This window comes from Salmo trutta, chromosome 14 (assembly GCF_901001165.1).
Source record: "Salmo trutta chromosome 14, fSalTru1.1, whole genome shotgun sequence".
Classification (NCBI taxonomy): Eukaryota; Metazoa; Chordata; class Actinopteri; order Salmoniformes; family Salmonidae; genus Salmo; species Salmo trutta.
Window position 1 is genome coordinate 47,206,349 of NC_042970.1, and position 72,089 is coordinate 47,278,437.

The 72,089-nt window shown below is 41.3% G+C and overlaps 4 protein-coding genes and 1 pseudogene across 5 annotated transcripts; all 5 read right to left on the bottom strand.

Annotated features, from left to right (window-relative positions):
* Positions 1–15,053: 15,053 nt before the first annotated feature.
* On the bottom strand, positions 15,054–16,678 carry drd5a (dopamine receptor D5a). Its single transcript, XM_029774104.1, has one exon. The coding sequence runs from the start codon at positions 16,674–16,676 to the stop codon at positions 15,267–15,269; it is 1,410 nt and encodes a 469-aa protein (XP_029629964.1). The 5' UTR covers positions 16,677–16,678; the 3' UTR covers positions 15,054–15,266.
* A 2,076-nt stretch (positions 16,679–18,754) lies between these two features.
* On the bottom strand, positions 18,755–27,711 carry otop1 (otopetrin 1). The gene is made up of 6 exons (XM_029776211.1): positions 25,103–27,711; positions 24,662–24,798; positions 23,884–23,942; positions 23,526–23,656; positions 21,493–22,409; positions 18,755–21,106 (listed from the first exon to the last, which is right to left on the bottom strand). Exons 1-6 carry the CDS (start codon positions 25,479–25,481, stop codon positions 20,936–20,938), a joined length of 1,794 nt encoding a protein of 597 aa, XP_029632071.1. The 5' UTR covers positions 25,482–27,711; the 3' UTR covers positions 18,755–20,935.
* Positions 27,712–31,073: 3,362 nt separating this feature from the next.
* Positions 31,074–40,304, bottom strand: LOC115208275 (transmembrane protein 128). 2 transcript variants are annotated; one of them, XM_029776212.1, is made up of 5 exons: positions 40,103–40,304; positions 35,935–36,067; positions 35,454–35,615; positions 31,540–31,648; positions 31,074–31,331 (listed from the first exon to the last, which is right to left on the bottom strand). In XM_029776212.1, exons 1-4 carry the CDS (start codon positions 40,200–40,202, stop codon positions 31,549–31,551), a joined length of 495 nt encoding a protein of 164 aa, XP_029632072.1. In that variant the 5' UTR covers positions 40,203–40,304; the 3' UTR covers positions 31,074–31,331; positions 31,540–31,548. The 2 variants fall into 2 exon arrangements, with proteins under 2 accessions (XP_029632072.1, XP_029632073.1); XM_029776213.1 differs by having other exon boundaries at positions 31,074–31,386.
* A 9,993-nt stretch (positions 40,305–50,297) lies between these two features.
* Positions 50,298–66,433, bottom strand: lyar (Ly1 antibody reactive homolog (mouse)). Its single transcript, XM_029776214.1, has 8 exons — positions 65,864–66,433; positions 62,632–62,746; positions 62,437–62,544; positions 62,186–62,269; positions 59,614–59,968; positions 59,415–59,480; positions 50,757–50,842; positions 50,298–50,565 (listed from the first exon to the last, which is right to left on the bottom strand). The coding sequence occupies exons 1-8, from the start codon at positions 65,983–65,985 to the stop codon at positions 50,428–50,430; spliced, it is 1,074 nt and encodes a 357-aa protein (XP_029632074.1). The 5' UTR covers positions 65,986–66,433; the 3' UTR covers positions 50,298–50,427.
* Positions 66,434–69,512: 3,079 nt separating this feature from the next.
* LOC115147825 (piggyBac transposable element-derived protein 3-like) overlaps positions 69,513–72,089 on the bottom strand; it is a 3,310-nt pseudogene continuing 733 nt past the window's right edge.

Sequence of the window (72,089 nt, forward strand, 5' to 3'; positions counted from 1 at the left end):
ACAACCAACTACTACTGTTTTGTCTTCTTATGAGGCCGTGAAAACATTTTTAGGCACTGAGCAAATTTCAGGTCTGCTGAGCGCAAACTTGAACGTTGTGAAAATTCTGTGCAACTTCTAGCACGTTTACTGTGAACACTGAGGCTGTACCCGCTTTAAGTTACAGTTTCAACAATGGCCAAGTAGGCTACTGTGGCTATTTGATCATAATCTAGGCCTATCAGAGTGGCCTACCATCAAAAACAATGGACATGCATCCCATAACATTTTAACATGGAAATATCTGTTCTATCATTCAGCCTACAGCAGAAGCCAATGTGTTGTGTTCAATGTAGGCCTACATTCCATGAGAGTTTTGAAAAAAAACATGCAGTGCTTGACAAGGAGGTGACTGAAAATGTTGTGTTGTTTGGTGGAAGAAACCACTTTACTAAATAAAATGCATGATTATTCCTATACCATTATTACAGAGAATCAGACAAATTATGCTAACCTCTGCCCATTGAATTCGTATTATTACTTGCTTATTCAAGCAAGTCTCAAAATACAACACTGTCCCTTTAAGCCCAAAAAAATGCTTTTAACCTGACGACTTGCTTTTCAAAGATGTTTATAAATGTACATGTTTTTCTGCTGTTGTAGGAAGCAAACACTCCCCTATTGCTGACTACAAAGTATCTATAACTGGGCTAATAACTCACTAGCTAGCAAAGGATATGAAGAAAACGTGCTTTGATCTCAAAACAAGGTATCAACTCATGACCACAGCTGTGAACACAGTCTAGTTCAATTAAATGGCACAGATCCATACATGGCAATGATCTATTTGCATTTAGGCCTACTGCAGCTCTAATTGGTTATGCCGCACTTGTCTGTGTAGAGTATGGGCTGAGTATCACGTATCACAATAGAATCCTACTCTGATGCGTTCTGCCTAAAACAAAATCTCTTGCATAGTTTGTTTTGATTCGGTATGTTGCATTGAAAGTTGCTAATATTGCGTTGATTCGAGAACAATTGTCACAGTAAAGGGAAACATCGATCGTGTTAACTAACAGGAAAAACTCTAGAAAGTTGAGTGAAGTTCAATCTCGTGCTTCTCTCCGTGGGCTGATATTTCTTCTGCACTCTACTGCCAGGGAGCTGCTTGTCAGTCTCGGGGCTACTGCGCACACGCGCACGCACGCAGCTTAGAGGAAACATTACATTTGAGTCGTAAAAGACAGTTTGTTCTTTATCACTTGTCCTCCTCAGTCAGTTGATTTGTCTTGTGATAGGCTTCAAAAGGGGGCCGTCAAATACAGAGCGGTAAACACTTGGCCTGGAATGTGGTACTTAGGAAACTCTGTTCTGCATTACCTACTCCACCCCGATCGTGAGCGCTCTGCCGCAACATAGGCTGTAAGGTATTTTCCAGGCATTCTCAGTTCAATTACAATACAATATATGAACTTTTTCTTTTTTATTTGAAGGATTCTTTCTCACTGATGAAAGATAAGGGCCATATATTTCGAAAGCCGTATCACAAGCGATGATTATTGATATTTCTAATTGTTAAAACACAGCGTCAGGATTTTTGTTCACATGAGCCAATTGTAGGCGAAGCTAACCACTGAAAAATGTAGGGAGAAGGCAGAATGCCGCCTAGAGTTTGAGAGCTAGCGTCCATCCATTTATCCCGTTCGTGAATCGCGACACAACACACACAACTTATGACATGACTCTCCTATGAGGATCCAAAGATCAGGTTACAATGGATCAACTTCTACCAGATTGCTCTCACCCGTAGAGGTGGAGGAGGGATTGATGTGGGGGTTTTGTGACACCTCATGCCCGGTTGTAAATTGTATGCAGCAGAGGACTCTTTTTAGCTTTTAGTATTGGTGATTGGAATGTCCTTTGTTAACAGAGACTTTTTGCCACCCAAAAACTCCAACATCCAAAAGTGGACACTGGAACAATATTCCTAACATCCAAATGTGGGGAATGATGAGAGATGCTCTATGGAAAACTAATGTCAATTTTGTGATGTCATTAAAAATGGTATTAAAATGTTAATGAAAATATTGTAACTTGAACAGTATACACACGGTATATGTCAGGTTTTCATCCTTTACGTTGTGTAGGAAATATCAAAGATGAGAATATTTTTGTTAAGAAATTAATGTGATTTTAGTTTTCTAAAGAGATCATAGTTTTGATGATGCTTTGCCCCAGTAAGTAACCACACCCAAGGGATCTCAGAGAGCGTGTAAGCATGACGGAAACACCCCCCTTTTTACCAGAGTGCATAAAGGATGAGTTGAGAATTAACATATAAGACCAGAAGAACTCAATCTGCTGCTTCGGTCTCCATTGGTTTACGACCCGGAAAATCAACACATGGTGAAGACGACAAAGTAGCCTCTCTAACAATCAATGTTACTGCTGAGTAGCTGTTCAAAGTACTGTATCTAAGAAAGTTAATTTAAGTAGGCCATCCTGTTACTCTCTTCAAATCATCATCAACTATACTGCTCACATCACCCCACTGGGGACCATCGACATGGCTGATTAGCTATCTTCAGAGAACCTCTCTTCCTGGGAGTGAAAGTTACCACCCTGTTAATCTGCTTTAGACTACAGGACAAGGCATTGATGCCGTGGACATCTAAGAAGAAGGACATTGTGACCTCTTGTTGATGATCAGAGCCTTACAGTTAAGAGCTCGGGAGAAGGCCAACGGAACCCTTTCCACGAAGGCCTGGATCCAACAGAGATAACGACGAAGGAAGACATTCAAACACGTAAATACATTAATTATTTCTTACCCCAAATGGGCGGTGGTTCGGGGCAAAGTATTATGATTACAGTGAGCGTAGTTCCAAGTGCATAAGTTTGTCTCTTTTTCTTTCTCCCTTTGTTCCTCTTTACTCCTCCCTCTTTTGATAAACAAGCAGTCATGTTGTTGTTTGTCCGCTAGGGACCTGTTTCCATCGTTTTAAGTTTCTAATCAATAACCTATACCGTGTGTGTGTATCCTGTGTTATCATTTACAGTGAGGGAAAAAAGCTTGCTTGCCATACTAGTCTAATGAGACCATGCATGCAACAATGGGAACTAGCCTGCAACAACCAAACGTGAAGGACAATGTTGATTGGCAGGTGGAATGAGGTTACAAGGTTAAAGTGGGAGGCAGGATCAGGCTGGCACAGTATTGTCCAATGAGGTTGTGTGGTGAGCCCAACATGCACACCACAGTTTTTTTACTCTCTTTTGCACATGCTACAGGGGCTCAAGACAAATGACGTGATCACGTTGTACACAACTGTGTACAATTGTTGGGGACCCTTTTAGGCTCTTGAGCGATACTTTCAGAACTACTGGCTTAAAAGTATAGAAAACCTCAGTTCAATCTTTTTAAATACTTCACCAGGAGTTGTGAGATCTGATAAACTGCAAAGACGACCTAAAACAAAGACAAGGCATTGTTGGAGGAAGGGCAGGGTTAAGGGCAGAGAAGCTGGGCAACACCATAGGCAGGGTAGCTTCCGAGCCAGGTTAGTCCTCATTAAATTGAGGGAAAATTTAAATAATGAAACATTCAAAAATCCTCATTGTAACTTCAACTATACCTTTTTTACACGTCACCAACATATCTAAGTCAGGATATGTTCCAAGACAGGAAAGTATTGACCTCAGGCAGCCAGATGCTGGATGCCAGTTAGAGGTCAAAGAGTCCTGGGTAAGAGCGTCACCCTAGCATGTTGGCGTTCAAACTAGCACCCACGGAAACCTTCGGTTGATTGATTGATTGTGTAATCACAAGGGTCCCTGAAGGGGAGACACTCAGTAATAATTTGATGTAGGTTGCACATGTCACATGGGATTGACAGACCCTGCTCGTCATCGACGGCCAAGGGTCGTCTAGTATAGTCTATTCTAGTCTTGTCAATCACAATGAACATCATCAGGTGACGATACAGGGTTTTTTAAAGCATAATTTTATTGGATTTGGTCAACAAATTTAATGGGTCTCATTACTTATCACTAACATTTCGATCAATAGACCTTCATCAGGGTTTTACAGAGATGTAATATTAATTTGATTTTATAGAGATAGGAGGTATTCTACAAATAATAGTCAAGACAGGCCTGCCAGAGGCGTCAATTGGGTTAATATAATTGACGGGTCAAGTATCCCAAACAAAAGGTGTAACTAGCATCTTTAACTTTTCTTTCAGTTTCATGAGCGGTTTTATTTTATTAGATGTGAGCAAGCACATAGTGTGTTTCAATCTTTTTTTGTGACAATAAAAACTCTTCTGAGGATCCTTCCCAGAAAATACTTAAAAAGACAACAAGTGCTGAGAAAGTTACTAAACTCCACCAAGCTCCCCAACCCTGATGTCCTTGCCGTGTCTGAATCCTGGCTTAGGAAGGCCACCAAAAATTCGGAGATTTCCACCCAAAACTACAACATTTTCCATCAAGATAGAACTGCCGAAGGGGGATGAGTTGCAATCTACTGCAGAGATAGCCAGCAAAGTTCTGTCATACTTTTCAGGTCTATGCACAAACAGTTCGAGCTTCTAATTTTAAAAATGTATCTCTCAAGAAATAAGTCTCCCACTGTTGCCGCCTGTTATAGACCCCCCTCAGCTCCCAACTGTGCCCTGGACACCATTTGTGAATTGATTGCCCCCCATCTATCTTCAGAGTTTGTTCTGTTAGGTGACCTAAACTGTTCAGGTGATCTAAACTGGGATATGCTTAACACCCCGACAGTCCTCAATCTAAGCTAGATGTCCTCAATCTCAATTGGAAAGCTGCCGCGGTCATCACCCTCTTCAAAGGGGGTGACACTCTAGACCCAAACTGTTACAGACCTATATCCATCCTGCCCTGCCTTTCTAAAGTCTTCGAAAGCCAAGTTAACAAACAGATCACTGAACATTTCGAATCCCACCATACCTTCTCCGCTGTGCAATCCGGTTTCTGAGCTGCTACGGGTACACCTCAGCCACGCTCAAGGTACTAAACGATATCATAACCGCCATCGATAAAAGATAATACTGTGCAGCCGTCTTCATCGACCTGGCCAAGGCTTTCGACTCTGTCAATCACCACATTCTTATCGGCAGACTCAACAGCCTTGGTTTCTCAAATGACTGCCTCGCCTGGTTCACCAACTACTTCTCAGATAGAGTTCAGTGTGTCAAATCTGAGGGCGTGTTGTCCGGACCTCTGGCAGTCTCTATGGGGGTGTCACAGGGTTCAATTCTCGGGCCGGCTCTTTTCTCTGTATACATCAATGATGTCGCTCTCGCTGCTGGTGATTCTCTAATCCACCTCTATGCAGACGACACCATTCTGTATACATCTCGCCCTTCTTTGGACACTGTGTTAACCTGTTTAGGATAGGGGGCAGTATTTTCACGGCCGGATAAAAAACGTCCCCGATTTAATCTGGTTATTACTCCTGCCCAGAAACTAGAATATGCATATAATTATTTGATTTGGATAGAAAACACCCTAAAGTTTCTAAAACTGTTTGAATGGTGTCTGTGAGTATAACAGAACTCATATGGCAGGCCAAAACCTGAGAATATTCTATATGGGAAGTGCCCTGTCTGACCATTTCTTGGCCTTCTGTAGCCTCTTTATCGAAAATATAGGATCTCTGCTGTAACGTGACATTTTCTAAGGCTCCCATAGGCTCTCAGAAGGCGCCAGAACGTGGAATGATAACACTGCAGTCCCTGGGCGAAAAACAGTAGGGGTTTTGGAAAGTGGTCGTTCTGAGAACAATGACACTGGTGCGCGCGTTCATGTGACGACTCCATTTTTCTTCTTTCAGTGTTTGAACGGATACAACGTCTCCCGGTTGGAATATTATTGCTATTTTACGAGAAAAATCGCATACAAATTGATTTTAAACAGCGTTTGACATGATTCTAAGTACGGTAATGGAATATTTTGACATTTTTTGTAACGATACCCGCCGGCGCGTCACCCTTCGGATAGTGTCTTGAACGCAAGATCAAAACGCAGCTATTTGGATATAACTATGGATTATTTGGAACCAAAACAACATTGGGTGTTGAAGTAGAAGTCCTGGGAGTGCATTCTGATGAAGAACAGCAAAGGTAATCCAATTTTTCTTATAGTAAATCTGAGTTTGGTGAGTGCCAAACTTGGTGGGTGTCAAAATAGCTAGCCATGATGGCCAGGCTATCTACTCAGAATATTGCAAAATGTGCTTTCACCGAAAAGCTATTTTAAAATTGGACTCCGCGATTGCATAAAGGAATTCTGTATCTATAATTCTTAAAGTAATTGTTATGTTTTTTGTGAACATTTATCGTGAGTAATTTAGTAAATTCACCGGAAGTGTTCGGTGGGTATGCTAGTTTTGAACAAAACATGCTAATGTAAAAAGCTGGTTTTTGATATAAATATGAACTTGATTGAACAAAACATGCATGTATTGTATAACATAATGTCCTAGGAGTGTCATCTGATGAAGATCATCAAAGGTTAGTGCTGCATTTAGCTGTGGTTTTGGTTTTTGTGACATTATATGCTAGCTTGAAAAATGGGTGTGTGATTGTTTCTGGTTGGGTACTCTCCTGACATAATCTAATGTTTTGCTTTCGTTGTAAAGCCTTCTTGAAATCGGACAATGTGGTTAGATAAAGGAGAGTCTTGTCTTTAAAATGGTGTAAAATAGTCATATGTTTGAAAAATTGAAGTTTTTGCATTTTTGAGGTATTTGTAATTCGCGCCACGCTCTACCATTGGATATTGGTGAGGCGTTCCACTAGCGGAACATCTAGATGTAAGAGGCTAACAAACCTCCAGACGAGCTTCAATACCATACAACACTCCTTCCGTGGCCTCCAACTGCTCTTAAACGCTAGTAAAACTAAATGCATGCTCTTCAACCGATCGCTGCCCGCACCCGCCCGCCCGTCTAGCATCACTACTCTGGACGGTTCTGACTTAGAATATGTGGACAACTACAAATACCTAGGTGTCTGGTTAGACTGTAAACTCTCCTTCCAGACTCACATTAAGCATCTCCAATCCAAAATTAAATCTAGAATTGGCTTCCTATTTTGCAACAAAGCATCCTTCACTCACGCTGCCAAACATACCCTCGTAAAACTGACCATCCTACCGATCCTCGACTTCGGCGATGTCATTTACAAAATAGCCTCTAACACTCTACTCAGCAAATTGGATGTAGTCTATCACAGTGCCAGCCGTTTTGTCACTCAAAGCCCCATATACTACCCACCACTGCGACCTGTATCCTCTCGTTGCCTGGCCCTCGCTTCATATTCGTCGCCAAACCCACTGGCCCCAGGTCATCTACAAGTTTTTGCTAGGTAAAGCCCCGTCTTATCTCAGCTCACTGGTCACCATAGCAGCACTCACCCGTAGCACGCGCTCCAACAGGTATATTTCACTGGTCATCCCCAAAGCCAACTCCTTTGGCCGCCTTTCCTTCCAGTTCTCTGCTGCCAATGATTGGAACGAATTGCAAAAATCGCTGATGCTGGAGTCTTATATCTCCCTCACTAACTTTAAGCATCAGCTGTCAGAGCAGCTTACCGATCATTGCACCTGAACACAGCCCATCTGTAAATAGCCCACCCAACTACCTCATCCCCATATTGTTATTTATTTTTTTGTTCCTTTGCCCACCAGTATCTCTACTTGAACATTCATCTTCTGCACATCTATCACTCCAGTGTTTAACTGCTAAATTGTAATTATTTTGCCACTATGGCCTATTTATTGCCTCACCTCCGTAATCTTACTACATCTCAGAAGATGAATAGGCTAGTAATAGGAGTTGCAACAATTTCGGCAGATAAATTCCTTAGCTTTCCTAATTGCCTACACACATTGCAGCGCACCCTGTCCATTGTAATGACACAGTGCAGCGGAGACAGCGATTCTTTTGGGCGCCAACCTGTCACACAATAATTTGAACTTTTTAGCTTTTTTGATATTGGGATATAAAACTAAAACTCCCCGGCATTATGTATCCTAATGGAGTCCCGAACTTATGCATATAATTCCACTTTAAATTCACTCTCGTTGAATAAGAATGACATTTGACAGCGGCCTTCAGTTCATTTGCATCAATTAGAGCTGTACGGCAATAATAGTGACATCTGAAGACAACCTTAAATGGATGGACACTTATTATAGGGTGGTGTGACGTACAAGGCCAAAAATACACCAATCCTCACATTTATCTCAAGGTGACAGTGACATGAGAATCGTTTATTTTCAATTACTGTACAGAAGTATGACATGAAACCATATTTAATAACTATCCTTATGCCAATGTCCTTCCTTTTATAATTTCCTGCTTAATTAATTCCATATCTCTGAGCCATCTTGCTGTAAAAGCAACTGAATTCATCATATACATATTGGACATATTATTTTAACTTTACTTGAGTCATTCATTAGGGCACACTGTAGCAAAAGGTTTGGCAAAAGAAAACTAAAATGAGCATTTCTTATTGGAGAAGTTCAGGAAGTCCCTCACTGCTTCCGTATATTTTCTTCCAGTTGGTGCCTATTTAATACGACTCTGTTGTAAATGGAGTGTATCATGGTTAATGGTCAGCGTACACCAGAAGCACAATGACGCGCTCCCTTAAAGATCAATTACCACCTTACAGGAGGAAAGGACATGGGGATGATTATGACTATGACACTGTACATAGAATTCAGGTCTGTGAAGTCAGAGAAAACAAGAGGCCAACTGAGAGTCAGTGTATAACAAGGATCGCTACAAGAAATAAGGGTCATCCGTGCTGACCTTTGACCTTTTGGGGGAGCACCGTGCTGTTGGTGTAGTGACCATATCCAGGAGGTAATGAACAACAGTAGTGAATGTGTGGTGTGTTGAATGTGTATGGTTGAAATGTTTTCATAGCTGAATAGGCATTGCTCATTCCATTCAAGCACTTCAAAACAACTCAAATGTATTCAATGTTTGTTAACTGACGGTGTTGTTGAAGCAAAGAGAGGCCAGACCATTTATTTAGCCATGTTACCGGGTTGAGGTTCGAAACGGAAACGCTCAGATGTATTGAGGATATGACAAGTCATTGACAATATGTTCACTCAGTCCAAAAACGTTATGTGTACCCTGGGATGTACAAGGATCTGCAAATTATTTGAATTTTGAAGTACACAGCATCTTTGAGGATTGTAAGTGTGCACAACCCACAACAATATAATAGTACATTTTACAAAACGTTGAATTTTGAAATGTAATACAGTGTCTTTGAGGGAGGTAGTGTGAATGCACGGCCTACGAGTTAACTGTTCATTAGAATGAAATCCATAATTGATGCTTTCTAATGGCCCACAGGGAGGAAGTAGTGGAACTCACCCACAGCATGTATCAGGGAGGTGTGATGCCTTCTACACACCCTCTTCCCAGTTCCCACCCAGACTTAGGACTCCAGTCAATCCGAATCGCAGAAGTTCAGCTTTGCAGCATGATTGAAAAGACAATGTTTCCATTTTAGCGGAGACTACATTCACGGTAAACACTGCATATGTCGGCTCAATCGGAAATTACCTTTACATTTCTAGCTTGGAATCGGTAATGCTTCAGCGTTACAGACTGAATAGAGCCCTAAGCCTAGAGCTAGGAGAGATGTAATGGAGTAGTAAAGTGACTCTACGAAGGTGGACAGCAATTGCATTCCCCCACACGACCAATGGGAATTCTTGAGTGAATCAAACGTCTGGCAGAGACGGAGAGGAGATACGAACGGCAAGGCGTAAACACCTGAATCAAGCACGGTGTCATGGAGAGACGGAGCCTGATGTGGGAAGAAAGGTTAGAAGGGGTGAAGAGAAAAAGAAAAAGTAGAGAGAGAGTAGATGATGAAATGAGTAAATACTACCTATCAATAACAAAACAGAAGATAATAACCCAATTTTATCCAAAATGACTTCCAGTACAGCGAGTATACAGTACATTTTTGTATACTATATATACAGTTGAAGTCGGAAGTTTACATACACCTTAGCCAAATACATTTAAACTCAGTTTTTCACAATTCCTGACATTTAATCCTTGGAAAAATTCCCTGTCTTAGGTCAGTCAGGATCACCACTTTATTTTAAGAATGTGAAATGTCAGAATAATAGTAGAGAGAATGATTTATTTCAGATTTTATTTCTTAGTTAGTTGGTAGCATTGCCTTTAAACTGTTTTACTTGGGTCAAATATTTCGGGTAGCCTTCCACAAGCTTCCCACAATAAGTTGGGTGAATTTTGGCCCATTCCTCCTGACAAAGCTGGTGTAACTAAGTCAGGTTTGTAGGCCTCGTTGCTCGCACACGCTTTTTCAGTTCTGCCCACAAATGTTCTATAGGATTGAGGTCAGGGCTTTGTGATGGCCACTCCAATACCTTGACTTTGTTGTCCTTAAGCCATTTTGCCACAACTTTGGAAGTATGCTTGGGGTCATTGTCCATTTGGAAGACCCATTTGCAACCAAGCTTTAACTTCCTGACTGATGTCTTGAGATGTTGCTTCAATATATAAACACATCATTTTCCTCCCTCATGATGCCATCTATTTTGGGAAGTGTACCAGTCCCTCCTGCAGCAAAGCACCCCCACAACATGATGATGCCACCCCTGTGCTTCACGGTTGGGATGGTGTTCTTCGGCTTGCTAGCCTCCCCCCTTTTTCCTCCAAACATAACGATGGTCATTATGGCCAAACAGTTGTATTTTTGTTTCGTCAGACCAGAGGACATTTCTCCAAAAAGTACAATCTTTGTCCCCATGTGCAGTTGCAAACCGTAGTCTGGCTTTTTTATGGCGGTTTTGGAGCAGTGGCTTCTTCCTTGCTGAGCGACCTTTCAGGTTATGTCGATATAGGACTCTTTTTACTGTGGATACATATACTTTTGTACCGGTTTCCTCCAGCATCTTCACAAGGTCCTTTGCTGTTCTTGGATTGATTTTCACTTTTCTCACCAAAGTACATTCACCTCTAGGAGACAGAACACGTCTCCTTCCTGAGCGGCATGATGGCTGCGTGGTCCCATGGTGGTTATACGTGCGTACTATTGTTTGTACAGATGAACGTGGTACCTTCAGGCATTTGGAAATTGCTCCCAAGGATGAACCAGACTTGTGTAGGTCTACAATTCATTTTCTGAAGTCTTGGCTGATCTCTTTTGATTTTCCCATGTCAAGCGAAGAGGCACTGAGTTTGAAGGTAGGCCTTGAAATACATCCACAGGTACACCTCCAATTTACTCGAATTATGTCAATTAGCCTATCAGAAGCTTCTAAAGCCATGACATCATTTTCTGGAATTTTCCAAGTTGTTTAAAGGCACAGTCGACCTAGTGTATGTAAACTTCTGACCCACTGGAATTGCGATACAGTGAAATAATCTGTCTGTAAACAATTGTTGGAAAAATGACTTGTGTCACGCACAAAGTAGATGTCCTTACCGAGTTGCCAAAACTATAGTTTGTTAACAAGAAATTTGTGGAGTGGTTGAAAAACGAGTTTTAATGACTCCAACCTAAGTGTATGTAAACTTCAGACTTCGACTGTATCATGAAATATGAGAATGAGGCCATCCATATCTCTAGCTCGTAACAGTCACCAAGTAAACATCTCCATTACAAAAGTTCTACGGATAACCCCTGCTGAGAGGTGGGTAAACAACAAAGTCAAGGAGAGAGAGAGAGAGAGATATCTATGGGAATAGAGAGAGGCTTTTGACGAATATGTAGTGACCGATAGAGAAACCACCTTGAGCCTGCCTCTGCTTCCTCTTCAAACCTCCTGTCATCGCAGAACATCATGACCAACTACCTTTCACATCTCCTCAGCGCGGGGAGGGGAGGACGAGCCACAGCGCTAAAACCTATGTGGTTTCACTGAGACAAGAGCATGGCACGTAGCCATCTCCTTAGGTTTTGTTCTACTCTTCAGAGACAAAATGAGAACAATTCACAGTATAACTAAACTCTGTTTTATGGGAAGGAAATAGCGACAACTGAAGACTCCAAAAACTCTACAGAGATGCAAGGTGATGTAAAAGTCTGGAAGTTTTCCCTCTGGGTGATTTTGTCTGAGCAAAGTCGATCTTTTCAACTGGAAATTTACTTCTGACAGTTAATACATGAATGGTTGGTTGGGAGGGCCTGCGATGGTGGCATGTTCAACAACTCTGAGAGGAGACCTTGAACAACACAATGGTGCAACTTTTTCCCAAACACCAGAAGTATTTAAACACTTAAGCATTTAACTGTATTTTTTTGTGTAGGCCTATTAGCAGTATCATATAAATAGATTGAATGGTATTCTCCTTATTAACTAAGAACTTATTAAATGAAAGATTGCTAATATCAAATACAGCATTGTTTTCACACTAGGGAATAAAACACAAAGGAGTTCATTGACTAACTCCTTGTTACTCTGAGGCTGTCATAATATGGACACAGTATAATTGGCCCCTTTCATTCTATAACAACAGTTGCCCGACGACTTATCCTGAATTGAATTCTGAGGCTCTATCAATCGCTCAAACATACATTCAGTCTGAAACTGCCATCCTGGAAGTTGATTATTTATGTTGACTTCAAAATAAGCGGTGTTGTACAAAACAAATTCCTCAACAATTGGATCGTCTCTAACCAATCTAACCAATCAGAGTATCAAAGTTGATAACATCCCCATGTAGGCCAGCTCTCGCCCAACCCAAATGATCAGAATGTGTTTGCATTCTACAAGAAGTCAGGGAGGAAAGCAAATCCAGACTCATCATGGAGAAGAGACGCTAGTGGGCGTGGCATTTGGCCAGAGGATGTAGATGGGTAGTCAGGCTACAAGAACAGTGACCACTAGAATAAATTGAGTCTCTGCTAGATAGTATTTTATTACAAAATGGTGACACACTTCACTGTTTGAAAGGCAGTATACATTGAATATCATCTGTACATTTTCAAAATATGTAAAGTAGCTCAAATTAAATTAAATCAAGCTGACCATGGTCCCACTGTGGAGTTACACACCATGATTTGTATTACCCCATTGCACATCATTTTAATTGTTGATTAATTTGTTTACATACTATGTCATATCACATATTATGTGATCTTGAAAAGCGGATTGTTAACTGGGAATTGGGGAGATTCATATAGCCAACCCACATGACACAGACGTCAGTTCAACTTCTAGTTTTGATTTACATTTGGTTGAGTTGTCAACAAACGTGAATTCAACGTGAAAACAAAAACAGAAAATTCACCATGTCATTGGCTTTCGGTTAAAAGTTGGATGAATAAAATATGAAATGCCCTTATGTTTATTACTTTTTGCAAATCCAATCAGTTTTCCACGTTCAACTTTATCACATAGATTTTGGGGGTTGAAGTGACATGGAAACTGTGTTGATTCAACCAGTTTTTGCCAAGTGGGAATTAGCTTTACGAATGGTGTTTGGTGGATATCTTAACATGGATGCTGTATGACAGAGAATGGAGAATGGTTGGATTTGTGTGTCTTGGCCATTTTTCTCACCAAATAGAGAGAGGTAGAATAGAAAATCCCCTTAAGGTCAGGCACCACAAGCTGAAATTACATTTTTTCATCTACCTAGCAATTTGGATATTTTTTTGTATTGTAGTCCAATAATATTAGCATTTCTAAAAAGTTAAAATAGATAGATGAAAATTTATATTTTCGTTAGTTTATCATACTACCATCATAAAAAGTTATTGAATTGTAACCTGCTTTAAATGTCCATACATCGATCATTGCAAAGCTCACTACATTTAATCACACAGAAGTTAATAAAAGCCAATTTCATAGACAATGTTACGAACTGGACTATATGTAGTAACTTATTTTAAAGGGATGGTGATTGCGTCTAAATACTGTAGGTGTTTGGCGTTTCTCATGGGCACACACTGATTGAATCAACGTTGTTTCAACGTAATTTCAATACAACTACCTTGAACCAACGTGGAATAGATGGTGAATTGATATCTGTGCCCAGTGGGTTGGTAGTCTAAATTCAGTCTACTTCTCTTTAACTGCCATTTGCCGAAAGTCAGACTCTTCCCACATGCCAACAAAAAATGTTCAGCCTCAGACGCATCTGCATTCACACAATTGTGTGTGGTTATCCTTAGACGTATTATCCATACTTATACATAGGGAATTGCTGATATGTTGTCAAATGTTTCTTCTCGATGGCATTTTCTTCGGAAAAATGAGCCAATATGTATTTTACAACTGATCCTGGAGTTTTAACACAAGGAAACCAAAATATTTAGGCTGACTTTATCCAGTGTCCAGGGAAATGGATTTGCGTGATATGTAACGAGGTCACCTAATTAGCGTATTTAAAAAAATATTTCTTAAAAATATATACAATAAATATTATAATTGTGTCTACATTCAACTGGTAAAAGTTGATTGTGATATGATTAAGGGGGGGGTACCCTATTAGGGTGTGGTACCTGGCCTTAAGCCCATCATACTTGGAAGGTGTTCGCCATAATCACTCAAAGGAAATGTTTCCAACAGTTCCTAACTAGCTTTGGACCGGTGTGGATTTATTATGGGTAAAGTCAAGCCTATAAGATGTCTGCTGCTGCAGGTGCATAATTCGATTGAGAATGCTTTGTCTAATGTGCAGTTACTTCAGTGTACGTGCAGAGCAAGGACATTTTTTATTTGTGTGTGTGTGTGTGTGTGTGTGTGTGTGTTTGTGTGTGTGCGCGCGCGAGACATCAGAGAGAGAGAGTAAGCACTTTTAATATTTTGGCCTCATGTAAATTAAACATTTTGAAATCCTTTAACATTCCCCTTGTTTTAAAAACGATATTGCACTCTTTCCCAGAATAAATAAGGCATTTACACAACTGCATGTGGTTACACTGCGCCTGTAAGGCTTACCATATTTTCCATAGTCTGTAGGACGGCGGTCCCACTGTCATTGATCGGATAATGACAAGCAGTAATTTCTGAATACCATCTTGGGTAACTTGTACCAATTGGAGCAACTGGTTTCAATACATCTGCTGCTCCAAATACATAGAAGCTATAACCTTTAGAGATCATATGAATAAACAAAGACTGGTGTTTTCTCTTATAAGACACACATTTACGTCACTTTTCAGCATGGGACAACAACACCACATCTCAAATATCTGATTGAAGCAACACATCCTCTTACGCACGAGGTGAGACAAGTGAATTCAATGTAAACCGTTGGGGGTAAATGGTGTCATCCTGTCGATGCTAATCTCTTCCTCGCAATCGCCCAAGTCACAAACGGAGTCGGTGCCATTTTCATTGTTGTGAGTTAACTGTGATATCCTGTCAAACGTGTCCTCGTGCTCAATGCATTCCACTACGTTGGGGATCATATTGACGTAGGCGTTCACGATTTCTTTATGGACAAGTGTGTCCTGGTTATAGGAGACCAACTCGTTGCTAATGTTCACAGTTTCAACTGGTGTGCTGGAGCAGAAATTACGACAACCCAGCAGACTGGCAAATGCTTTTCTGAACTCTGCATTAAAAGCGTAAATAATAGGATTCATGGATGAATTAGTCCAGCCAAACCACACGAAGACGTCAAATGTTGTCTCGCTGACGCACGGGAGACCTGCATCTTGGTCAGTCTGTGGTTTGTCACAGAATGGAACTATGCAGTTCAAAATAAAAAAAGGTAACCAACAACACACAAAAACACCCATAATGATCGATAACGTTTTTAAAACTTTGGTTTCCCTTTTAATAGACGTTTTCAAGGTATTGTGGTGTTGGCACTCGAGTCTGTTGGTCCTGCAACTTGTGGCGTGCTCTGCCGCGCGCTCTAGGGAAGCTATAGTCCTGATTTGAATCTGAGCAATCCGATATATTCTCGTGTATGTCACAATCATAATTGCTACGGGTATGTAGAAACTTATTAAAGATGACGATATGGCGTATTCTCTGTTGAGGCTAGAGTCACAGTTTTCCTCTACTTGACCCAAGGAGGCGTTATGCGCTCTAAATATTTCGTCTTCGCTGGCTTTGTGCCAGTTCAGTTGGACGGGTATGAATGAAATGAGAACAGACAAAGTCCACGTGACGCTTATCATCACAAAGGCAACTCGTTGGGTCATTTTTCTCTCGTAGCGGAATGGACTTGATATGGCCCAGTATCTATCCACGCTGATAATGCAGAGGTTGAGGATAGACGCAGTTGAGCACATAATGTCAAACGCCACCCAGTAATTACAAAAAGTGCCAAATGGCCAATACCCCGCCACCTCAGCCACAGCTTTCCATGGCATCACCAGAATTGCAACGAATAAATCCGACACAGCCAAAGAAACGATGAAAATGTTGGTCACTTTACTTCGTAATTGCCGAATTCGTAGCACGGCAGAGCACACCATAAGGTTTCCCAGCAGTGTCCATAGGATGAGCAGTGAGAGCAAACAGCCCGTCACTGTCCGGATGACCAGTTCATTTCCACCGTCGGATGTTCCCTCCGATTCGGTCGAGTTCCACATAATCTCCCCAAGAGATAACGGGACGGAGTGGTTCTTATGCACTGAGTTGTATTTCGCAGGGTTCTCTGTCCTCTCAAGTGGAAAGCCAGTCCATTGCGCCATGCGCGTCTGAGGACGCAGTAGTAACCAACTCACGGTGCTCTGTCGTCCCTTCGTCAGCCATTCTAATTGAAATAAATATACAAACAAAGGATTTGAGATTGCTTAGTGAATTTGCGACAAATGTGTTGCATCCACGCTGAACCGAACAGAGCGTTCGGTGCGCCAAAAGATTGAAGCGCGTTGGCGACCGCATGTTATTACCTCGCGTGTCGTCTGACCTGCCTTGCCAAAGTAAGACAGCAGCACTAACACTGTTGGTCGAGGCTATTTTGAGTTCGTGAGCGCTTTGAGAAGGGAGGGAGTCCCCTGAGACAACGCGCGCGCGCGCACCCCACCACCCCCACCCTCCCCCCATACTCCAGTTGTGGGTTTCTGTTCTTCAAAAGCAACAATTCAATTTGATAAATGTAGGTCTGAGTGAATGTTTTTTTTATTTAATCTATACTTTTCTATAAACAGTGAAAAAATGATGGAGCATTTCTTTTCTGTGGGTATAATGAATAGTAATATCCAGGGGTGCTGTCAGTGGTGCTGAAATTGCACATGAGACAACTCTCCCTCATGAATGCGAATTTTACGCACGATCCTTGTTTTAGAATTAGCCTCTTGTGGATGGAATTGTATTGTTAATCGACGTTATTTGTGTGAAAACAAACATTGCATATAAGTCATACATTTATAAAGGTCATCACTAGACTACGTTGTGAGCAATTAATAGTACAGCTCTCTCCAAATAATGCACGACGCGTTTGGAGTGAGCGTGATGTTTTCAGTTTAATTTCAACTTCAGGCTAGACATCCTAGGTGACTCACTCTCACACTCGACGTGCAAGTAGAAACACAATAACTCAGTACACTGCAACATCTGCATTTGCAGTGTATCCTCTCTTGCGTTGGCAGTTTCCGTCTTTTAAACGTCGTCTTTATTTTTAGCTGTGTCAACAACATGCCTGTCAAATCGATTTGATGCACCATCTACATAATCTCTCAGCGTCCTGCAAAATTCTGTCGAGTAAAATCTAGGATATGTTATGTCAAATTCTGACATGATTTACTTCTTTCATTCATGGAAATTTGTGCAAATGATGATCAGTCTTTTTTTTTACTGACTTTCACCGTCCTTGAATATAGAGAGGGAGAGTTTACCAAACAAAAGAGATTTGTCAGCCCCTGTGCCCTACCTGCACAATGTCAATCAATGACAAAGATGTATACAAATGGAACATTTTAATGTTAACTATTTATAATAGGCTAGCATATGCTTATCTATAGAGCATTAATTATATTCAGATAATACTCTGCATTTGAAATTATGATTGACATAATTCAGATAATAAATAGGCTATATCCAAATAATTTGTAAAATCCCTAGGGAATATAGTCACAAACTGTTTTGAAATGATTTAGCAATTCCATTCAACAAACAATGGGACTAGGCTAACTGACCAAAATGGGTGATTGCAAAATGTTACATTCGCTGACCTTTATTGAAGAGTTGAATACAAAGATAATATAGCACGCTTGGAATTGGGCAACAACCTTTTTCAGTGTATCTGATTCCGAGGTTTTACGCACTAACGCATAGTCGGCTAGAAAGTTAACATTTGTCGCCACCACGTGGCCAGCTATTCCACCAAGACGACATTTTAGCAAGTTAGAAAATGGTTAGGAAATTCAAATAATTAGCAGGATCAACTAAGACGGGGTGAGAACTTTAGGCCTACATTCCCAGAGTTCTATAACGAGGCAAATTGATTCATCTTGTTTCCAAAAATATGGTTTTAACTGTTGCGGTAAAAGAACATAGTTTCTGCTATTTGAGCATTGAGCTATGCTACATAGGCCTATATGCTCTGATGAAGGTCCACAGTGAATTGATGAACTTTTAGCTAACGTGCAAAGATCGAGCGAGAGACCAGGGTCCCCTACCAGCAGTGGGTTATAGGACCCATGCATTTACATTTGTTTTATGTGAGTTATATCTTCATAACTTCACTGTAGATAATAGACTGAATGTATGTCATTTCTTTTAACTTAAAATGTCCGTTTCAAAATCATTTGTATTACAGAGCCAGGAGTCTTTTTGTACATTCGCTTTAATCTACGTTCAGATATGTACACAGGGAGGATATAGTATTGGTGCAGGTTTACCAATAAGCATTGACCACAGATTGGCACGTACAACTGAAAACAAGTACAGTAGTTAGCACCAATGTAGAACTCACAGTTTTCTGATAGTCCCTACAGCCTAAATATGTTGTCCAAAAATGAACCATACAGTAGCACTACATTTCACTAATTCATCACAAAATCGATCAACAACATCACAGGTTAAGATTATTGTCAACGCTTACTTTTCAAAACTACATCAATCAAGATATTTGGTTCAGTTTCAGAGTTGTTTCAGTTTGAAGCAACATATTTGCTTTTTGGAAAATGCATGTCAGTCAATACAGTATATACTGATCTGTGCAAATATTGTATCGTTTCCCTTTTCAATGACATAATAACCGCCCCATTCTTCCGCTGTTTACCGAAACAGTGGCGGGGTGGAAAACGCTTTGGTGTTGTTTGAACTGCAGATTGTCCCTTTAAAATAGTACTTAGTCTCTTCACCAACATTATGGAGTGGGAGAGCAAATGGGGCACACTGTCGACCGGTGCCAAGTTTACGGACACTTTCAATGGAGATTCTCCATTGAGCATTTGTTTTAGTCCAGAACTAGGCTTATTAATATGGGTCCAGGGAATACATCAGTGGGGATTGGGGCACGCTTCACACACTCCCAGGCGGGTTTCTTAGTCAATTTGAGTTCCATAACAATTATTGAAATGTTAAATATATTTAAGGAAACCACATTTGAGGTTCATTAAAAGAAGAAGAACTATAACTAAAAGGAAAGTAGAGCTACTAGCATTAAAGATCAGTCAACACTGTACAGCATTCGACTGTATGTGTATGTCATCAAATATACATGGAATGATGTCAACAAGTCATGATTGAGGACAGCCAATACAATGAGACGTTTGCGAAAGATTGTGAGAACTACAGTCCAGTGTTCATTTGTTGGCGATTCTGAGAACTACAGTCCAATTGACTTTTTCGAGAGATTGAGAACTACAGTCCAATATTACACCGAAGAGCAATCAAAGTCTAGCGCTGCCCTATACTACAGTACATGTAGGACTCTAGACTGTGGCCAGCCAAGTAGTTCAAGTGTTTGACACAGAAGTGTTGAGTTTCCTGTGTATTTTTCTGACCACTGAGAACATCCTCCATGACAGTATGTGCATTTGAAATATACATAAAAATGGCAACACACAAAAAAACAACTAAAACCTTTAAGGCTTTTAGAGTTGCACGTCATCTTTACAATCCATAGTACAGTTCTTATGTGACGTTAAATAATCGAGGCCGAGAGAGCTTCTTTGGCTCCTCTATGATGTTGGAGTACTGCTGCAAACACAGTGGTGTGTGTGTGTGAAATCAGAGCAACCGGGGACGAGTCCCACTAGTCTCACCATGATACAGGATTTGAAAAATGAATGTGGCATGGCTTTTCGATATAAGTTGTTTCGTTGCACCATCTACTTTCATCACGTATCATCACTTATCATGCTCCACTCTCATGACGCATTCATACATAGCCTGGCTTACATCTGTACTAGATCTGAGAGACGAACTCGACACTAAACTATTACATACGCGTTTAATAACGCGTTCAACAAAACTTTGATGAACATCAAAAGACGAACCCAAACACTTGTTATAACAGAGACCTAAATTCAAATGTCAATTTCACTTTTCAGTGCAGCAACACACAGCAAAGCAAATACTATTTCAAATCTTTCAAAGACTTTGGGCGTTTTGGGTGAGCCTTCCGGGGCAGGGGATCGGTTCTTGCACATTTGGGGCTATTCCATTGGTTACAATGTGCCAGGCCAGCTCAATCAACCACAGCTAAAGTATTTGAAAGATTCCGAATACTATTTGAATCCAGGGTCTGATGTCAATGTAATTTGTTGTTTATATCCGGTGCTATAAAATGTTTCCGAAGATGCATCGCTACAAGGGACATCTCATCTAGTATAATCCCCCTAAACTGACAAGTTTCAATGCTTATTTAGAAGTCTAAAGTACATGACAAAAGCTCCTCCTGAAAGGTTGACCTGTGTTGCTATTAATTTCCTCTATGGAGCCCTTGGTGACAAGTGTTCTTGTGCATGTTGCGTCGTCTTGTCGGTCCCTCTTTGTCTTGTCACACCCTTCGGAAGACTTCGAAGAGGGAGGCCACAGAGTGCATGCGGTAAAAGAGGTTCATGGGCACGGCAAAATTGAGAACCGTTGTCCATATGGTGAAGCCAAACGTCTCCTGCTCCAGGCCGTTGTCATACTGGGGTCTGCAGCCGAAGGCGGGGAGGATCCAGAGCTGCAGTGAGGAGATACCAAATAAGGTTAAACTTAACTTGTTGTTGTTGTTTTTTTTTTGTTTTTTTTTGTGTGTGGTGAATACGCCTTGTATTTTCATAAACTCACACACAATACATTTCCCTACTGGAACATTGCATTAAAGGTACATTTACATTTACATTTTAGTCATTTAGCAGACGCTCTTATCCAGAGTGACTTACAGTAGTGAATGCATATATTTCATAATTTTTTTTCTCCGTACTGGTCCCCCGTGGGAATCGAGAGGTAGAGAATAAGAGTAGCTAGTAGGGTAAGAAATGGGGAATCCTATGCGTTTGAGTCAATGCTAACTATTATCAATAAATAAATAATAAATTATAAGTTTTAAAAAAACAGCAAGCTTACTGAGATGTTGCACATGAAGAGGAAGACAGCAATGTTCTTCAGAATCTGCCTCTTCTTGCTCGGGGTCTCCGCCATGTTGTTCCCGGCGTGCAGGGGCACTGCTGAATGTTTCCGTGGGCTGAATGTGCCGTAAACCTGCCCGTTCTCCACCTGCTCGTTCTCCAGCGTGACACAGCCCTTGTCTGGGTTCTCGTACGCCCGGTTGATGATGCCGTTGTAGGGCGGAGCCAAGGAGGAGGTCACAGAGAAGATCTCCGGCACTGGCCCCGCCGCCTCAGCGTCGTCCCTCTCACCGTCCTCCCGCTGGCGGTAGAGGGACTCTATGATGAACAGGTTCTGGATGTACTTCTCCAGGACAATGAGCAGCGAGTACATCAGGTTGGTCCAGCGGTAGCTCGGGCTGCTGCTTGAGGCTGCCACAGCCACCACGCTGCACCAGGACATGAGCCAGGAGCCCACTGACGATCCGAATAGGATCTCTGTGTCCAGCGTCCGCGAGGGGTTCTTGGTGGTGTCCATGGGCATAGGGTCGGCACGGTATATGAGCAGACCCGTGGCCCCGGCCGAGCACATGAACACCAGCATGACAATGCCGTAGCAGTAGAACATTGCGATGGCCGACTCCCGGGTGTCCATCGACTCTTCCACATGGATGATGTAGACCACCAGCACGCCGATGGTGCTGGCCAGGGCGACAAGACCCAGGATGGGGCCGACCACCAGCCCCTGGGTCCTGGTAGCCGGCCTTTTCCGGTTGTACTGGAGGTCAATGCTGCGCCCTATGTTCTTCCACATGACGAAGAGCATTGCAGAGACAAAGATGTGGTACTCTATGTTGAAGGGGTATAGGTAGTAGAGGCTGTTGGAGAACATGGAGCAGGCGCTGGTAGTGCAATTACAGTGAGGCTCCATATCCACTGAAACACATAGAAAAAAAACAATATCTTGTCAGTTTCAAGCACAGTGAAATCCCACTTCTGCAACCATAATGTACTTTACAAAACAGTGGCCTCCAGTTTGTGTATACAAGTAGACTACACAGAGTATGTAAACTGTTCAAATATAACAAAATAAATTATGTATGGCAATAAAGTATATTTCCCCAAAAAAATTTGCATGAAGCCAGTTGTTTTCTTTGTGTCTTATATAACATAATTCATCAATTATTTGCCATCAGAGTCTAAAGCAACAATACACTTTAAAGGGAGGTAGGAATTTAATTTAGAATTCAGTTATTTACCAAATGAATTGATCTGGACAGGAATATAGAGAAAATGTCCTGTTTGGGCCTCCCAGGTCAATGTCCCAGTCATTTCAACTTTGACAATCCTTCATGTACCAGTGGGTGGTCTGATAAATATTCCCACAAACTGCTCTTCACATGTGTGATGAGGATCATCAGGTTGGTGGATCAAGTGTATCAATCAACCTTCTGAACACCAAAATACACAATTCCACAAAATGGTATACAATGACTTCCAGTCTTTCCTCAAAATAATGCTTCCCTTTGTACTTGAAGCCCCTACCATTTTTTACTACTCTTTCCTAGTGCTGCCCTCTAGAGACTGCTTTTAAACTCAACCCTGAAGCACCACTATCTCTACCCACTCACGACCCCCTCCCCAAAGGGTACCACTACGGCCCTGTTCTCTTTAATTAAAAAGGGAACAACAGCGGCACAGTCAGCCTCACAGTCGGCCGGATATGAGGGGGCCGGTGGAGCAGCCACGGCTTAAGATGTATCAGTTACTGTAATTGCAGCGCCCTTGGGAGCAGCCCGGCCTGGGACAAAGGCGTCTGAGGTCGCTAGAGCTGGGGGGGGGGGGGGGTCCAGCGACCGTGCATGTCTCGTGAAACCTAAGAGAGAGGCGTCCGACACAAACAAGACCTGCCGGACTGCCTAATCCATCCCACCTTCCCCTCCAACCCCCTCTCGCACCCCTGTCTTTCATCCAATGAAGTGAGCTTCTCAAGTGAACTATTGTCCTTTTTTCTTTGGGTACAAGCAGCCACTCGACCCCTGGCCCCCTTACCTATGGTGAGGTTTACATAGCCCAGGGAAGAGAGTCTTCTCTTGTGGTTGTTTAGGAAGTGCTCAGCCTCAGACATCACACCGTTGCACCACAGTAGCAGGTTGGTGAAGACTGCATGGATGACGCCAAATCTGAGGGAAACGCACACGAAACAAAATGGAACAATATGAATTTACAATGACACTTTAAATTAGTACAGTGTTTATAACAGGATAAATAAACTCATCAACTGTTTTAATAAATTGCACCAATGAAAAATGTACCTGAGTATAACCTAAACACACCTTAACCTTAGGCTTGAGAGGAGTGCATGGGTTGCGACAATCTCAAAATACTGGTTTATTATATTTAACAATACCTTTCAAAGGTCTCGAAGGTCTTGATGACGTCCTTAATGTGAAACCAAAGGAAATGCACCTAAAACAAAACTCAAAATTATATTTTTATCATAGCACTGACAAGACACACTATATAATACCCCCAAAAAATACAAAAAACATTCAATTTCTGGTGAAGGCTTTCATTTGGCCGGTGAAAACGAATCATCAGAATGTGAAGGCCATGTCAAGCGACCTCTCAGCTGATGGATGAACTCTGCCTGTGCTTCATTAGACTCCAATAACATGGACAATGACAGGATTATGTTGTACAGACAACTCTCTTTCTTGCCTGAGTAACAAAGCTTACATTATTCCACTTCAAGACAAAGCACTATACCTGTTTAAGTGGAATTTCGATACCATTACTCAATAACTTTTCAAACAGAGCAGCGAGCTTACCTGTAACACTTTACATATTTAAGAGGACAAAGGGGTTTATTCATGGTTTATAAGCGGTTCATTGTTACTTAGCCTATGTACATTGCAATTGTAGGCTCTAGTAACATATTGGTTTAAACTGTGTGCTTGTGATTTAGCTGCTTGGCAAATACTGAGCTGAAATGGCTGCACTGTCAATAATAACAGTAATAATCAATAGAGCATTCACACGCATATTATTAAGCAAGCACCAAAATAACAACCTTTAAATGAATAATTCACCGTTTATAAATTACAGACCACTTTCTAAATCCTTGAAAGTATAGGCCATAATGAAAAGCGTGATCAAATGAGCATAGAATGGGGGTTGTATCTTACCTGTGCTATTGTGTGAGTTGCGTGGATGATAGGGTATACCCCTAGAACAGCCGACACGCATGATCGATAGCCCACAAAATAACCAATTCGGAAGGCATCCATGATCAACGAGAGGAGCGCAAGAAGAGTTAACCCACCTACATCAATGAAACATTCGTTATTATGGGGCTGCGTGGAAACGGAAAACTATGCAAATGAACCTTTAATTGCTTTTGATTTATTTCAATAAAATGTTTGAAAACCAAAAACAAACACATTCGGAAAATACGGCACATTTAGCTAGTTGAGAAGCATTAAACTATATAAAACATTGAAGATATAATATAATACCACGTTATTCCTATGGACTAATAACGACCTCGAGATTCAAATAAATACATTCGCAACACCATTTTACTTAAGGGAAAGACTAAATCTTCCAAACATGCGTGTCAGCGTCACCTCTTATCCAACAGGTAGTAGCATGCACATCCTTTTCTGGCTGTAAGTTACTCTGCCTGTCTCTGCTCACGATGTACCATATCATCCATGTCAGCTGGAGGATCATGAGGGTCGTGATAAACGACAGCAGGTGCTCTTCCTTCACCGATGCGCCATGGTGCGCAATAGCCAGCATCAGCGACACGCCGATCAAAAGTAAATTAGTCCCATACTGGCCGCTCAGGATCTCCGCGTTCTTCTGCGGATAGTCCTCAGTCAAACTGACTTTCAACTTGGTGAATATTTTTTTTTCTCGCTCTGAGCTGGAGGACGAGGTAGTGGAACTGTGACTGTAGGACTTATTTAAACACATAAGATCAAGGCCTCCGTGCTCAACCATGTCGCCGAAATCTGTAACATTCGAGTCTGAAAGTAAGAGCAAAGTCAAAACTGTGCGCTATAAGTGCATTTGTGGAAGGCCAAGCGCGCAACCTGTTGCAACAAGGCGGGGACGCAAATGGATAGGAACTGTGCCAATTGCATGTTGATTCAATCCAAAGACGGTCTCAATTGTTTCGCATGCTTTCAGTGTCCAGTTTCACTAACATGGTGTGTTTGATGTAACCTATTGTCACCCTGGACCATTTAGCTGAAATTAGGCTACTTTATAGCGCATCATATACCCTCTAGCTGGGTGAATACAGATTCATAGATTGAGTTTCAGCCTTCGGTGACCGCCATCCGTGGTCCGGTTGGACCTGTCATACGTTTTTTTGCTAAATTGGTGGACTAGTAGTGCCAGCCATTCACTTAATCAACATAAAAAAATTAAGTGATCATGGAATAACTTAATCACTAAAAAGCTTTTTCGTCAACGGATCCTCGTTTCTATAGTCGTTGCCAACTAGCACTGCTATCCAAGTCTCTGAAATCCGGTTTGTGGGGTTATCCCGTGTAAGATAAAAAGAAAACGATATTTGTCAAACCACTTAGACGAGGTTTTACAGGTATGGGGCTAAGAGTGTTCCCAACTCTCCAAATGTGCTCGTACCCAACCGCCCCTCAGTCCAATAGTCCGTAAACGTGTACCTCCACGTGCCTTGTCATGGTTAAGAACTATGCTTTCCAAGAGTGAAAAAAACTGAATCGGATTTCAATGGTCGAATTTACAATGGTCCTTTTTGTAAATGGATTTGTTTAAGTAGGAGGACTCATCTTCAATGAGAATTGCTCCCCTGCCCCCCTGCCCCCCTCACCATGAAATAGAATCGTCTTTGGCGATTAGAGCACTAAGGGGATTGTTATTTTTATGTGAGGGGGATATAAGTAGTCAAAATTAACCTAGTCTACTTGTTGTGCCCCCCCAAACACATTTATCAAATGCATGATAACCTATTGCACGCAATAGGCTATCAATGCGTGGTAGATTGTGTGAGATACACTTAGTGAAATTGATACAGGTAGGAGTAATGGTTTAACAATGGGAGCCATTATATTTCAATATCCTTCGAGGACTCTGGGAAAATCTGACCGGGGAACCCCTGACCTAGATGTTGTCCCGAGTGGTTTACACCTTTTACGCATGACTCCAAATTCCCTTTGGTGCTTTTTATGTTACCATAGCTGCAGTTTTATAGGCTGCACATTATACATTGACCAGGGTGCATTGAATAATGCTTACAGGAGAGGCGTAAAACAAATACAGGGCCATGAAATAATGATCAATTAGCTCATGGGATGGATGGCGCAGATCTATATCGAAACTCAATACTACTCTACATGCCTAATCAGAACTTCGTTTCCGTTGTTGTATTTACACCCATTGTTTTGATCATTGCAGTCAAAGCGTCAGGAAATAAACTCATGGACTCTCAGTTGAGGTGATCATCAGCGCTAACCTTCCTGAATGGGAATCCTAATCGGAGATGACACCATGTCGTTAATCACTGCTCTCGATTCCTATCAGTCAAGTAAACAAACATCCATTAAATGTTAATTCCATCAACCTGATTGATTCTGTTTCTGGGCATTTAAAATTGATTGGAGGCGATCATTTTGACCAGTGGAGCGCGCGCGCGCGCGCATGCATGGTGGGGTTCCAACTTCCCTGTGCTCATATTAAACCAAAGATAGGCCTATTTAGGTTTGAAACTTCCCTTGGATCGACGGAGTCGAGTGTTTTCGATTCTAGGCCAGCAATAGTTGTTTATTACAGACCGATAATAGGCAGGTAGCCCTTTACACTTGTACCCAATATACAGGTTGAACATGGCAGTTTTGGACACTGATAAGCTCCTAAATTGGAACACAGTTGCTGTACAGTAACATGCTAGAAATGACTTCAAAGCTCAGGCTCTGCACGTCACAGCGCTGGATGGGTTTTGACTGACAGCAGTTCTAAACTTGAGCACCGCATGCAACAAGAAGTTGCCCACATCCCTCCCGCTAATTAAGCAACTTGAGCTACGTGTTTGTTGTCTTGAGTGAGGGAATTCATGTATTTTTAAAGATGAGACGTTGAGGATGATGACAAATACCACCATGATGTCACACAAGCAAGCCAAACACCCGAGCCCAAATGTGCACAACATCAGGGGCGGAAATCCCGGGGGGGACGGGGGGACACGACCCCCCCATCCTGGGAAAAATATGATTTGTCCCCCCCATTATATCACTGAAACATAACTATGTAATTTAAATAATATTAATAATACGCAATGAAAGCAATTGTGCTGATTATAGACACTTAATAGCACGTTTTTAAGTTTCAAAATATTGCAACCCCCCCACCCTTTGCCTCACAATGGTTTGATCCACTGCCAGTTCCTTAGTTGGCAAGGTAACAGAGGGGTCGTATCTACGGTCTGAAAGGCACTCAATGAACGTAACTGACGTGAGGTTAATCCAGTCAATCGCGCACACACGCTAGCTGAATATGCAGAGCTAGCGCGCAAATATTAACTATTAAGCTAGCTAGTACCTATTCAATTTGTGGCCTCGTCAAAGATGGAATCTTTGCTATCGTCAATTTATTCCAAGATCAGCATGCAGATGATGTAAATTAGTGCTTCAAAGTCCCTGTGATAAGGTTAGCGATAAACTGAAGTCCAAACTGAACAGAACTACACTCTCTTCTACCAATGTCTTAAATATATTTAATGGTCTCGTTACAAAAGCTAAATTTAAAAAGCAAAAGCTAAATTTATTTATTTATTTTATTTCACCTTTATTTAACCCGGGTAGCAAAGATTATAGCAAACACCACTGAAACGGAATTGGTGCTCGCCAGCTTTGCAAATTCAGCTATTGTTGGAAGCCAGCCAATATGAAACAAACTATTACAATTACAAAAGGTTGCAGCATATGTTGTGTAAATGGTGAACTCATACAGCTGTCAACTCTTGTCATTTTAATCCGTTTCACATTTGCTAGCTACCTTTTAGATCGAAGCCCAAATAGAATGATAAAAGATAAGATGATAGAAGCCCATCTCCTACTGTAAATAACCTACACACTGTGTAGGCCAGCCAGCCAGCCAGCCAGGTAGAAAAATGGCAGAAAAATAAAAGACGGACATCAGAGTATTTTTCAGTACACCAAAACGCAAAGTAAGAACCCTAGTAGCCTAATATCTCAAAGACTAGTTGATAAAATGTTCATAAGAAAGAAATGAAATTCTAATGGAAATGTTTCACAATGATGTCATTAGGCAGAGCAGGCAACAGATGGCACACAGACAGCAGAGTTGGGGACAGATATGCAGGGACAGACTGGCAGAGACAGGGAGTCTCAGGTAAGTTTGTTGAGTCTTTGTTTGGCAACATTATGAAAGGTTCTCCATTTTTTTGACTTGTAAAATAGGAACATAATTGGAAAATGCCATGGATACCCCCACTCTCAACTTAAACTGGTGACTGAACTAAGATTTGTTAAAGGCGATGGTATTGCTGTTGTGATTAGTTGTGTAGTTTAGGGTACCGGTAGTTAGGAATACGGCAAACACCTTATTTCTTTGGTTCCTCAATATACATTTACCATATTACAATGTAGGCTATGTGTTACAGCACTACTTTTGGTGTCCCCCTCAGGAATTGCTCGAGAAAATTTCATGTAATTGTCCCCTCCAAAGTTGATATCAGATTTTCGCCCCTGCACTACATATTTCCATATGAAACCCACGTCATACACAGTGTCAACGTTTATGATCACAATGATGTCCATAGTTATTTACGAGATGACATGGCGTCATACTCTGGGTTGTTCTTAACAGAATGAGCCCGTTTGTCTATTGTGATGAAAATGTGCCGCTGAACACACACCTAATGCACACGACTCCTTTCTAGACACACCACATTACGATCAGTTTCTCTGAATTGCCCCGTGAAAGCCTAAACACTAACATTGTACTTTATAACTTAGCTAGTCGTGTTAGCAATAGAACAAGCTTTCAAATGATGCCCACCTGACCCAGATAGCGTTTTACACTGAGTGTACAAAACATTGACATAGACTGACCAGGAGAACGCTATGATCCCTTATTGATGTCACCTGTTAAATCCACTTCAATCACTGTAGGTGAAGGGGAGGAGATAGGTTAAAGGATTTTTAAGCCTTGAGACAATTGAGACATGGATTGTGTGTGTGCCATTCAGAGGGTTAACGGGCAAAACAAAAGTTAAGTGCCTTTGAATGGGGGTATGTCAGTAGGCACAGGAGGTCGGTGGCACCTGAATTAGGGAGGATGGGCTCGTGGTAATGGCTGGAGCGGAGCCAGTGGAATGGGATCAAATACATCAAAACACATGGTTTCCATGCGTTTGATGCCATTCCATTCGCGCCGTTCCAGCCATTATGAGCCGTCCTCCCTCAGCAGTCTCCAGTGGTGCCGAGCGCACCAGTTTGAGTATGTCAAGAACAGCAACGAAGCTGGGGTTTTCCACACTCAACAGTTTCCCATGTATCAAGAATGGTCCACTACCCAAAGGACATCCAGCCAACTTGACAACTGTGGGAAGAATTGTAGTCAACATTGGCCTGGCATCCCTGTGGAACGCTTTCGACACCTTGTAGTCCACAAATTGATGCTGTTCTGAGGGCAATATGGGGGGGGGGGGGGCAACTCAATATTAGGCAGGTGTTCCTAATGTTTTGAGAAGTTTTTGGATTGCGTAAACAATAACAAATACAATTGTGCTTGCTGTAGTTCTTCAACAGCACAGTTGGAGACTTTTCTTTGGATCATAAAAGTGCATTTAAATTACTTAGGAACTGTGCACATTTTGGAGAGTTGTGTGGCCACGTGGAGTTAGGACTAGTCCTCTCACCACCCCACATTTTCCAGGAATATTCTTATCATGTTACTGAATGTATACAGAGTATTTTCAGATATTGTTCTCAACAAATGCGTTGAAAAGTACAGGAAATGTAAAATGCACATAAAATCAACAGTAATATTTGGATTAAGTCTTGTGTCAGATGAACTGTTGTGTCCTCACCTTTGGTCTAATAATTTTCCCATTACCTCCAAATTGTTACCTTTTAATTGCTACCACGGTTATGCATACGCTTTTCATATACTTCGGTAAGAAACATTTTAATTTAGCCCTATCCCTATAAGGCCAATTCCTACGAGTGTAAAGGGTTTTAAGGTGTCTTGCTCAAGTGTATCTTGCAGTTATTAAAGGGTATTTGATTCTACAACCATCTTGCAGGTGTAGGCCTATAGATTTTCTCAAGGAGATTATAATAACTGATCCCACAACAGTTAGACAACTACAGTATAGCTCATCTTGATGCAACAAAAACCTTGAGGATTATTTGTGAGTGGAATCATTTTGTGAGTGGAATAATTATTCCATTGAGTGGAATAATTTTGTTAACTTAAATGACCTATTAATCCCACATACAGTATTAAATAAATATCGACACTCAAGTTCATATCAATATCAATTCTGACAGTTAGGCTTTTTGCCAACAATACAGGAAAACAAGGTTGGCATTAGCTACAAACCATTATTTATTTAGCAGATTTTACAGAATGTAAGCACACATTTAAACTGTTAATAGCACAATGGCTTTGTGACTCACAAATACACATGCGATTCAAAAACATATACAAAAACGATTAAATCACTTAAAAGCTTTGGTAATTTATCAAATATAATATATTCACGTTAAAAAAAAACTTTCCTGAACATTAGCAATTTATTAACACGAAAGTCAAACTGTCGTCATTGTTGAGGCTTTAGTACTGTAAATGAAACAAAAATAATTGCACTCAGCAGTAGGTACTTAGTTATCTATTACTGGTAGTTATGCAATACAATGATATCATTTTGAAATGGAGGGAGAAGAAATGGATGGAACAAATATTAACAATACAGTTTACAATACCGAATCTTACACAATCTATATTGTTGATTCATAAGACCATTTTTATTTACATTTTGCCATCTTACCTTAACATCTCACCCAAGCATGGATATGAGCATAACACCTCCCATGAACTGGGTAAACAGGAGGATGGGGGTGAGGAACGACCACACAGGCCACAGTGCTATATTTAAACTGGGGAGAAGAAATAAAAAAATGTGCTTGACCAAAATCATTCTGATCACCTTTGGAGATATTGTAAAATAGGCTAAGAACTTACTAACCAAAAGCATTATGTAGCTAGCAAGCTATGCCATTTGTATCCATTCACATACAGTGGCTTGCGAAAGTATTCACCCCCCTTGGCATTTTTCCTATTTTGTTGCCATACAACCTGGAATTAAAATTATTTTTTGGGGGGGGGTTGTATCATTTGATTTACACAACATGCCTACCACTTTGAAGATGCAAAATATTTTTTCTTCTGAAACAAACAAGAAATAACACAAAAAAACAGAAAACTTGAGCGTGCATAACTATTCACCCCCCCAAAAGTCAATACTTTGTAGAGCCACCTTTTGTAGCAATTACAGCTGCAAGTCTCTTGGGGTATGTCTCTATAAGCTTGGCACATCTAGCCACTGGGATTTTCTGCCCAATCTTCAAGGCAAAACTGCTCCAGCTCCTTCCAGTTGGATGGGTTCCGATGGTGTACAGCAATCTTTAAATCATACCACAGATTCTCAATTGGATTGAAGTCTTGGCTTTGACTAGGCCATTCCAAATGTTTCCCCTTAAAAACCTCTTACATCTACACGTTCCGCTAGCGGAACGTCTGCTCCAATATCCAATGATGGGCGGGGCGCGAAATTCAAACTCCTCTAAATCCGAAAACTTACACTTTTCAAACATATGACTATTTTACAGCTATTTAAAGACAAGACTCTCCTTTATCTAACCAAACTGTCCGATTTCAAAAAGGCTTTACAGCGAAAGCAAAACATTAGATTATGTCAGCAGAGTACCCAGCCAGAAATAATCACACAGCCATTTTTCAAGCTAGCATATCATGTCACATAAACCCAAACCATATCTAAATGCAGCACTAACCTTTGATGATCTTCATCAGATGACACACCTAGGACATTGTGTTATACAATACATGCATGTCTGTTCAATCAAGTTCATATTTATATCAAAAACCAGCTTTTTACATTAGCATGTGACGTTCAGAACTAGCATTCCCACCGAACACTTCCGGTGATTTTACTAAATTACTCACGATAAACGTTCACAAAAAGCATAACAATTATTTTAAGAATTATAGATACAGAACTCCTCTATGCACTCGATATGTCCGATTTTAAAATAGCTTTTCGGATGAAGCACATTTTGCAATAATGTAAGTACATAGCCCGGCGTTACAGGGCTAGCTATTTAGACACCCTGCAAGTTTAGCCTTCACCAAAATCACATTTCCTATAAGAAAAATGTTCTTACCTTGCTTGTTCTTCATCAGAATACACTGCCAGGACTTCTACTTCAATAACAAATGTAGGTTTGGTCCCAAATAATCCATCGTTATATCCAAACAGCCGACGTTTTGTTCGTGCGTTCTAGACACTATCCCAACGCTAAATCTCGGCCACGAGCATGACGCAAAATATGACAAAAAATTTCTAAATATTCCATTACCGTACTTCGAAGCATGTCAACCGCTGTTTAAAACCAATATTTATGCAATTTATCTCGTAGAGAAGCGATAATATTCCGACCGGGAATCTGCCTGTCTGTAAACTGAGGAAAAAACCGAAAGCCGGGGGCGGGGCGTGTCACGCGCCTAAGGCTTAGACCATTGAGTGACCACTTAGCTTTTGCTCTCCTTTGTTTCAGCCAGGGCTTTGAATTACGTCATTCCTGTTTTTCCCGGGCTATGAGACCTCATTGGAGACGTGTGAATTGTCACGTAAGAGCAGAGATCCTTTGTAAACGATAGAGATAATAAAGAAGGGCAAGAAATGTTCAGACAGGGTACTTCCTGAACAGAAGCATCTCAGGTTTTTGCCTGCCATAGGAGTTCTGTTATACTCACAGACACCATTCAAACAGTTTCAGAAACTTTGGAGTGTTTTCTCTCCAAAGCTAATAATTATATGCATATTCCAGTTTCTGGGCAGGACTAATAATCAGATTAAATCGGGTACGTTTTTTATCCAGCCGTGAAAATACTGCCCCCTAGCCATAACAGGTTAAACCACTCAAGTGTTGCTTTAGCAGTATGCTTAGGGTCATTGTCCTGCTGGAAGGTGAACCTCCGTCCCAGTTTCAAATCTCTGGAAGACTGAAACAGGTTTCCCTCAATAATTTCCCAGTATTTAGCGCCATCCATCATTCCTTCAATTCTGACCAGTTTCCCAGTCCCTGCCGATGAAAAACATCCCCACAGCATGATGCTGCCACCACCATGCTTCATTGTGGGGATGGTGTTCTTGGGGTGATGAGAGGTGTTGGGTTTGTGCCGGAGATAGCCTTTTTTCCTTGATGGCCAAAAAGCTCAATTTTAGTCTCATCTGACCAGAGTACCTTCATCCATATGTTTGGGGAGTCTCCCACATGCCTTTTGGCAAACCCCAAACGTGTTTTCTTATTTTCTTTTTTAAGCAATGGCTTTTTTCTGGCCACTCTTCCGTAAAGCCCAGCTCTGTGGAGTGTACGGCTTAAAGTGGTCCTATGGACAGATACTCCAATCTCCGCTGTGGAGCTTTGTAGCTCCTTCAGGATGATCTTTGGTCTCTTTGTTGCCTCTCTGATTAATGCCCTCCTTGCCTGGTCCATGATTGTTGGTGGGCGTCCCTCTCTTGGCAGGTTTGTTGTGGTGCCATATTCTTTCCATTTTTTATAATGGATTTAATGGTGCTCCGTGGGATGATCAAAGTTTCAGATATTTTTTTATAACTCAAAACTGATCTGTACTTCTCCACAACTTTGTCCCTGACCTGTTTGGGGAGCTTCTTGGTCTTCACGGTGCCGCTTGCTTGGTGGTGTCCCTTGTTAAGTGGTGTTGCAGACTCTGGGGGCCTTTCAGAACAGGTGTATATATACTGATATCATGTGACAGATCATGTGCCACTTAGATTGCACACAGGTGGACTAATTATGACCTTGGTTGCACCAGATCTTATTTAGGGGCTTCATAACAAAAGGGAGTGAATACATATGCACCGACCACTTTTACGTTTTTATTTTTTGAAACAAGTGATTTTTTTTCCATTTCACTTCACCAATTTGGACTATTTTGTGTATGTCCATTACATGAAATCCCCAAAAAATCCATTTAAATTACAGGTTGTAATGCAACAAAATAGGAAAAATGCCAAGCGGGATGAATACTTTTGCAAGGCACTTTAGATCAGTAACAGGGTATGCTTTAAGGAATATTAAGGTACTTTTTGTGAAGATTTCAGGAAGGCTGCCGTGCTACAGCAAACAAAGAAAACTAAGGAGGGGTGCTCGACAGCAATGACAAAAATCCAACAAAAAGGGTTTACCCAAAGAAAAACTTCCAAAAGGACTAATTCGAGGCAAAGACGAGTTGGAGAACTCAACAAAAAAGACAGATTCATTTATTATTTTCTCACTTTAATCCACTGTTGAGGATGAACAATGGATTAAAGTAAGCAAATAAGAAATTAATCTGTCTTTTTTTTAAACCCTTGTTACTTTTTGCAAAGTTAAGTGATGGGTTTCCTACAGCCTTCGTAGCTAAAGTAATATGTTATTTCTCTGCAAAACCCAGCCACATGAGAGTAACAATTATACAAATGTATGTTTGACAGTTAATATTCTATGCTTGAACTAATGAAATTCGTAACATAAAGCACCTTGCACTTCTACAAGAGGCGTAAGTTAATGTCGGCAAGAGGAAGAAAAAAAACATACTTTATGTTAACACATCCCATGTCAGTTTTGAGGATGTACAATGTAATTGAAATAGTATTACCTGCATGATGCTGCAATGAAGGCTGCTGTGGTAATAGGGGCAATAGCAGGGTACTCCTGGTCGTAGTCCTTTATGCCCCTGAACCACTCCAGGTATACGATGCAAAATGTGGCCAAAGATAGGCATATTCCCAGCAGTATCACACCAAGATTGAACCACCAGCTGGAAAACAAAACCCCAAAGCAGCAAATACATGACAGGAACTTCAGGAAATGCAGTCGTCATCAATGAGTACACTGAGTATTCAGATAATCCTGCATGAATAAAATGTGCCTAATCAAAAAAGAGCAAATAAGCACAATATTTGGGACTTTTCCAATTACATTGGCCAATTCTCAAGTCTGGATCCAGGCTAACAACCCATTTGATTAGCCTACTAATCACAGATGACCTACTGCAAAGATCTACACACACAATTCCTCATCTTTTCAAACTAGCTGGATTGGTTTGCAGACAAAATATTTTTTCATCAATACAACACCTTTTGATATCCTCATTCTCCATGAGGACCCGGAGGAAGTCGAAATAATACGTCAACCCAACAGATGACACAATCCAGAAGACGGAATGGCGGTTGATCCGAGAGAGTGGTTTGGCATCTTTCTCTTCTTGACCTGCAGGTTTGAGACAAAATGCCATGGTCACTGGTAATGAAGTAGGCCTAGATCATCACTTATTCAGTTGATTTCTCAAAAGAAACCGCAAAGGCATACAGTGATCATGTGTAATTGCGCTCACAGTTTAGTGTTTAGAGATTTGTTGAAGGGTGCTACACAATCTGGCTAGGCCTATGCATGATGATAGCCTAGGCTACAGCCTACTATTCTGCATCATTGAGTTTAATGCTGAATATTGTCAGTCTGCCAAGAGGTTATAAAAACAGATTGTATTTACAACAGAATATGAGAACAGAAGGTGCCCAATCCGCACCTTTTAAAGGTTCAAGACATTTCAAGATGAAACAGATAGCACGCGGGGCAGTAGGCGATAAGATAATTTTTTGGAAAGCCTATTAATCCCTATAATTTAGCAGTTGATTAAAAGTATCAGAGACAGGAGTTGGCTGGTGAAGTGGACAGGCTGCGAGGTCTGTCCTCAGGTATAAACCTAGTGCACTGGCATTGGAACAAAAATCTCCTCTAGTTGAAAATCTGGCCCACCAAGACTCCGCTGTCTCATACTCGACAGTTCAAATAGCAACTTCAAAGGTAATTTAATAGTATAAAAAAATAAGGGCATATTTCACATGAATAATGTGGCACAAAATATCGACAGCGTAAAAGAATACCATATACTGGACCATCCAGCCAGCCAATGTTGGGTCTGCTGTTTCTTTTGATGCATATCAGCTTACGCAAGCACTGGGCTGAGTCTTGAATACAGTCCAGAAGTATAGTCTGAAACTATCATGTTGCTGCAGTGCTGACACAGCATTTGCACAGTTAAAACAATCAAGAATCAGTGGCATGTTGCCCAGTTTGGTCCTGAAGATAAGACAATTGTTCTCTCTGTTGTCAAATCTGCCTACAATGTTGGCTATATTTAAGTGATAATACCTAAAGCCGTGGTTTGGAGGATATATTGGGCCGTGTTAGGTTTGAGACTAGGGTTGCAAAATTCTGGGAACTTTCAATAAATTCCCTGGTTTCCCAAAACCCTTTTTACGCTTGCAAAAAAAATGTTTGCAAGCCTATTCGCGACAAATACAACTGTTAGAAACATTAAAAACATTATTTTGATGAATGAATTCATACGATTTCATCCTTCCACGAAGACATAGTCCTGAGGTTGCTACCCAAGCTGTCTGGTCGTTCGTTCGATTAGCATTGTTTCCAGCCAAGGTTTACAGGTTGTTCATTTGATTGGCAGGTTGCTATGGAAAACAAAAATGGTTGCTATGGAGCAGGGGTTGGAACCAAAATTATTTTCCAATCGTTTCGAACCACTATCCCGACCAGCAAAATAAAGGTCTAAACTGGTTCGAAACAGAAAAGTACCGGTTTATATCGTTCCTTTTCATTCCTTTTTTAAACTTGTGAAATCGACAGTTTTTACATTTAACTCATTCATTTACTCCACCAATCAATCAATGCAGATAGAGCAGCTTTCTATGGACCAGGCAAACTAGTTGTTTACATGCTTGATGAACAGACAAGTGTAGTGTGCGAGATGCAACTGAAATTTTGCAGGGTGGGGAGAGAGCAAGATAGGGGGTGGACATGGAGGAGGCTTGGCATCATAATATGAGATGCATTATGTGTTTAGGGTATTAGTAGGCCTATCATTACTTCAACGAATGACATAATTATATGCCAACTAGATTCCTAGCTAGCTACGGACAAGCGGTTAATATGGAGGAACTTTGAACATCCAAGAGTTGTCTCAACGCCAAGGCTAGCTCAATGCCCCTGGACCAGAGCTAGCAACCGAATTTAAAACACATCTTACCTTTTGGTTGTTAATAAATCCAATGTGAAATGTCATAACTTTAGCATCCTTAACTAGCATAGAAACTAGCTGGCAGGCAAACAATAGAAGGAGAAGTTTCTGAGTGACAGAGTGGGTGCTTTGCATAGGCGCTTTGATGGCATTTTTTTGTAGGGACTCCAAAAAAATGCTTGGAATGTAAAATAACGTTATTAACCTATTATCATGCTTTTAAAATAATGGTTCTGTTCCAGAACACTAGAGATCACTTTCGTTCCCAGTTCAGTTCCTCAAATTGTTATTTTCCGGTTTTCTGTTCTGTTCCCGTAGCTGGTTCCAACCCCCACTACGGAGGCTCTTCCCCCTTTGCTAGCTAGCCAACTACACAGCTAACAATCACTTCAAATTGAAGCTGGAAAGAACGCAACTACTGCATTTAGTTTAGTTTGACCTGTTTTTCTATTGACATTTTTTTGAATATATCCATAAAAATTATTCTGAATAACACAATTTCACAATGTTTTCTGAAAGAAAAAAGTCTTTATCAATCACTTCTATAGTATAGTTCAGATTAAATCATTTGGTGTGATGAACAAATAACAAAGGAAGAAATGCAGATAACAGGGTAAAGCAAATGTATCAGTTGTATTTAGATTGTCATTTTGGAGACACCTATTGGATAAATGTGTCAACTGCTCTCAAAAAGTGTGGTCTAGTTTTTAGGCTTTGCGGGTGGGTTTTGAGTGGTCATTGGCCTACAAATTTTAGGTTGCCATGTTTGTGGTTTTCCTGAAATTGGGCTACTTTGAAAACGATGTAGCGGGTGAAAATGTATTGGTCGCAGGTGGCGGGTGGCGGGTTTTTGGCCTACTTCTAAATTGGACGGAGGCCACCATGGCACTTCTCTTAATTAAAAAAATATATATTTCACTGTTACCTGCTGCTGCTATGAGTCAGTGAGATAATTGTGGGGAGGGCTGGAGAGGTGTGTGAACATTGAGAGCACTGGTTGAGAGAGTGCTGCAACAGAGGCAGCACACCCACATGTTTTACCAGTTGTAAGTAGGCTATTTATATTGGTATTTATGGAGACATCCTTTTTCTATAAAACATATTAACGCACTAGAACTGATATAATGGCGACGAAGCATTGGAAAACAACTTTAGGTGCACTAGAGCTCTTTAGATAAATTCTCTCAGAAGGTGGTTTAAAGTAAATTGCATTCTGATGTCAACTTTTCTTATGGATAACAGTATCAAGCGAAGGGTTTTTACTCATGCTCAGTTCTAGGGTCCGGAGTGCTGCGTGAGTGGATATTTTAAATGGAAGTTATGGAACTGCCTAGCATGCTTCTGTTACGGGGGAAAAGTCCACAATGAAAATGACATTAAATGTGGAGAATGATAGGATACATTTGCATCTGTTGGCCATCCAGTAGACTATTAATTTGTATGCTATTGCAGCCTACCATTTGATACAATAAATATATTGAAATGACGATTTCACTGGAGCCATTGCAAATCAATTTGTGCCACTTGTGTAGCCTACCTGGAGCTGGCAAATGGATTTTAATAAATAGCCTATTACTCAGTTTGTGTTTGTGTTATTATGCAATTATTAATGGTCATGTTTAATTCATTAAATTGAAATTTCCCTGAAATTAGATGTTGGCCGACCAGGGGCTATATGTTACCTGCATCTAGCTCAGCAAACCATGGCAAAGTTTAATTGCAATTATAAACACAGATTTTAGTCAGTAGCATATGCCTATTGAAATAAGTCAATCTCGCAAATAGGACATTTATAACAGTAGTCTTAACATCTGGCCATTTATAACGGTTTGTAGTCTTAACATCTGGCACATAACAGCAGCCCACGGGAATGACTTATTTGTTCACTGTTTTAATTACATTGTGAAGCAGTTTATAATAGCAATAAGGCAACTCAGGGGGTTGTGGTAACGTTATATGGTCACTATACCACGGCTAAGGGTTATGTCCTAAGAACAGCCATTGGCCGTGGTATTTTGGCCATATTCCACACCTCCTCGGTGAAACAGCAATTGGAAATAGGGAAGTTGAATATGATAGGCAACGACACAGTCCAAATAAGTTATTTACGACTCATTCATTGGTTTGTTACTTCTTGAAACTGTCGTCTGTGCTAGCTGCTAACGTTAGCTACGAGGGTATTTTAATGGCTAACAGATAACTTTACTTACTCTTTTCGTTGCGGTCACCTGCTGAAACCCCTTGCATAAGAAGTTCAGCATCTTTCTTGAATCTATTTCGTAGATTTACGAAATCACTACCAGCAAGCATGTTTAATATCAGGCTGTTTGTCTTGTCTGACTGGCTAGCTTTGGCTAACGCTTCCTGTTCGCAGGTTTGCTGGTGACGTTTTTTTAATGCGACAGTCGTAGCAGGGGGAAATCAAAGAATATAGGCGCGTTCCTTCGCCCAGGTTTTCCTGAAGCATGCCACATTTTACAATGCCTGGAAAGGTGTTTTAAGCAGTGGTGTGAGGTACTTATGTAAAAATAATTGAAAGTACTATTTACTACTATTTTTGGCTATCTGTACTTTATTATTTATATTTTTGACAACTTTTACTTCACTACATTCCTAAAGAGAATGATGTACTTTTTACTCCATACATTTTCCATGACACCAAGAGAACATCCCTGGTCATCCCTACTGCCTCTGATCTGGCAGACTCACTAAACACATGCTTTGTTAGTAAAGGATGTCTGAGTGTTGGAGCATGCCCCTGGTTATCCGTGAATAAATAAAAAACAAGAAAATGGTGCCGTCTTGTTTGCTTAATATAAGGAATTTAAAATGATTTATACTTTTACTTTTGAAACTGAAGTATATTCTAGCAATTACATTTACTTTTGATACTTAAGTATATGTAAAACCAAATACTTTTAGACTTTTACTCAAGTAGGATTTTACTGGGTGACTTTTACTTGTCATTTTCTATTAAAGTATCATTACTTTTACTCAAGTATGACGTTTTGGTACTTTTTCCACCACTGGTTTTAAGTATCAACCAACCACATCATAGTTATAGAAAGCAATAGTAACGGTGTCTTTTTGTAGGCACTGACAAAGGCGAACTCTGCCATGGATCCTTGGCCAAAGCTTAGGAGGAAATTAATGTTTCTTGGGGATTAACACCGAAATGAGGTCTGTGGTCAACACAGAGAGATCTTATACATTTTGTTCTATAATATCTCATCAGCTAACGTGACTCTTTGTGAATTTTGAAGCATTTATGTAATCAAAACAAGTAAAACGTTAAATAAAACTACACCTCAAGCCTTTGATGTATAGCGGACATGCTAAGCTTACACCTTATCATATGGACCCAAAGTTTTCTCTGGACATCGTTTGAAAACAATAAAATGAGCACCTTCCCGCTGAAGAGATATGGTTTCAGCCTGGAGCAAAACAATATACCATCCTTGCGTTTTCGTTAGAGCTGGTAAGCAGAAAGCTAACTAAGATAACTAGCTTTTTGGCAGACTGTAGCGCAGACTAGTTTGCGTGATTGGCATGATGTGAAATGTTGTAGTTACATTTCTCTTTTTTAGTTTAGTTTACTTTATTAGGATAACACAGAAAGTCTGGGACTTATTTCCATTGTGGTCCTCTTGAGACAATATGGCTAGACAAGCTCGAACACAGTATGGCAGTGAAATAATACAAAAACAGAGAAGAAGAACATCTACAGTAACTGTAGATGTTCTTCTTCTCTGTTTTTGTATTATTTCACTGTTGAAGTCGGAAGTTTACATACAGCTTAGCCAAATACATTTAAACTCAGTTAATCACAATTCCTGACATTTAATCCTAGTAAAAATTCCCTGTTTTAGATCAGTTAGGATCACCACTTTATTTTAAGAATGTGAAATGTCAGAATAATAGTAGCGAGAATGATTTATTTCAGCTTTATTTCTTTCATCACATTCCCAGTGGGTCAGAAGCTTACATACACTCAATTAGTATTGGTAGCATTGCCTTTAAACTGTTTTACTTGGGTCAAATGTTTCGGGTAGCCTTCCGCAAGCTTCCCACAATAAGTTGGGTGAATTTTGGCCCATTCCTCTTGACAAAGCTGGTGTAACTGAGTCAGGTTTGTAGGCCTCCTTGCTTGCACACACTTTTTCAGTTCTGCCAATACATTTTCTATAGGATTGAGGTCAGGGCTTTGTGATGGCCACTCCAATACCTTGACTTTGTTGTCCTTAAGATATTTTGCCACAACTTTGGAAGTATGCTTGGGGTCATTGTCCATTTGGAAGACCCATTTGCAACCAAGCTTTAACTTCCTGACTGATGTCTTGAGATGCTGCTTCAATATATCCACCTAATTTTGCTTCCTCATGGTGCCATCTATTTTGTGAAGTGCACCAGTCCCTCTTGCAGCAAAGCACCCCCACAACATGATGCTGCCACCCCTGTGCTTCATGGTTGGGAAGGTGTTCTTCGGCTTGCAAGCGTCCCCCTTTTTCCTCCAAACATAACGATGGTCATTATGGCCAAACAGTTCTATTTTTGTTTAATCATTTATGCGGTTTTGGAGCAGTGGCTTCTTCCTTGCTGAGCGGCCTTTCAGGTTATGTCGATATAAGACTCGTTTTACTGTGGATATAGATACTTTTGTACCTGTTTCCTCCAGTCTTCACAAGGTCCTTTGCTGTTGTTCTGAGATTGATTTGCACTTTTCGCACCAAAGTACGTTCATCTGTAGGAGACAGAACACGTCTCCTTCCTGAGTGGTATGTTGGCTGCGTGGTCCCATGGTGTTTATACTTGCGTACTATTGTTTGTACAGATGAACGTGGTACCTTCAGGCGTTTGGAAATTGCTCCCAAGGATGAACCAGAGGTCTACAAATGTTTTTTCTGAGGTCTTGGCTGATTTCTTTAGATTTTCCCATGATGTCAAGCAAAGATGCACTGAGTTTGGTAGGCCTTGAAATACATCCACAGGTACACCTCCAATTGACTCAAATGATGTCCATTAGCCTATCAGAAGCTTCTAAAACCATGACATCATTTTCTGGAATTTTCCAAGCTGTTTAAAGGCACAGTCAATTTAGTGTATGTAAACTTCTGACCCACAGTGAATTATAAGTGAAATAATCTGTCTGTAAACAATTGTTGAAAAAATATCTGTCATGCACAAAGTAGATGTCCTAACCGGCTTGCCAAAACCATAGTTTGTTAACAAGAAATTTGTGGAGTGGTTGAAAAACGAGTTTTAATGACTTCAACCTAAGTGTATGTAAACTTCCGACTTCAACTGTGTCTCATCATTCCAGTTACATCATAGGGGTTATTCATATGGGCACAGAAGACATCAAACATATTTTTACTTTATTTTTAAAGCTGCCCAGAGAGGACGTTGTTTTTATGGGCAGAGGCAACTCTTTCACTTTGATATCTGGGTGCAGGACCATAAATACTCCTGTAAACCAAACCTAGTCTAATCTGGGACACCCAAGCCTCAACAGGCAGCCAGTTTAGTTCCTGTAAGCAGCTCCTGCCTATGTGAGTACGTGGACTCACCTTCAATACTACCCTGATCAGCTTATTCTGGGCTATCTGGAGCTTCCCCTTCATAAATTTAGATAAGCCCCCAAACCAGGAAGTACTAGCATAGTCAAAATGGCATTGAATGTGGGCAGTAGCTAGCACTTTCATGGAGTCCTTATCAAGCAGCTTGGACATTCTAGCCAAAAACTTAGTCCTGGCATTAACCTTCCCTAGCACTTTATTGGCCATGCTCACACCTCCCAAGCTTCCATCAAGGATACATCCCAAGTAGCTAACAGAGGTTTTAGTAGTCAGCACCTCACCCCCTAACTCCACTCTGATTTCAGACGACCTACACAATTTAGGTCTGGATCCAAAAATAACTGCTTCAGTTTTCCCTAAGTGCAGAGATAGCTTATTATCTCCAAGCCATTTGCTAATGTTAGTAAGCTCTGTGCTAAGTATGCTCTCCAACATAGTTTTACTTTTGTGAGACACCAAAAGTGTAGTCATCTGTATAAAGAAAAAGACGGCAAGAACAAGCATCTTTCATATCATTAATATACAATAAAAACAGCAGAGGCCCAAGCACCCTCCCCTACGGAACGCCACAACTCTTTGGTTTTGCCTGAGACAGTGAACCATTAACCTCTACTACTTGCTCCCTTCCTGATAAATAGGACTTTACCCAGCCTAGAGGGATACTGCTTAACCCCAGTGCCTCCAGTTTGGACATTAGGAGACAGTGGTTAACTGTATCAAAGGCCTTCTGTAGGTCAAGCAGTACCATTCCACACAGATTTCCCTTATCAATCTCTTTCCTGTTGAAGTCAGTCAAGTAAAGTAGACATGAATCAGTGGAGTATGTTTTTCTAAAACCCGACTGAAAATCATACATTAGACCCTGTTTCTTAACATATTCATACATTTGCTCATGTACAACTCTCTCCAGGATCTTTGATGTTACACAGAGGATAGATACAGGCCTATAATTCCCAGGGTCAGACTTTATCCCCTTCTTATACAGAGGTATAACTTTAGCTTATTTCATGTCCCTGGGAAAGGTACCTTGTTCAAGAGAGAGATTAACGATATGCGTAATACAAGGGCCAATTTGCTCAGCAGAATCTATAAGAAACCTTGCAGGAATATTATCCAGGCCTGTGGCTTTGGAGCATTTAAGCTCTGCCAGCATACTGACTATTTTGGCTGTTTCTACCTTTGCAAAAGAAAGAGTTTGGCTGAACCCCTAACTTTACATAATACTTATTGACTTGGTTGCTTCCATACAGACCAGAACTGGTGCCCACCAGCTTGCTAACCAGCTTGCTGGCAACAGAAGTAAAAAAAAGAGTTGAATACATTAGCAACCTCTGCTTTTTCATATACCATCTCCCCCTTGATGTTCAGTCCAATACTGTTTAGTTTGTTCTTGGTAGTACTACTACAGCCTAGTTCCTTAAATGATTTCAAAAGCTTTTTTTGTTCTCAGCAAAGTAACCCCTCTTAGCTTCATCCATCCTGCTCTGTGCTTCATTTCTGTGACGTTTATATAGGACAAAATCATGCTGCTCTTGAGAGTTTTTAAATTTTTAAAGGCCTTATTCCTTGCTTGGATAGATTCTAGAATCTCATGATTAAACCAAGGGCTAGATCTCTGCTTTACCCAGAACCGTCTAATGGGAGCCATCACATTCACCACATCAAGGAATCTACATTTAAAGACTTCCCAGGCACTGTCTTCCCCTACACTATCTAGCACAGGTGACCAGTCAATTTTACCCACTTCCTCCCAGAACTTTTCAACACAGTATTTTTTGAGTCCTCTGATTCTAACGGAATCGTAACAGGTTAGAATAACTTACGCAGCAGGTTAGGAGATTGAAAGTAGCAGGTTAGGAAAAGGGTTAGCTAAAATGATTATTATTATTATTTTCTTTAACTTTTTACTTTAAAAAATGCACAAATCACAGACCAACATGGTTCATCAAAAGAAAAAAAAAAGTATCTTTACATTTGCTTGCTGAGAAGGTACCTAAAGATCCAGTCTCAAATCCAAATTGGAATGATGTAAAACAATTAAGCTTGGTTTATTAAGGGCTAGTTTCCAGGCCAAAGATGAAGCCTCGTCCTGGACTAAAAAGCTTTCAATGGAGATTCTCCATTGAACATGCTTTTTAGCCCAGCACTAACTTTAGGCTTAATCTGAATGGGTATGCCTATAGCCTACATTTCACAATATGACATTGAAAAGTATGTTAAGAAAAGTATTTAAAAGACAGACTGCAGAGGTGATGAATTCAGTTAAGTGCATTCTTTTGTTTTGTTTACATTACTCCAATTTGGCATGTTTCCTTGACTGCAGTCAAATGTGAATGTTGACAGCAGCTAAAATATGGCAATTATGGCAAGCTATTTTGTAACACTCATTTAGGTAAGCCCCTATTGTCTCTGGCTTGTTGTCTTTCTGTTTCTCCATGTCAGTTATGCAACTCATTTGTTACGCAGGCATTGCTTTTGTTTGCTTAGCCTTTCAAAATAACTTTACATTTGTCTCTCTTGGTAACATAGTGTGCTACTGGGTAAGTCCATCACTCATTGGCTTATGGGTAGTGACACACCCGAGTTGTTTTCAGGTTGTTTCCCCATATTGACACTTCCACAGCGTAGCTTGTTAAACATGCACAGTAGATGCCAGCTGCCGTTCGAGGAAGTATGAGATTCAAGTGAACATTTGAAATTCATCCGAGCACCTCACACTGGTTTTGTACCCTCAGTGAAATCTATTAATGAATATGGTATGAATATGTTTGTATATTTAAAAAGGTTGAAGGTGCTGCCTCTGGTGGCCAGTTTACTAAATTGGATATATAACCCATGTCGCGATATCACATGCAAACCTATTTGTATGCCCTAACCCATCTGGACAAGACAAATACCTATGTAAGAATGCTGTTCATCGATTACAGCTCAGCATTTAACACCATAGTACCCTCCAAACTCATCATTAAGCTCGAGAACCTGGGTCTCGACCCCGCCCTGAGCAACTGGGTCCTGGACTTCCTGACGGGCCGCCCCCAGGTGGTGAGGGTAGGTAACAACATCTCCACCCCGCTGATCCTCAACACTGGGGCCCCACAAGGGTGCGTTCTCAGCCCTCTCCTGTACTCCCTGTTCACCCACGACTGCGTGGCCATGCACGCCTCCAACTCAATCATCAAGTTTGCAGGTGACGCTACAGTGGTAGGCTTGATTCCCAACAACGGCGAGACGGCCTACAGGGAGGAGGTGAGGGCCCTCGGAGTGTGGTGTCAGGAAAATAACCTCACACTCAATGTCAACAAAACAAAGGAGATGATCGTGGACTTCAGGAAACAGCAGAGGGAGCAACCCCATATCCACATTGACGGGACAGTAGTGGAGAGGGTGGAAAGTTTTAAGTTCCTCGGCGTACACATCACGGACAAACTGAAATGGTCCACCCACACAGACAGCGTGGTGAAGAAGGCGCAGCAGCGCCTCTTCAACCTCAGGAGGCTGAAGAAATTCGTCTTGTCACCAAAAACACAATCGAGAGCATCCTGTCGGGCTGTATCACCGCCTGGTACGGCAACTGCTCCGCCCATAACCGTAAGGCTCTCCAGAGGGTAGTGAGGTCTGCACAAGGGCAAACTACCTGCCCTCCAGGACACCTACACCACCCGATGTCACAGGAAGGCCAAAAAGATCATCAAGGACAACAACCACCCGAGCCACTGCCGGTTCACCCCGCTATCATCCAGAAGGCGAGGTCAGTACAGGTGCATCAAGCAGGGACCGAGAGACTGAAAAACAGCTTCTATCTCAAGGCCATCAGACTGTTAAACAGCCATCACTAGCATTGAGTGGCTGCTGCCAACATACTGACTCAACTCTAGCCACTTTAATAATGGAAAAATTGATGTAATAAATGTATCACTAGCCACTTTAAACAATGCCACTTTATATAATGTTTACATACCCTACATTACTCATCTCATATGTATATACTGTACTCTATACCATCTACTGCATCTTGCCATCTTGATGTAATTAAATGTATCACTAGCCACTTTAAACAATGCCACTTTATATAATGTTTTCATACCCTACATTACTCATCTCATATGTATATACTGTACTCTATACCATCTACCGCATCTTGCCTATGCCGTTCGGCCATCACTCATTCATAGATTTGTATGTATATATTCTTATTCATTCCTTTACACTTGTGTGTATAAGGTAGTTGTTGGGAAATTGTTATGTTAGATTACTTGTTAGATATTACTGCAGTCAGAACTAGAAGCACAAGCATTTCGCTACACTCGCATTAACATCTGCTAACCATGTGTATGTGACAAATAACATTTGATTTGTAATCATGTTTCAGTACTATTACTTGGATCAATACTGACAGTTTGAGCAAGCAGTATTATTCAAATGTCCAAAGCCAATATCATGCGAGGTCTTATGGGTCGCTCCACAAATAGTGCCTTTTATATTCTTTAGACAAATAAGTGTGTAGATTTGTCTTAACATTTTTTATTTAACAATTGGATAACCCATCTATGCTCTAACTAAACCATTTGTTTTATCTGAAGATCCCTGTTTTGGCATGTCTGGTCATATTTGTCCAACTTCTAGGAATAATTTAACCCACTTAACACCAAGGTTCTCCCCGGTTTTCACCATCAGTGGAAAGCCCTAGTTATTTTGCTGCTTTGGGAATGTCATTTCTGAAGATTTTTACTTATTTCATGTGATTATTGATTTATTTACATCTGTCCCTCAGGTTTAATGTCAACCCTCTAACGTGAATTGAAGTAAAACTATTCCTTATACATTTTTTTAACATATTGAACATCAATAGTCAGATTACAGTATAAAAAGCAGGTGAGCTGTTTCTACTCTTTTTTCCCCCATTTTTTGGTGTTTTGTGGTGGAAAACTGAGCGCGCTGAGCATAACATGTCAACTCTGTTACCCATATAGATGGCAAGAAATGTTTTAACAAGTTCAAACCTCCTGAGATGGGAAACATATTTATTATGAAGTTAAGCATGTGCTCTTTATGACCATGTTAAAATTTGGTGAAATAAAGACCATTCGTGTAATGACATTTATGCTTTGGAGTATTCTGTGGGGTCTGCACTGAAAAATTATTATTTAAAAAGTGAGCTTGAACAATAATACAGGCTAGAAAACACAATTTTAATACTTGCAAACTTGAGTAACAGCTTTGCTAATACCCAAAGTATGCAATATATAATTACAGGTAAGCACAGCGATGAATGAGGATCAGTGTTAAACTCAGAAGGATTAGCAGGAGCTTCATAAAGCTGAGGATATTTCCTCCAGCATCTCCTAGTGACTGTGGCCGTGGGTGTTTGTGTGCAGTGAGTGTGTGTATGCAGGTAACAGGCTGCTCATTTGAGTGGTGGAAATCAGACAGCATTAAAACCTCACCTGAGGCTGACACCAATGTCTTGATTCTATGGCGCTTCTGTGTACCCGGCCAAATGAACCCCGTTCTGGGTGCCGAGGAATGTGCATTAGCCCCGTCCCGTGTGAGAGTCAAATTCACCTCAGGTGCACCCCTCCCCTTCCACATCCAATCCCAGAGATAAGGTACCGTTTCACAGCCGTACAGTGGGTTGGAATGTGAAAGAGCCAGTATCCTCCACAGCCACTATCAACCCTAAGGCACATGAAAATCATTTTTGTAAATTCTTATTGCTCAAATAATAGGATGCAAACGATTAAACAAACAAAGCATGCAACAAGACAGTGTTTACCTTGCTGAACTAAAGCCTAAGTCTTAGCCTGGGGTGAGTCCAGGTGGGCCTCCGCACTAAAGCAAACAGGAAAATAGGAGTGGTGTTCGACAACAATGACAAACATCCATCGAATGGGCTTACCAAGAAAAACTTCCAAAAGTAATACTTCAACTAATTAATCTCTGCCTTTTTTGTTAAGTGCTCCAACTTCTTTGTCTCGAATAAGTCCTTTTGGAAGTTTTTCTTGGTAAGCCCTTATCAAACGAGTGCTTCTAAACCACCTCCATTTGTCAGTCTTGCTTTTACAGAACACTCATTAGGTCCGTTCACACCAATCATTAAACAAGTCTCTATTCAAATAAAGAAATTTGGCACGTTGCAAACAGAGCGACTGCCTTTAAAAAGCAACAAATCCCCTGGAAAACAGCGTACTTGGTATGGATATGAGTCAGAAACTGTTATTCTAGTGTCAAAATTGACTAGTGTAAATAATCATATATTAAATGGTCAGTCAGTCATGTCCAAAAGAGTTTGGAACATCCGTACGTCACAATGGGTAAATGAAGGTTGGGTGCTGATTTGACAATGTCCAATTTCCCACTAACATGGGACGACCAGCTGCGGTGATTGCGCTTTATCCAATAGCATAGACAGTGAGGCAGACCTGCCCAGCAGCTCTGACTTTCTTTACATAAGACAACATGTCGCACATTTTCTAACTTCAGAAATACTGCACCAAACACCTTAGTTAAATGTAAAATTGCTCAACTAAAACATCCTCGGCAAAAGCGTCAACATTTATTACGGAGTTCTTGAGTTATAGATTCTTTCTGGGGATTTTGAGGACATGAAATAGGCTAGTGTCTCATGGGGGACAAACATCATTAACCAAACGTGGAATCTTTCAGGAAACACACCTCCAAGACTGAAATCCTGTTTTTCTAATGAGCAACAGAAAAACACGTGCAAACTGGCATGTTCAGTGGCTCTTTACACTAAAGCCTGCATTATTTCTAGTCATAAAGAAACAAGACAACATTGGTGTCCAATTAAAAGTCAGTAAAGGGTCATGACTTGGAGTTAAAGATGATTTAATATTTCAGATGACGTCTTTAAAAAAATGACACGCATACCATGGAAGATGACAGTGAGTTGTTAAAACAGCCATGCTGGAATTCATGAGAGTGTGATGACAGGTTTACATCTACTTTACAAGTCTAACTTTGTCTTTTAATTCTCTAAATTTGGGGTTGCCTTTAATCTTCTTGTTGAAGAGTGCGAGCAGCTCCTCTTCTGATTTGAAATTTCCCTCTCCGCTGAATGAGTAGTAAGCTGACAAAACCTGGAAGGACAAATGAATTGTGCCATTAGTGAAAACAGCGACAATTACAATCATGACCATGTCATATCACTATTCTAGCCCTACGGGCATAAGGTAAAATGGTAAAACATGCTGTTCCGGTAGAAAAGCTGACCTCTAACTATCTTGTGTGATGCACAATATTCATAAATGTCTGATTCAGATGAACATACCTTCTTCCTGAGTTTTTTCACTGCAAGTCCTTCTTCAGGAGATTGCTTTAAGACTGCCTTTATCGTTCCTTTCCAATTGAACTTGCCTGGAAGTCAAACAAGAGCATTAGTTGATCATGACTAATCAAATTGTACTGGACACATGCGCCAACTACAACAGGTGTAGACTTCACAGTGACATGCTGTCTTACGAGCCCATTCCCAACAGTGCAGCGTTAAAAAGACAAATGGTTGCTAAATAAAAAAAGGAAATAGTAGCACAAAAACAATAAAGATGCTATATACAAAGTGTGCCAGTACAGAGTCAATGTGTATGGGTACGAGGTAGTTGAGGTACAGTATTTACAGTGCATTAGGAAAGTATTCAGACCCCTTCTTTTTTTCCAAATTTTGTTACGTTATAGTCTTATTCTACAATTGATTAAATTGTACTTTTTCCCTAATGGCACAACTCATCAATCTACACACAATACCCCATAATGACAAAGTAAAAACATGTTTTTAGAAGTTTTTGCACCCAGAAAAACAAAATCTCACATTACGTAAGTATTCAGACCCTTTACTCAGTACTTTGTTAAAGCACTTTTGGCAGCGATTACAGCCACACGTCTTCTTGGGTATGACGCTACATGCTTGGCACACGTGTATTTGGGGAGTTTCTCCCATTCTTCTCTGCACATCCTATCAAGCTCTGTCCGATTAGAGTGTCGCAGCACAGCTATTTTCAGGTCTCTCCAGAGATGTTTGATTGACTTCAAGTCTGGGCTCTGGCTGGGCCACTCAAGGACATTCAGAGACATGTCCCGAAGCCACTCCTCCACTGTCTTGGCTGTGTTCTTAGGTTCGTTGTCCTGTTGGAAGGTGAACCTTCACCCCTGTCTAAGATCCTGAGCACTCTGGAGCAGGTTTTCATCAAGGATCTCTGTACTTTGCTACATTCATCTTTTCCTCGATCCTTACTAGTCTCCCAGTTGCTGAAAACATCCCCACAGCATAATGCTGCCACCACCATGCTTCACCGTAGGGATGGTGCCAGGTTTCCTCCAGATGTGATGCTTGGCATTCAAGCCAAAGACTTCAATCTTGGTATCATCTGACCAGAGAATCTTGTTTCTCATGGCCTCAGTACTTCAGGTGCCTTTTGGCAAACTCCAAGCGGGCTGTCATGTGCCTTTTACTGAGGATTGGCTTCCGTTTGGCCACTCCACCATAAAGGCCCGATTGGTGGAGTGCTGCAGAGATGTTTGTCTTTCTGGAAGGTTCTCCCATCTCCACAGAGGAACTCTGGAGCTCTGTCAGAGCGACCATGGGTTTCTTGGTCACCTCCCTGACCAAGGCCCTTCTCCCCTGATTGCTGAATTTGGCCGGGCGGCCAGCTCTAGGAAGAGTCTCGGTGGTTCCAAACTTCTTCCGTTTAAGAATGATGGAGGCCACTGTGTTTTTCGGGACCTTCAATGCTGCCAACATTTTTTGGTACCCTTCCCAAGATCTGTGCCTCGACACAATCCTGTCTCTAAGCTCTACAGACAATTCCTTCAACCTCATGGCTTGGTTTTTGCTCGGACATGCACTGTAAACTGTGGGACCTTATCTAGACATGTGTGTGCCTTTCCAAATCATATCCAATAGAGGTCGACCGACTATGATTTTTCACCGCCGATACCGATTATTGGAGTCCCAAAAAAGCCGATACCGATTAATCGGCCAGTTTTTTGGGGGGGTTTATTTATTTGTAATAATGACAATTACAACAACACTGAATGAACACTTATTTTAACTTAATATAATACATAAAATCAATTTAGCCTCAAATAAATAATGAAACATGTTCAATTTGGTTTAAATAATGCAAAAACAGTGTTGGAGAAGAAAGTAAAAGTGCATTATGTGCCATGTAAGAAAGCTAACGTTTAAGTTCCTTGCTCAGAACATGGGAACATATGAAACTGGTGGTTCCTTTTAACACGAGTCTTCAATATTCCCAGGTAAGAAGTTTTAGGTTGTAGTTCTTATAGGAATTATAGGACTATTTCTCTCTATACGATTTGTATTTCATATACCTTTGACTATTGGATGTTCTTATAGGCACTTTAGTTTTGCCAGTGTAACAGTATAGATTCCGCCCCTCTCCTCGCTCCTACCTGGGCTCGAACCAGGAACACAACAACAGCCACCCTCGAAGCAGCGTTACCCATGTAGAGCAAGGGGAACAACTACTCCAAGTCTCAGGGCGAGTGACGTTTGAAACGCTATTAGCGCACACCCGCTAACTAGCTAGCCATTTCACATCGGTTACACCAACCTAATCTTGGGAGTTGACAGGCTTGAAGTCATAAACAGCGCAATGCATTGCGAAGAGCTGCTTGCAAAACGCACGAAAGTGCTGTTTGAATGAATGCTTACGAGCCTGCTGGTGCCTACCACCGCTCAGTCAGACTGCTCTATCAAATCATAGACTTAATTATAATATAATAAACACACAGAAATACGGGCCTTAGGTCATTAATATGGTCGAATCCAGAAACTATCATCTCGAAAACAAAACGTTTTTTCTCTCAGTGAAATACGGAACCGGTCCGTATTTTATCTAACGGGTGGCATCCCTAAGTCTAAATATTCCTGTTACATTGCACAACCTTCAATGGTATGTCATAATTACGTAGAATTCTGGCAAATTAGTTCGCAACGAGCCAGGCAATGAACGCAAGAGCAGTGACACAATTTCATGTTAGCAGGCAATATTAACTAAATATGCAGGTTTAACAAATATATACTTGTGTATTGATTTTAAAGAAAGGCATTAATGTTTATGGTTTAGGTACATTGGTGCAACGACAGTGCTTTTTTCGCAAATGCGCTTGTTAAATCATCACCCGTTTGTCGAAGTAGGCTGTGATTCGATGAGAAATTAACAGGCACCGCATAGATTATATGCAACGCAGGACACGTTAGATAAACTAGTAGAATCATGAACCATGTGTAGTTAACCTGTTAGGGATAGGGGGCAGTATTTACACGGCCGGATAAAAAACATACCCGATTTAATCTGGTTATTTACTACTGCCCAGAAACTAGAATATGCATATAATTATTGGCTTTGGATAGAAAACACCCTAAAGTTTCTAAAACTGTTTGAATGGTGTCTGTGAGTATAACAGAACTCATATGGCAGGCATAAACCTGAGAAGATTCTGTACAGGAAGTGCCCTCTCTGACCATTCCTTGGGCTTCTTGACTCTCTTTATTGAAGACTTAGGATCTTTGCTGTAACGTGACACTTCCTACGGCTCCCATAGGCTCTCAGAACCCGGGAAAAAGCTGAATGATGTCTTTGCAGCCCCTGGCTGAAAAACATTAGCGCCTTTGGTAAGTGGTCTATCAGAGTACAATGAGACTGAGGCGCGTGCACGAGGCGACCCCATGTTTTTATTTTCTCTGTCTTTGAACTAAAACACGGTTTCCCGGTCGGAATATTATCGCTTTTTTACGAGAAAAATTGCATAAAAATTGATTTTAAACAGCGGTTGACATGCTTCGAAGTACGGTAATGGAATATTTAGAATTTTTTTGTCACAAAACGCGTCGGGCGCGTTACCCTTCTTTACACTTCGGATAGTGTCTTGAACGCACGAACAAAACAGAGGATATTTGAACATAACTATGGATTATTTTGAACCAAACCAACATTTGTTATTGAAGTAGAAGTCCTGGGAGTGCATTCTGACGAAGAACAGCAAAGGTAATAACATTTTTCTTATAGTAAATCTGACTTTGGTGAGGGCTAAACTTGGTGGGTGTCTAAATAGCTAGCCCTGTGATGCCGGGCTATCTACTCAGAATATTGCAAAATGTGCTTTCACCGAAAAGCTATTTTAAAATCGGACATAGCGAGTGCATAAAGGAGTTCTGTATTTATAATTCTTAAAATAATTGTTATGTTTTTTGTGAACGTTTATCGTGAGTAATTTAGTAAATTCACCGGAAGTTTGCGGGGGGTATGCTAGTTCTGAACGTCACATGCTAATGTAAAAAGCTGGTTTTTGATATAAATATGAACTTGATTGAACAAAACATGCATGTATTGTATAACATAATGTCCTAGGGTTGTCATCTGATGAAGATCATCAAAGGTTAGTGCTGCATTTAGCTGTGGTTTGGGTTTATGTGACATTATATGCTAGCTTGAAAAATGGGTGTCTGATTATTTCTGGCTGGGTACTCTGCTGACATAATCTAATGTTTTGCTTTCGTTGTAAAGCCTTTTTGAAATCGGACAGTGTGGTTAGATTAACCTCTATGGGCTAGGGGGCAGTATTGAGAATTTTGGAAAAAATATGTGCCCATTTTTAACTGCCTCCTACACCAACTCAGAAGCTAGAATATGCATATTATTGTTCAGGTTTGGATAGAAAACACCCTAAAGTTTCTAAAACTGTTTGAATGGTGTCTGTGAGTATAACAGAACTCCTATGGCAGGCAAAAACCTGAGAAGGTTTCATGCAGGAAGTACCCTGTCTGACAAGGAGTCGTTCTTCTTGTCTCTGTTTATTGAAGAGTCAGGATCTTAGCTGTAACGTGACAATTCCTAGGGCTCCAATAGGCTCTCAGAACCCGGGAAAAACCTGAACGATGACGAGGCAGCCTCAGGCTGAAACACATTATCTCCTTTTCCAAGTGTCCCATCAGGGGACAATAGAATTAGGCGCATGCGCGATTCGCCCCCGTGGAGTATTTTCATTCGGCTGTTTAGCTAATTGCAGATTCCCGGTCGGAATATTATCGCTTTTCTACGAGATAAATTGCATAAAAATTGATTTTAAACAGCGGTTGACATGCTTCGAAGTACGGTAATGGAATATTTAGAATTTTTTTGTCACGTTCTGCGCCATGCGCACGACCGTGATTTAGCATTCTGATAGTGTCTAGAACGCACAAACAAAACGCCGCTGTTTGGATATAACGATGGATTATTTGGGACCAAACCTACATTTCTTATTGAAGTAGAAGTCCTGGGAGTGCATTCTGACGAAGAACAGCAAAGGTAAGACCATTTTTCTTATAGGAAATGTGATTTTGGTGAAGGCTAAACTGGTTGGGTGTCTAAATAGCTAGCCCGTGATGGCTGGGCTATGTACTTAGAATATTGCAAAATGTGCTTAATCCGAAAAGCTATTTTAAAATCGGACATATCGAGTGCATAGAGGAGTAATGTATCTATAATTCTTAAAATAATTGTTATGCTTTTTGTGAACGTTTATCGTGAGTAATTTAGCAAATTGTTAGTAAATTCCCCGGAAGTTTGCGGGGGGTATGCTTTTTCTGATCGTCACATGCTAATGTAAAAAGCTGGTTTTTGATATAAATATGAACTTGATTGAACAGACATGCATGTATTGTATAACATAATGTCCTAGGTGTGTCATCTGATGAAAATCATAAAAGGTTAGTGCTGCATTTAGCTGTGGTTTGGGTTTTTGTGACATTATATGCTAGCTTGAAAAATGGGTGTCTGATTATTTCTGGCTGGGCACTCTCCTGACATAATCTAATGTTTTGCTTTCGTTGTAAAGCCTTTTTGAAATCGGACAGTGTGGTTAGATTAACGAGAGTCTTGTCTTTAAATAGCTGTAAAATAGTCATATGTTTGAGAAATTGAAGTAATAGCATTTCAAACGTTTTAAAATTCGCGCCACTGGATTCAACTGGCTGTTACGTAGGTGGGACGAATTCGTCCCGCCGGTCCCATAGAGGTTAATGAGAGTCTTGTCTTTAAAATGGTGTAAAATAGTCATATGTTTGAGAAATTGAAGTAATAGCATTTCTAAGGTATTTGAATAACGCGCCACGGGATTTCACTGGCTGTTACGTAGGTGGGACAATTTTGTCCCACCTACCCTACAGAGGTTAACCTGTTTGGGATAGGGGGCAGTATTTTCACGGCCGGAAAAAAACGTACCCGATTTAATCTGGTTACTATTCCTGCCCAGTAACTAGAATATGCATATAATTAGTAGATTTAGATAGAAAACATTCAAAAGTTTCTAAAACTGTTTGAATGGTGTCTGTGAGTATAACAGAACTCATATGGCAGGCCAAAACCTGAGAAGATTCTATACGGGAAGTGCCATGTCTGACCATTTCTTGTCCTTCTTTAGCCTCTTTATCGAAAATCAGGATCTCTGCTGTAACGTGACATTTTCTAAGGCTTTCATTGGCTCTAGGAAGGCGCCAGAACGTGGAATGATAGCTCTGCAGTCTCTGGGTGAAAAACAGCAGGGGTTTTTGAGCGTGGTCCTTCTGAGAACAATGACACTGTCGCGCGTGTGCATGTGACGACTCCATGTTTTTCTTTCTCTCTTTGAACGAATACGTCGTCGCCCGGTTGGAATATTATCGCTATTTTACGAGAAAAATCACATAAAAATTGATTTTAAACAGCGTTTGATATGCTTCGAAGTACGGTAATGGAATATTTTTAATTTTTTTGTCACGAAACGCGCCGGCGCGTCACCCTTCGGATAGTTACCTGAACGCACAAACAAAACGGAGCTATTTGGATATAACTATGGATTATTTCGAACCAAAACAACATTTGTTGTTGAAGTAGAAGTCCTGGGAGTGCATTCTGGCGAAGAACAGCAAAGGTAATCCAATTTTTCTTATAGTAAATCTGAGTTTGGTGAGGGCCAAACTTGGTGGGTGTCAAAATAGCTAGCCGTGATGGCCGGGCTATCTACTCAGAATATTGCAAAATGTGCTTTCACCGAAAAGCTATTTTAAAATCGGACACCGCGTTGCATAAAGGAGTTCTGTATCTATAATTCTTAAAATAATTATGTTTTTTGTGAACGTTTATCGTGAGTAATTTAGTAAATTCACAGGAAGTTTTCGGTGGGTATGCTAGTTCTGAACAAAACATGCTAATGTAAAAAGCTGTTTTTTGATATAAATATGAACTTGATTGAACAAAATATGCATGTATTGTATAACATAATGTCCTAGGAGTGTCATCTGATGAAGATCATCAAAGGTTAGTGCTGCATTTAGCTGTGGTTTTGGTTTTTGTGACATATATGCTAGCTTGAAAAATGGGTGTGTGATTATTTCTGGCTGGGTACTCTCCTGACATAATCTAATGTTTTACTTTCGCTGTAAAGCCTTTTTGAAATCGGACAATGTGGTTAGATAAAGGAGAGTCTTATCTTTCAAATGGTGTAAAATAGTCATATGTTTGAGAAATTGAAATTATAGCATTTTTAAGGTTTTTCATATTTCGTGCCAGGCGCTACCATTGGATATTGGCGAGGCGTTCCGTCCATAAGAGGTTAACCCCCGTTCCTAGGCCATCATTGAAAATAAGAATGTGTTCTTAATCTGACTTGCCTAGTTAAATAAAGGTGTAAAAAAATAAAAATACATCGGCAAATCGGTGGCCAAAAATACCGATTACCGATTGTTATGAAAACTCGAAATCGGCCCCAATTAATCGGCCATTCTGATTAATCGGTCGACCTCTAATGTCCAATTAACTGTGTTTACCACAGGTGGACACTAATCAAGTTGTAGAAACATTTCAAGGATGATCAATGGAAACAGGATGCACCGGAGCTCAATTTAGAGTCTCATAGCGAATGGTCTGAATATTTATGTAAATAAAGTATCCTTTTTTTTTTTTTTAAAGCATTTGCAAAAATTTCTATGCCTGTTCTCGCTTTGCCATTGGGTATTGTGTGTAGATTGATGAGGAAAATGTTTTATTTAATAAATTTCAGAATAAGGCTATAACGTAAAACATTTTGGAAAATGGGAAGGGGTCTGAATACTTTCCGAATGCACTGTACATGTGGGTAGGGGTAAAAGTGACTAGGATATATAATAAACAGAGTAGCAGCAGAGTATGTGAAGTGTGAAAGTGTATGTGTGAGTGTGGCGTTAATATGACTGTGTCTTTTATGTGTGTAAGCGTATGTAGCGTGTGTGTATGTATGTGTGTTGGAGTGTCAATGAGTGTGTGCGTAGAGTCTAGTAAGTGCCCTTAGTGAGTGTGCATAGAGCCAGTGCAATGGAGTCAATGTAAAACAATTAAGATAAAGAAAGAAATAATAGGGGGGTCAATGTAAATTGTAGCCATTTGATGAACTGTTTAGCAGTCTTACTGATTGGAAGCTGTTCAGGTGACTTTTGGTCACAGACTTGGCGCTCCGGTAGTAGAGAAAATAGTCTGACTTGGGTGGCTGAAGTCTGACTACATGCATGACAATTTAAAATTGAAGGTGCTTTTGTTGGATATACAATAATCACTGTTTCCAACTATTCTTGAAAGCACATTCATGTAGGCCTACTCTGCAGCAGAGGGATGTGTCAACACTGTCTCCTGGTGGCTTCATTCAGAAAATGTAAAAAAACTGAGGTAATGAACTAAGTCCAATGTGCGTCCCAATTCTCCACTCCTCTCGAAGTGTGCACCCTTCTTGGCATGGATTTAACAAAGTTGAAAACTCCCTCCAGCCAATGCTTTTCAATCTACGAAAGGGGCATGTGTGGTGTGCAAGTGCACACTTTGGGGGGAAAAGTGTGGTGAATTGGGATGGAGCCCAAGTCTTTTCTCACTATGAAAACCGTGCAGGACAATGACCACATTCCCAGAAGAACTGGTACCTTTGGAACCTGCTTCTCCTGCAGCACCCTCTGCCTCCTCCTCAGCCGCCTCTGTGTTTTGGTCATCTGGAAGGTAGAATAAAAAGACACTAAATCAAAGACTAAAAGTGCATTTTCCAACAGCAAGTGTGAAGAAGAGCAGCAACGCGGAGTGTCACACTCACTTGAGAAAAGAACCCCCTGAAAATGTGCTATATACCTTCAGAACTGTCCTTTTTACTGGTCTTCCGTTTCTTGGTGGTCACCTCTCCTCCAGCATCGTGGCCTTTTTGCTCCCCATCTTCCTCAGGACGCCTCTTCCTTTTCTTGTCCTTTCGTTTGCCTTCGCTGGCTTCCTCCTCCTCCTCCTCCTCGGTGCTACCGTTCTCCGGGGCTTTCTTTTCTTTCTTCCCGCTCTTCTTTTGTCTTGCCTCTTTGCGCTCACGCTTGTTCAATTTCTTCTCTGGTGGTGGATCCTCCGATGTGCCATTCTGATGGCTCCCATTAGTCTCGGTTTTGCTTTCAGCAACAGACTGCCTGGGGTCCTCTGTCTGATTCGGGGCTTCGGTAGCCAGCTAAAATCAAAAGTTTATTCATGTAACATTGTTTTGAATTATGAAAATTCAATCAATTGCTTTAGTTAAAGTCACCTGATTTGTAAAAATACAAATTGATTCTGTTTTATATATCATATACACTGAGTGTACAAAACATTAGGAACACCTTCCTAATATTGAGTTACACCCCCTTTTTGCACTCAGAACAGCCTCAATTTGTCAGGGCATGGACTGTACAAGGTGTCGAAAGCGTTCCACAGGGATGCTGGCCCATGTCGACGGCAATGCTCCCCAAAGTTGTGTCAAGTTTGCTGGATGTCCTTTGGGTGGTGGACCATTCTTGATACACACAGGAAACTGTTGAGTGTGAAAGTACCAACCAGCGTTGCAGTTCTTAACACATAAACCGATGTGCCTGGCACCTACTACCATACTCCGTTCAAAGGCACTTAAATCTTTTGTCTTGCTCATTCACCCTCTGAATGGCGCACATACAGTCTGTCTCAAGGCTTAAAAATCCTTTAACTCGTCTCCTCCCCTTTATCTACACTGATTGAAGTAGATTTAACAAGTGACATCAATAAGGGATCACAGCCTTCACCTGGTCAGTGTGTCATGGAAAGAGCAGCTGTCCCTAATGTTTTGTACACTCAGTGTACAGAACTAACATGACATCTGTCCAGTGGTGTCAAGTGTCAAAATTGAGATAAAAGTAGGGATGCACGATATATCAGTAAGCATATTGGAATCGGCCAATATTAGCTAAAAATGCCAACATCAGCCTGATGTCTAGATTAACGTCAATGTGTAAAACCGATGTCAAAGCTGACTAACCTGCTGTGTGGATCTATTTTTTTTAAGTTTCAAAGGACGATAACGAAATGTCCATATGCAACGTCTGTGCTGCTATTATGTCCCGAGGGGAGAAAGTGAAATCTGTCAATACCACAAACCTAATTACTCATTTGAAAGTGCATCACCCCCAGACATTCAGTGGCTACTTAGAACTAAAGCAGAAAAAAAACTAAGCACACACTTCCAACAACTTAACAAGTTCATGTCGAGCAGTCATTTGAAAGAATAAGAAAACTTCAGAGAGACAACTTAAAGGCGAAATCCATTAACGCCAAGATAACGGAATTCATTGCCTTTGACAATCAACCGTTATCTGTCGTGGATGATGTTGGCTTTCGCCGACTGGTTGAGCACCTCGAGCCCCGGTACACACATCTAAGTAGGCGCTATTTTTCAGATGTTGCCCTACCGGAGTTACACAGTATTGTTGAAACGGACATCCATGAGCTACTTGCTATGGGCGTCACTGCTATTAGCTTCACGACTGACATTTGGACCAGCAATGTCAGCCCCATGAGCATGCTGAGTCTGACAGCACAGTGGGTCGACGAGAATTTCGTACTGAGGAAAGCCGTATTTGCATGCTCAAGAATGTGCTGGTTCTCATACCACTGCTGCCATTTGAGACCATGTTTGAACCTTGGAAACATGAACACACTCCTAGCTCCACTGACTCGAGAAATAAGCTCATCAACTGCATCTGCAGCAGAGGTGATACCCTCTGTCATGGCATTAAAAAGCCTGCTCAACAAAACTGCAGACACAGACTGTGGTTAAAACTTGCAAAAGTATTCTACTAGAGGCTGTGAACAAGCGATTCGGTGGCATTCTCTCTGAGCCTCTTTACTGTGTCGCCACCATGCTCGATGCTAGGTACAAGTACAGCTACTTCGATGCAGACAAGAAACAGGGTTTACGTGAAATGTTACAGACAGTTGGACAAGATGGAAACGGACACAGCGACAGTGTGCACCGACGAAGAGGACCCACGACAGAAGAGGCCACGGACAGACAGAGCTGACTTTACTGCTTGACATGTATGATGAAATCCTGGTTGAGAATGAAACGACTGAACAAATGAACAACGAAACAGCACAGCAAGTAAGTGAAAGAAATAGGTTTTGATTATGTTTTAGTGGTAACGGGGACATACGTAAATGCCAACAAAATAACTTTTGGCCAGTGTGTGTGTTTCAACTATTTAACTGTACTAGAATGCTTAAAAGGCTGCTAAAATTGTAAATATTGGGTACCGGTATCGTGGTTTTCGGAAAAGAAAATATCGGTATCGGCCAAAAATGTAATATCGGTGCATCCCTAGATAAGTGTTTGCTAAATGACCCTAATTATGTAAACACCCTTCCTTTAAGAGATACTCACGCTGCTGGTTGCTGCTGAAAAGATGTCCCACACCTGGTCATGCAGCGTGGGATTGTGGATCTTCAGACTGTTCTTCATCCAGTTCTGATGGAGTGAGCACCACGTGACAGCATGATCACAACAGAGTGATTTAACATTTCAGCAAGCCAAGCATAAAATAGCAGTAAACTGACACTGCGGACCAGCACAAAGTCACGCACCACTGACAATAACAAACCATCGTATCCTTAGCAACGAAGGAAATAACCAACCTGGAACTTCGACTTCTTTCGTGGGACGTTATCATACGAACTGACTTGATTTAGAACATCTTTCAGCTTGGCACTGATTCCTGGTTTGTTCATGGCTTCTTGGATCCTCTATGGAAAAATCTCATCCATTAATCATCTATGCACAAAGTGCTGATAAACAAAAGAGGGAAATCAGATGAATGATCTATTTCTCACTTGAATCCATTGTTGCTGTTTGACATCCCCTTTGTTGGACTTAGCCTCATAGCCCTTGCCTCCATACTTCTGATCCTCAGTGATGCACTTGATGTGGTTCTTGTAGTCATTTCCCCTGTTGGAGGAAGAAATAGAATAGCTAGGTACCCATCATAACCGTTTACCTGTTCAACATGTGATGTTGGCTTGAACCAGTATATGTGTTTGAGACAAAGCATAGATTCAAACTCCCATTCACCAGCTCTGCAAGCGTTATGTCAAAATACGTTTGTTGATCGCAAAATATGGAGTTTCGCTAAGCAGCCATCTTCATTTACTCCTGTTACGGCTGGTATCTATCCCAATACCTAATCAGTTTAGTCCTAGTTATACAGTGCCTACAGAAAGTATTCATACCCCTTGACTTTTTCCACATTTATTTTGTTGTGTTATAGCCCGAATTCAAAATGGATTCAATTGATTTTTATCCTCACCCAACGACACACAATACCCCATAATGACAAAGTGAACCCGAGTTAATACATGTTAGAATCACCTTTGGTAGCAATTACAGCTATGAGTCTTTCTGGGTAAGTCTCTAAGAGCTTTGCACACCTGGATTGTACAATACTTGCCCATTATTCTTTTTACAATTCTTCTGTCATATTGGTTGTTGATCATTGATAGAAAACCATTCAAGTCTTGCCATAGATTTTCAAGCACATTTAGGTCAAAACTTTAACTCCAGCGTAGATTTGGCCTTCTGTTTTAGATTATTGTCCTGCTGAATTAAATCTCCCAGTATCTGGTGTAGAGGTTGACTGATTAATCGGAATGGCCGATTAATTAGGGGCGATTTCAAGTTTTCATAACAATCGGTAATCTGCATTTTTGGACACCGATTATGGCCGATTACATTGCAATCCATGAGGAGACTGCGTGGCAAGCTGACTACCTGTTATGCGAGTGCAGCAAGGAGCCAAGGTAAGGTGCTAGCTAGCATTAAATTTATCTTAGAAAAAACAATCAATCTTAACACAATCCCTAGTTAACTACACATGGTTGATGATATTACTAGTTTATCTAGCTTGTCCTGCATTGCATATAATCAATGCGGTGCCTGAAATTATGTCACTTCTCTTGCGTTCAGTGTAAGCAGAGTCAGGGTATATGCAGCAGTTTGGGCCGACTGGCTCGTTGCGAACTGTGTGAAGACCATTTCTCCCTAACAAAGACCATAATTAATTTGCCAGAATTTTACAAAATTATAACATAACATTGAAGGTTGTGCAATGTAACAGCAATATTTAGACTTAGGGTTGCCATCCATTCAATAAAATACAGAATGGTTCTGTATTTCACTGAAATAATAAACTTTTTGTTTTCGAAATGATAGTTTCCGGATTTGACCATATTAATGACCTAAGGCTCGTATTTCTGTGTGATTATATATTATAATTAAGTCTATGATTTGATATTTGCTAGAGCAGTCTGACTGAGTGGTGGTAGGCCGCAGCAGGCTCGTAAGCATTCATTCAAACCGAACTTTCCTCCGTTTGCCAGCAGCTTTTCGCAATGCTTGAAGCACAGCGCTGTTTATGACTTCAAGCCTTTCAACTCCCAAGATTAGGCTGGAAATACTATAGTGCCTATAAGAACATCCAATAGTCAAAGGTATATGAAATACAAATGGTATAGAGAGAAATAGTCCTATAATAACTACAACCTAAAACTTCTTAACTGGGAACATTGAAGACTCATGTTTAAAGGAACCACCAGCTTTTGTTTGCTATTTTACATGGCACATATTGCACTTTTACTTTCTTCTCCAACACTGTGTTTTTGCATTATTTAAACCAAATTGAACATGTTTCATTATTTGAGACTAAATTGATTTTATGTATTATATTAAGTTAAAATAAAAGTGTTCATTGTTCATTCAGTATTGCTGTAATTGTCATTATTACAAATGTATAAAAAAAAAAAAATCGGTCGATTAATCAGTATCGGTTTTCTTTGGTCCTCCAATAATCGGTATCGAAAAATCATAATCGGTCGACCTCTAACATATACACATACATACATATTTTTTTTAACACATATTTAACCCCTTTTTTTGGTTAGCACAACACTACCTTCATACTTCCATTAGTAAAAAAAAAAAACAGTACCGGTTACCTTCAGACTAGCCCCGTGACACACCATCGTGTGCGTGACAGTCTCCCATTTCCTTGGAGTGGACATAATAGTGTCCTGACCAAGACCAGACTGAGAGCACACATTACACCAGTTTTAAGGTCTCTTCACTGGCTGCCTGTGAGTTTGAATTAATTGTAAGATTATTCTACTGGTTTTTAAATCAATCCACTATTGTGCAACCCAATACATGTCAGATATGCTTTTAAGTTATGTACCCAGTAGGTCCCTCGGGCACTGGCCTTTTAACTATCCCAAAGCCTAGGACCAAGACGCATGACAGGGCAGCCTTTAGTTATTATGCCCTCAGCCTCTCGAATAACCTGCAAGAGAACCTAAGGGGGGACGAAAGCGGAAATATTTAAAAGAGATCTTAAAACTCATCTTTTTAGCTTTGCTTTTCCATAGGTCACTTTTTTTTGTTATCTTAACTTTGTTGTGGAGTTAATATTAGAGTTATTTTTCTCCTTCATTTTTTCCTGTGAAGCACATTGCGTTGCATTCCATGTCTGAAATGTGCTGTATAAATAATGCTTGATATCTGGTGTATATTGCCAGTGATCGTTACTCATTGTGTATTTATTATTACATGTTATTCATTTTCTATTATTTCGCATACTTTCTTTCTCTGGAAGGGCCCGTAAGTAGGCATTTCACTGTTAGTCTACATATGTGTTTTACGAAGTATTTGATGAATGCAAATAGATTTGGATGTACTTCCAAATAAGGTCTAAATAAAAAAGTACAAGCTACGGAAAAAGTGCCTATTCGGCAGCCCCTATGTAGATATTTTTATTTAGACCTTTTTTTGAAAGTACATACCAGCCGTAACGGGAGTAAATTAAGATAGTTACGCAGCAAAACTCCATATGTAGTGATCAACGAACGTATTTTAACGTTATAACGCTTGCACAGCTAGTGAATGAGAGATTGAATCGGAGCCTTCTGGGCGTAACGCACAGACAGATACTGGTTCAATGTTGGCTATGCAAAGCAAGCGACCAAACTGCGATGTCCCCAACATAGCAAGAGAAAAAAAACATTCACAAGCACTTACCAAAAGTCTTTTCCGCAGTCAATGCATGACAAAATTTCACATCCACGGCACATGCTCACATGTTTATCGACTTGGGCTTTCTTTAGTGATTCACCACACGCATTGCACGTGAAGAAGACCATGTTGGACTAACGTTAGCTGACTACGTACTAGCAAACGTTAGCTGATACTAGCGTTCTTTTATAGCTCAATGAATACTATAAACTAACACAAGTCAATGAACTCAACAAAACAAATTCCGTTTGGACAACGTTGCCTTGCTTGCTATATACTATGCCAAATTACGTTTTAATCGATACAGAGTGAGACACATGGCATGGGCCAACAATTCCTGAACTAATTTACCGGGCGGTAGCCAGTTTACGTTAGCCGGCTAGCTAACTTACTCTAGTCATGCAAGGCACAAGGTTGTTACTTACTAAGTTACAACGGTATTTCAAACAAACATTGCATTATATGAAGCTACTACATAGGTCATTAGCTGTAGTAGCAATGTAAAGACGTTGGAAAATATCCACATGTAGGTTCATCAGCGCAAAAGTTTCAAAACACGCGACTTCCTTCAAGACAGGTAGTGTTACATTATTTACCTTCCGGAATGGCGGCAGATAGTTTTGAGGAGTTCCAGTTCACGACATGAATCTTAAATATTTTCTAATGGCCATGGGCCCAGATTCACAAAACCTTCTTAACCCTCCTGTTGTGTTCGTTTCATGTTAATTAATTCTGTGTTCCCGGTCCAAAATGACCGACCCATTATAGCTGATTATAAATCCATAATAATACATATATTATCACCTAATGTTGTGTTAGATCTTTTTATCAACTTAAATTCTTGTGAACATTACACATTTTGAACTTCTATTTGCTATTTATGGCCTGTAGGCCTCATTGACCTGAGCTCATACAGCTCGTTTTTGAGTAAAAAAGCATAATGTATGGATTATTTTGACTATAACAAATACTCAGATGAAAAATATTGTGCTATTTATCACAGACTACTTTGTGTCAAAGTTTAACAAGGACATTTGTTTTGAAACCATTTCAAAGGTTTAAATAGTGGCACAAAATATCATCTGTTGTGTTCAAGGTCAAAACTGACCGGTATGATTTTATTAGTAAAGAAAGGACATAGGCCCAAAACTACACATGAAAACTTTACCATATTACAAATATAATGTCTGAACACATGAAAGAACAACAGTAACAATAACAGTATTACTAACAATAACAAAAATATTAAAATGTTCACAATCTGTCAATCAATGGTGGTTACATTTTGTGTGTTCTCAAGCACATGTTGGACAATACATGGTGGTTGTTCCATGTGCCTTGCAAATATATGCACTGTATTTATGGCACATTATGCTCACTTTGACATCTCTTTTGCACCTCTTCCTTTTGTCTCTTCTGTCTCTGGCGGCCGTAGATCTTGCTTCTGGCCCTTGTATATCTCTCACCAATCCAGCCGAGGGTGGTGTTCGAGGAAGGTGTTGGCGCCTTTGAATGAGGGGTGCCACCATGGCTTTCCCCAACTCTTCAAGGAATAGTCTCCTCTTGAAGAATTTCCCACGCTTCCAGCCTGGATTCACCTCCATCCACACCACAAACGCGTTGTAGGCCGACACATCTAGGATGTTAAAGAACACCACCATGGGCCAACGTGCTGTCATCCTCTTACAGGAGTATGTGCCAGTAACCTGCAAAAGTGCAACAATCAGTAAATAAAATAATGAGTACATGCAAGTGATACTTCATGTCTTGCATGGTAAAGTGAAAAATTGCATCAAGCGTTGTTTTAATTTATCACATCTAAAACATATTTACATATTCAAATGAATAGAATTGACTCCATATTGTTCACAAATTCAATGAGCATTTCACCAAACAACATGTCTTATTTTTATGGTGCAGATAAAACAATCTGGTAATCGGAAAAAAAGTACATGAGACTTGAAAGATAAAAAGTATCATACCTTATCAAGGTTGTGTCACGTCCTGACCAGTAAAAGGGGTTATTTGTTATTGTAGTTTGGTCAGGGCGTGGCAGGGGGTGTTTTTCTGTGTGTTTTGGGGTTACATTCTATGTCCTTTTTTCTATGTTTGGTATTTCTTTGTTTTGGCCTGGTATGGCTCTCAATCAGGGACAGCTGTACATCGTTGTCGCTGATTGGGAGCCATACTTAGGTAGCCTGTTTTCCTTTGGGTTTTGTGGGTGGTGTATTTCTGTTTAGTTATCTTACCTGACAGAACTGTTTGGCTGTCTTTTGTTTATTTGTAAAGTGTTCTAATTTTCCATTAAATTACAAAGATGAGCACTAACCACGCTGCGCCTTGGTCTACTCCATTCAACAGCCAGTACAGAACCACCCACCATCAACGGACCAAGCAGCGTGGGAGAAAGGAGTCATGGACCTTAGAGGAAATCCTGGATGGGGCAGGACCGTGGACAAGGCCGGGAGAATACCGCCGCCCGCCGGAGGAGATAGAGGCAGCGAGGGCAGAACGGCGTTTCTGGGAGGATCGGCTGGCACGGGAAGAGGAGGCTGAGAGGCAGCCCCCAAAAATGTTTTGGGGGTGCACTCGTGGAGATTGGTGGAGTCAGGCGATAGACCTGAGCCAACTCCCCGTGCTTACCGGAAGCAGTGTGGTACTGGTCAGGCACCGTGTTATGCTGTTAAGTGCACGGTGTCTCCAGTGCGCGCTCATAGCCCGGTGCGCTATAGGCCAGCCCCCCGCAAGTGCCATGCTAGATTGGGCATCGAGCCAGGACGGGTTGTGCAGGCCGTGCGCTCCAGACCTCCAGTGCGTCTCCAGGACCCGGTCTATCCTGTGCCTACTCCCAGAGCCAGGCCTCCTGCAAGTCTCCCCAGCCTGGTGCGTCCTGTGCCTGCGCCCAGAGCCAGGCCTCCTGCATGTCTCCCCAGCCTGGTGAGTCCTGTGCCTGTGCCCAGACCAAGGCCTACTGAAAGGCCCGCCTGTCCGGTGCAGCCAGAGTTGCCGCCTGTCCGGCACAGCCAGAGTCGCCCGCCTGTCCGGCGGCGAGGGACCCCGCTCTAGAGGTGCCACCAAAGTGGGGTGAGCCAGTGGTGGAGCGGGGTCTGCGTCCCGCTCCTGAGCCACCTCCATAGGAGGGAGGATTGGGAAGGGGGGGGGGGTGTAGCACAAGAACCGTCGTTGACGGTGGCCACTCTCTCCCTTCCCTCCCTTTTAGTTTGGGGTTGTTTTTGTGTTGTTTTTTTTTTGTTTGAGGTGCATTTCGGGGTCTGCACCTTTGGGGGGGGGGGTACTCTCACGTCCTGACCAGTAAAAGGGGTTATTTGTTATTGTAGTTTGGTCAGAGCGTGGCAGGGGGTGTTTTTCTGTGTGTTTTGGGGTTACATTCTATGTCCTTTTTTCTATGTTTGGTATTTCTTTGTTTTGGCCTGGTATGGCTCTCAAACAGGGACAAACATTTTTTGGGGTTTTGTGGGTGGTTTATTTCTGTGGGTGGTTTATTACCTGACAGAACTGTTTGGCTGTCTTTTGTTTATTTGTAAAGTGTTCTAATTTTCCATTAAATTACAAAGATGAGCACTAACCACGCTGCGCCTTGGTCTACTCCATTCAACAGCCATTACAGGTTGTCAACTCCCTCTTTGTTCCTGTTCTAATCCAGGACAGCGTTGGACTTCTTTTCTTCCCTGGTATTCACAGCGACATCCCTGTGCAGAGTAGTCATCAGGAGCACGTTCTTATTTTTCTTCGGGCAGTAGGACACAAGAGTGTGTGTATCGGTGAAGGTAAATTTAGAGGAAAAACGATCCCTGTCCTTGGTAGTGAGTAAGGCAGGAGGCAACTCAGGCTTGTTCCTTCTGACCGACCCCACCATGGTAATTTTTTTGGAGCAGCTCCTGACCAAGAGCATATGAGGTGAAGAAATTGTCACATGTTATGTTGTGCCCCAGGAGACCTGCAGTCATTTCCAGGACCACCCGCTTACCCTGGTTCCTTTCGGGAACACCGTCAGCAGGTATCCCGGTGTGAACCTGCATGTTCCAGGCATAACTTGTCCTGGCATCACATGCTGCCCATATCTTTATTCCATAGTTTGCTTGGCATGTACTGTTTGAATGGGCAGCGTCCACTAAAAGCGACCAGACGCTCATCCACTGTGATGTCTGGACTTGGGTTATAGATGAGTGGCAGGCGCTCCACCCACTTGTGCCAAACCTCTCTGATCACTGCCAGCTTGTCTTGTTGACAGCGGCCTGGTCTTGTATCACGGTTGTCGAAGCGAATCACCCGTGACAACACGTGAAATGTCTGGAATGACATAGTGCCACGAAAAATTGCCCGACCAGACTCTGGTGGTAGATTCGTTTCTGGATCTGTACCAACCAGCCAAAATCAAGAGACCCACGTATGCTTGGATGTCTGTCCGGTCTACCTCCTTCCAGTTGTCTTTGTAAATGCGTCTCCCCTCCAAGTTGGTCATGTTTATCACTATAGTTTCGATTGACTCTGTCAGGAACAGTTCGAAGCAGGATTTTATGTCATCAACCTGGGATATGGCGTATCTCGATGGCCCTGGGGTCATCCTGATAACATTTTCAGCCGACAGCCGACCTCTCCTCTCAGGTGGGGATGAAGACCAGGACAAATTCCCATTCTTTGACCGGAATGTAACAACAACCTCAGCAGGGCCCTCTTCCTCATCACTGGATTGTTCCACATCGGTAGTCTCTTGGTCTGAATCATATTCTGTATTTTCAACTTCTGACACTTCCTCCTCTAATGCATCTTCACAGTCAGTTTCCTGGCCTCTCTCCTCCTTACCAGTGTCATGATCAAAGATATGATGAAGAGCCTCACATATATTACACTGCTCAAAAAATAAAGGGAACACTTAAACAACACAATGTAACTCCAAGTCAATCACACTTCTGTGAAATCAAACTGTCCACTTAGGAAGCAACACTGATTGACAATACATTTCACATGCTGTAGTGCAAATGGAATAGACAACAGGTGGAAATTATAGGCAATTAGCAAGACACCCCCAATAAAGGAGTGGTTCTGCAGGTGGTGACCACAGACCACTTCTCAGTTCCTATGCTTCCTGGCTGATGTTTTGGTCACTTTTGAATGCTGGCGGTGCTTTCACTCTAGTGGTAGCATGAGACGGAGTCTACAACCCACACAAGTGGCTCAGGTAGTGCAGCTCATCCAGGATGGCACATCAGTGCGAGCTGTGGCAAGAAGGTTTGCTGTGTCTGTCAGCGTAGTGTCCAGAGCATGGAGGCGCTACCAGGAGACAGGCCAGTACATCAGGAGACGTGGAGGAGGCCGTAGGAGGGCAACAACCCAGCAGCAGGACCGCTACCTCCGCCTTTGTGCAAGGAGGAGCAGGAGAAGCACTGCCAGAGCCCTGCAAAATGACCTCCAGCAGGCCACAAATGTGCATGTGTCTGCTCAAACGGTCAGAAACAGACTCCATGAGGGTGGTATGAGGGCCCGACGTCCACTGGTGGGGGTTGTGCTTACAGCCCAACACCGTGCAGGACGTTTGGCATTTGACAGAGAACACCAAGATTGGCAAATTCGCCACTGGCGCCCTTTGCTCTTCACAGATGAAAGCAGGTTCACACTGAGCACATGTGACAGACGTGACAGAGTCTGGAGACGCCGTGGAGAACGTTCTACTGCCTGCAACATCCTCCAGCATGACCGGTTTGTCGGTAGGTCAGTCATGGTGTGGGGTGGCATTTCTTTGGGGGGCCGCACAGCTCTCCATGTGCTCGCCAGAGGTAGCCTGACTGCCATTAGGTACCGAGATGAGATCCTCAGACCCCTTGTGAGACCATATGCTGGTGCGGTTGGCCCTGGGTTCCTCCTAATGCAAGACAATGCTAGACCTCATGTGACTGGAGTGTGTCAGCAGTTCCTGCAAGAGGAAGGCATTGATGCTATGGACTGGTCTGCCCGTTCCCCAGACCTGAATCCAATTGAGCACATCTGGGACATCATGTCTCGCTCCATCCACCAACGCCACGTTGCACCACAGACTGTCCAGGAGTTGGCGGATGCTTTAGTCCAGGTCTGGGAGGAGATCCCTCAGGAGACCATCCGCCACTTCATCAGGAGCATGCCCAGGTGTTGTAAGGAGGTCATACAGGCACGTGGAGGCCACACACACTACTGAGCCTCATTTTGACTTGTTTTAAGGACATTACATCAAAGTTGG

Excerpts from the sequence above, each read along its gene's own strand:
- drd5a (XM_029774104.1), bottom strand. The coding sequence starts at position 16,676 with ATGGCGCAATGGACTGGCTTTCCACTTGAGAGGACAGAGAACCCTGCG.
- otop1 (XM_029776211.1), bottom strand. The coding sequence starts at position 25,481 with ATGGTTGAGCACGGAGGCCTTGATCTTATGTGTTTAAATAAGTCCTAC. Across the intron at positions 24,799-25,102 it reads TACTACCTGTTGGATAAGAG|GTGGGTTAACTCTTCTTGCG; the intron begins GTGACGCTGACA and ends TCATTGATGTAG. Across the intron at positions 21,107-21,492 it reads TCTTCATGTGCAACATCTCA|CTCTGGATCCTCCCCGCCTT; the intron begins GTAAGCTTGCTG and ends TCCTCACTGCAG.
- LOC115208275 (XM_029776212.1), bottom strand. The coding sequence starts at position 40,202 with ATGCTTGCTGGTAGTGATTTCGTAAATCTACGAAATAGATTCAAGAAA. Across the intron at positions 36,068-40,102 it reads AGGTGACCGCAACGAAAAGA|GTCAAGAAGAGAAAGATGCC; the intron begins GTAAGTAAAGTT and ends TCAAACCTGCAG. Across the intron at positions 31,649-35,453 it reads TTCATTGCAGCATCATGCAG|TTTAAATATAGCACTGTGGC; the intron begins GTAATACTATTT and ends TCTTCTCCCCAG.
- lyar (XM_029776214.1), bottom strand. The coding sequence starts at position 65,985 with ATGGTCTTCTTCACGTGCAATGCGTGTGGTGAATCACTAAAGAAAGCC. Across the intron at positions 62,747-65,863 it reads GACTGCGGAAAAGACTTTTG|GGGAAATGACTACAAGAACC; the intron begins GTAAGTGCTTGT and ends TTCCTCCAACAG. Across the intron at positions 62,270-62,436 it reads GAAAGAAGTCGAAGTTCCAG|AACTGGATGAAGAACAGTCT; the intron begins GTTGGTTATTTC and ends TCACTCCATCAG.